This window comes from Lactuca virosa, chromosome 7 (genome assembly GCF_052849685.1).
Source record: "Lactuca virosa cultivar CGN04683 chromosome 7, Lactuca_virosa_CGN04683_v6, whole genome shotgun sequence".
Classification (NCBI taxonomy): Eukaryota; Viridiplantae; Streptophyta; class Magnoliopsida; order Asterales; family Asteraceae; genus Lactuca; species Lactuca virosa.
In genome coordinates this window covers 131,529,057-131,601,145 of record NC_136432.1, presented here as the reverse complement: position 1 = coordinate 131,601,145, position 72,089 = coordinate 131,529,057, and positions in this window count along the sequence as shown.

The following is a 72,089-nucleotide window of genomic DNA, read 5'->3' as shown; positions in this document are numbered from 1 at the left end:
TCAAGTTTTGGAATTTGAAAAGTCTTACACTCTAATACTTTAATTCCAAATTAAACCTTAGATTTTTAAAAAGTGTAAAAATCAACACTTATACTATTATTATAATTTTATTATATAGATATGTATAAGAATATGTCATTCTTACCGTTAGTAGGCCTCATTCACGAAGCCGGTCTATAAGGGGGGTATAAGGTTGTTGCCTATAAAATGGTGACTTAATGGGTGTCCACTCTCACCCACCGCTTCCTTGATCGGTGGAGGGTCGTTAGCCGAACGGGTAGGATACGACTTTAAATACTTGTTAAAAGTATAATGAATTATAAAGTAACTATACATTATAAATTTCCAATCTTAGTTACTTTAGGAAAATGTGAAATTGGTGCTAGCCCATAAAATTACACTTTGTACCTTACCAAGTCGTTAGTGGAGCGTGTGTGGTTAACCGGCACACTAACATGGACTAGTAAGAGTGGCAAAGGGTAACTTGACTTTATTATAGATCGGTGGAGCGTGTGTGGTTAACCGGCACATCGATTAGGTAATATTGTTGAGGGTACCAAGTCAATTTGTATGGTTATTCACACCTTGTTTGTGATCCTCGGCATCCCAGTCACAAACTTGAGAGGGCACAATCGAGATTCAAACATGCCATTGAAAAGTTCAATGTATCTCAAAAGATCTAGGAGTTTCAAAACCAATAAAACCTAATAATAAAATATTTCGTTCTTATGGTGGAAATTGGTAAATCGTCATTTACCTACCTTCAAATATTTTATAGTATGGATTACGGCATCCCTCTTCCAACTATAAATAGTTTGTTGGATCCTAGCCTTAATATTTCATTTGGGTGAATTATTAAGGATTCCTAATCTAATGAAACTTGTCTTTCTTTCCTTTCAGATGTCTTCCAACAATGCTTCTGGCTCAAACCCAACAGGCTCCTTTTCCCTTATGAACTTGTGTGGTAAGGTCATCTTTGATGGATCCAATTTCAATGAGTGGATCAGAAACATCAGAATGATTACCCGCTATGAGGACAAAGAATATGTCCTCGATAAGGAGCTTAAGGTTGTGAGTGAAGCCACTGCTACTCCTGAAGAGTTTGCGGAGTTTGTTGCACATGAAAAGGATGCTACTAAAGTAGCATGCATCATGATGGCCACCATGACTCCTGAACTTCAAAAATCCTATGAAGATTTCTACCCCTATGAGATGCACCTGGATCTGATGGAAAGGTACCATCAGAGCGCGCGTCAGGAGAGGTATGAAATCATCTCCTCCATGATAACCGCAAGGATGAAGGATGGTGAACCCATCACCGGTCACTTGCAGAAGATGCAAAGGTTCGTTGACCGGTTGCTAAAGCTAAATGTTGACTTTCCTGAGGAAATGGAGATTGACATCATTCTCCATTCCTTACCTCCAAGTTATGATCAGTTTCGTATGACTTATCATATGAACAAGGAGGAAGTCACACTTAGCAAACTTCAAGGACTCTTAAGGACAGCTGAAAATGGCCTTAAGGGTAAAGCGGTTGCTACTTCTACTCCTTCAACAGCCCCTGTTCTGGCTATTGGGCAGGGAAAGGGTAAGAAGAGGAAAAACCCTTCGAAGGGTACCAAGGGTAAGACTCTTGATGGTTCCTCTTCAAGTGGGACAAAGAAAGGTCCCATTACTCCTTCTTCAAACCCAAAGGAAGCACAGTGCTTCTATTGCCAGGATAAGGCACACTTCAAGCGAAGCTGCCCTAAATATCTGCAAGATGTAAAGGATGGGAAGGTTAAACCCACCCATGCAGGTATTTACACAATATTGTCTAATAACTCATCTAATGCTAATTCTTGGGTGCTTGATACAGGTTGTGGTATTCACATCTGTACTGATTTGCAGGCACTAAGAAGAAGTGAGCAGGTGGAGCACAGGAAGATAAACTTAGTCATGGGCAACAGGAAAGCATCACCTGTTACCAAGATAGGAGTTTATTCTTTATTGCTTAATAATGGGTTAATGTTAGATTTAAATAAGTGTTGTTACTCGCCCGAAATGGCGAGCAATATTATTTCCTTTCATGGCTTGTACAAACAAGGTTTTTCATTTTCATTTGATAATAAAAATGGTGCTATTAATGTTTATTACAATGATGTATTTTACTTTAAAGCATTACCTTGCGATGGTGTATATGAAGCCGTGAATGTTGTAGACAATCTAGGAAATAATGTGTTGTATATTGATTCTTCAGATAGCTTGGATAAAGCATCCTTGTGGCATTGTCGTCTTGGACATGTTAACAAGAAGTGCATAGGCCAACTCCAAAAGGCTGGAGTCTTGAAATCATTTGACCTCAAGTCAGATGATAGTTGCAAGTCTTGTTTACTTGGAAAAATGACAAAGTCACCCTTCACAGGTACTTGTGATAGGGGTGAAGGTTTGTTGGACCTTGTACACACGGATGTGTGTGGGCCCTTCAGAGTTGCTACAAGGGATGCTAATCGCTATTATGTGACTTTTACTGATGATTACAGTAGATATGGATATATTTACTTAATCAAGCATAAGTCAGAAACCTTTGAAAAGTTCAAAGAGTTTAAGCAGGAAGTAGAGAATCAATTGGGCAGGAACATCAAGATGCTCCGATCCGATCGGGGAGGAGAGTATCTTAGCATTGAGTTCCTTGACTATCTTAAGGAATGTGGGATTGTCTCATAATTGACACCTCCCAGAACACCACAGTTGAATGGTGTAGCTGAGAGGCGCAATCGAACCTTGTTGGATATGGTTCGTTCCATGATGAGTCGAGCTTCGTTACCAATCTCTTTATGGGGGTATGCCTTAGAGACTGCCGCCCATATCCTTAATCTAGTCCCTGCTAAAAAGGTTGCCAAAACACCTCACGAGATGTGGACTGGGAAAGTTCCCAATTTGGACCACATCAAGATTTGGGGTTGTGAAGCTTTCGTGAGGCGTGAGACTCATGATAAGCTTGAACCTCGAAGTGAGAGGTGTATTTTCATCGGCTACCCACAAAGATCCTTTGGTTACCTCTTCTACAGACCCAGTGATAATGTGGTCTTTGTAGCAAGAAGAGGAGTCTTTCGTGAGAGAGAATTCATAAGCCAAGGGGACAGTGGGAGGCAAATTGACCTTGAAGAGCTTCAAGAGTCAAGTGGTGAAGGAACCTCAAATGCTATCGACCAACCTGAGGAGGAAACTCCTGTTGATCCGATAGATGAGTCTGTACCTCCAAGACGTTCCACTAGGGTGAGGAACACACCTGATTTTTATTATGGTTATCACATCACCACTGAAGGTGATACATTTATTAGTGATAGTACACTAATAGATTTGGATGAACCTAATAATTACAGGAAAGCCATGGCAGGCCCTGAGTCTGCTAAATGGAAGGAGGCTATGGACAGCGAGATTCAGTCCATGTATGACAATCAAGTTTGGAACTTGGTTGACAATGTACCAGGTCGTAAGACAGTTGGGTGCAAATGGATCTTCAAGAAGAAGACCGACATGGATGGGAAGGTACATACTTACAAAGCGCGACTGGTTGCGAAGGGCTTTACTCAAACTCCGGGAGTTGACTATGATGAGACCTTCTCACCAGTAGCTAAGATTAAGTCTATTAGAGTATTGTTAGCCATAGCTGCATTTCATGATTATGAAATATGGCAAATGGATGTCAAAACCGCTTTCCTTAATGGAAAGTTGGCTGAGGATGTTTACATGGCTCAACCAGAGGGTTTTGTCGATACAAGATACCCTAATAGAGTGTGTAAGCTTGATAAATCCATTTATGGATTGAAACAAGCATCTCGCAGATGGAATCTTTGCTTTGATGAGAAAGTCAAAGAGTTTGGCTTTTCTAGGAGTGAGGATGAGTCTTGTGTGTATGTCAGGGCTAGTGGGAGCATAGTTAGCTTCTTGGTGTTGTATGTGGATGACATACTTCTCATAGGAAACGACGTCCCAACCTTGCAGGAGGGTAAGTCCTGGCTTGGGAAGTGTTTCGCTATGAAGGACCTTGGGGAAGCTGCCTATATCCTAGGGATAAGGATATTGAGAGATAGGAGTAAGAGACTAATTGGACTTAGTCAAAGTACTTACTTGGATAAGGTGCTGAAGAGGTTCAGCATGCAAGAATCCAAGAAAGGGGAATTACCCGTCCAGAGTAATGCCAAGCTGAGTAAGACTCAGAGTCCGAGTACAGAGGCTGAGATAGCTGAGATGAGTCATATACCATATGCTTCCGCTGTGGGCTCGATCATGTATGTTATGACTTGTACTCGCCCTGATGTGGCTTTTGCTTTGAGCATGGTCAGTAGATATCAAGGGAACCCTGGCAAGGCACACTGGACAGCGGTAAAGAACATTCTCCAGTATCTGCGGAGGACTAAGGATTGGGTCCTTACCCTCGGAGGCAGTGATGACTTGAGAGTGGAAGGATATAGCGATGCTAGCTTCCAGACTGATAGGGATAATTTCCGCTCTCAGTCAGGCTGGGTCTTTATCCTAAATGGAGGGGCAATTACTTGGAAAAGTTCCAATCAGGAGACAGTAGCTGATTCTACTTGTGAATCAGAGTACATAGCAGCAAGTGAAGCAGCTAAGGAGGCGATATGGCTAAAGAACTTCATCGGAGACCTTGGAGTTGTACCAGCTATAAAGGAGCCAATGGAAATTTTCTGTGACAGCGAAAGTGCGGTTGCTTTGGCTAAGGAACCGAGAGATCACGGGAGATCTAGGCACATTGACAGAAAATACCATTTCATAAGACATATAATAGAAGGACTCCTCGTGGCTAAGAGGGTATCATCAGATGAGAACCCGACAGATCCCCTCACGAAGGGACTGAGCAGGGTTAAGCATTTACAGCATGCGAGGCGCATTGGGCTGAAGGATGATATTAGTTTCAATAATTAGATTCCTGAAACTTGTAAAATGTAATTGACATTTGATGATAAATAAAAGTTGTTATTTATTTATGAGTAAGGTGTTACTATCTTGTGTTGATTGTTTACTATGTTTCAATTTTGCATGTTTTTACTTCCAGAATAATTATGTTATTATTCAAACCATCCACAGTCAGTCAAACTTTGGAAGTAAGTATTGATTTAAGACTGTCATGAATTTGGCTTGTATGATTTGTCTGAAAGTGCTTTGGACAATGCAATGGTTGCTACAACATTCATGAGTACTCATAAGGGTTGAGTATTGGATCCAACCCACACTCACTTGCATCACTTCATGGAATTTATCTCGAGTGATCGTGAGACGGTAATATCATATAAATCTTCAAACCTAGAGATATGAGTTGTTGACTATGAGTTGGTTATTCATTGATTGCACGAAAACGCATTGGTAACTCGATGTCATAAAACGTGCCTTTGTGAATAATTAAACAAGTAGTTAGTACAAGCATATCAGTCGAAGTTTATCTGTTCCTTCTAGAAATAGAAGCGATATCTGGGCCCCTCGATGATTTGGTTTTGACCTATGTACCGGGCCCGGTCAGAACCTAATTGATGTGTTCAATTTAGTTCTATGTCGAAACAAATCAGAGATCGAGAAACAAATGCTGGACAATAAGTAAGACCATGTTCCATGTGTTTGTCCGGCTGATATCATGAGAACAGAGGATTTTATGATCACTTATCTTAAATGGCGTATCATCATCATCTCAGTTCCGAGAGACTTTGAAAGAGCTACGATTGCTAGTCGGATTTTGAAGTCATATTTGCAAATATAGTTATTAGACTTATCCAAGTGGGAGACTGTTGGATATAGTGTCTAAGTCCATAACTTTATTTGGTATGTACTTGACCCGACCCGGCATGGTCCATTTGGGTTGCATGGCATTGCAATACTTGGATAGACTAAATGAGAGAATAAGGCACTTATGATTATTAATATATTATAAGTTCTAATATATTAATAATAGTATTATTTAATTAGTATTGATCAAGTATTAATCTAGTATTAATTTGGTGATCAAAGTGAGACTAATTAAATATATAGGGTTGATTATGACAATCATCAATTATTTTATGGTGGATTAATGATTCATGGTTTATGGGTTTGGTTATAACCATATGGAGCTCCATGGATAGTCCATGGGAGTTACAAACCCATGGGTCATGATAAATCAAGAGTCATGACAATTAAGGGCATTCATGTGTAAACCCGAATTGTGACAACACTATAAAAGGAACCCTATGGCTAGCAAAATTAAGACCTAGTGTTACTAGAGAAGGCATAACCGATTTTGAGTGCTAGAAGTATTCTCTCAAGTTATTCCAAGTCTTGTGGTGTTGTGTGAAGCATTTGAGGCACAACAATTGGGGTGCTAGGCTCACAAAGTCTTGAAGGAATCCAAGCAACAACAAGGTATGTATTTCTACTAGTTTTATGTTCTATGTAATCCCCATGCCATGCTAGTTAGGAAATAACCTTGAAAAAGAAATTTGCATGTATATAGAGAAAACATAGATTCAAGGTTATTAGGGTTGCATGTACACTTAGGAAGTGTTAGAATGCTCAAAAACCCATCAAAAATGATGAGAGGCCTCGATGTTGTTGTTGATCTAGTCATCTAGCGGAGTATAGATGATGACCACGGACTCTTTCTAGACAGTCCAGTGGAACACTAGCAGACTCATAACCTGTAGGTGTTGTGAACGATGTGTTCATCGGTGTACTCTATCCCCCTCATGGTTGCCTTTAGGACATTTATTGTGGAGGAAACCTCTTCGCAGTAATGTTCACCCCGATGAAAATCCTTAGACTAGGTCCATTGTGATAGTTGTTTTAGGGACATAAAGTGAGGATAACGGGAATGGGTAATTGGGTTACTGTTGGTTGATGAACTAAATATAATTATTTATTGTGGGTTGAAAACCCTATATTGCTCACCAGGCTCCCAAGCATGACCCATTCAATTTTTCTTTGTATTACAGATAGTGGCACGAGAGCATAAGTTGGATGACATTGTCAAGATATTTTTGGATTATAGACCAGTAGTTATATGTAACTGTTGTAAGGTATATTTTGTATTGTTTATGCTTTTGGTCTGTATCGGAACATGACATCCCGAGTTTTGATATATAATGAAAATACATTTCTTTAAGAAATGCTTTGATAAACTTTATTTTATCATGTTTTGTTTTTGGGACAAATTTCCGCAACTCTTTTAAATCAATGGATTTACTCTAAATTTATTTTAAAAGCATAAATGAAACCGGTCTTTTCTGGCCGTGATTTTGGGGATGTCACAGTTGGTATCAGAGCATTAGTTTAAGCGAACTAGGAATTTGTAGGATTTCTAGACTTAAACTTAGAATGCTAAGTGAAGATTGTGAGATGAGTGTCTGTTATATTTAAGACACGAGCACTAGTTTATTTTAGGGAAGTTGCCTAAAATGCTTTTATGTGCTAAATGTTATACGTTTGCCATATATGATATTATTTGTTCGGATCTATGGTTTGTTGCCAACCAGATCTGGAAACCTTATGTGTTTAGGATTCTAAGCGTATGACGACGGTATTAGAACTAGCATGTAAGCGTTTCGTAGTGATTTGGATAATTATCTATCGTGATTGAAGATCTAAATTCACCTTATTCGGTGTATAGATCAAGAATGGAAAGAACAAGAAGCGGAGTTGGAAACGCAAACAAAAACAGGAATCAACCACCTGTAATCGAGCAAATACCTGTTGTAGCTGCTGCACCTGAGCCGGTGACAATGGCTGGTGTACAATTGATGATTCAGACGATGTTGGATCGTCAGATGGAAGAAACTAGACGTCTGCTTCAACAAAATCGTGAAGAACTTTCAATTCAAGTTGAAGAGCCCGAAGTGAATGGAGGGCCGTCGGAAGAAGGAAACTTCAGTGGGACTGTTGGTCAAGCCAACCCACCGATTGTTAGACAAAACAATCGTGATGGAGGAAATGATGGAAGAGGATGTAAATACAAGGATTTTATGGCATCTAAGCCACCGTGTCTATCCGGAAGCCCGACGCCGGTGCATATTATGGATTGGATCTCCGAAATGGAGACAATGTTTGAAAGTTGCGGATGCATCAATAGGCAGAAGACCGCTCTTGCGATCCCTTTGTTAAAATCTGGCGTGTTGAGTTGGTGGAAGCTATTAGCTGACTCTATGCCCAAGGGAGAAGCGAGCAAAATGTCTTGGGAAGACTTTGTGGAACAACTGAAACTGCAATACTGCTCCGAGCAGGACCTTCTGGAAATCAATAATGAGTTTCAGAATTTGAAGAAAGGAAAAATGAGCGTTACTGAATACACTGCTAGTTTCATGGAAAAGATGAAGCTTATCCCATACCTAGTTCCAACAGAACTCTCAAAGGTCAATAAGTTTGCCCTCGGATTACCAGCGGACTTTGGTCCAATGGTTAAGCAAGCAACCACATTGAAAGCCGCCATCTGGGCTGGTAAGAATGTTGAGACTCAGATCAGGGAGAAGGGTCTAGAGAGATCAGAGGGTGGTGAGAAGAGGAAGTTTGATGGGCCTTCAGGGTCCAACAAGAAAAAGAAATTCTCAAAGTCTAGTTCTAGAGGAGGAGGAGGCGAAGCAAAGTGGTGCGATAAATGCAAGAAGAAGCATCATGGGAAATGTGACGGGGAAGTCACATGCTTCAAATGTGGAAAGCCAGGGCACTATGCCAACGAATGCACCCTCACCAAGAAAGTTTGTTATGGGTGTGGGGAGGAGGGGCACATCTCGAGGGATTGTCCGAAAAAGAAGGAGGCAGCAAAACCCAACATTCCACCAAAGCCGAAGGCGAGAGCCTTTCAGATGACACTGGAAGCTGCTAAAGAAAAAATTGATGTCGCTTCAGGTACCTTTCTCGTAAACGAATTGCCTGCCCAAATTTTATTTGATTCTGGAGCCAACTACTCCTTTATTTCGCATGAATTTTGTAGAAAACTAGATTTGCCTGTTGATAGACTAGATAATGCTTTATTAGTCGAAGTTGCTAGTGGCAAGTTTGTACCTGTTAGCCATCGTATGAAAAACATCTTAATCGACCTGAATGGGAATAAGTTCCACGAGGAATTATTGCCTATCGAAATTAATGGTTTCGACATCGTTTTGGGAATGGATTGGCTTAGCGCTAATGATGCCGGAATATTGTGCCGGAAGAAGATAGTAAAAGTAAACCCGTCAGGGAATGACTCATTTATGGTGTATGGGGACAAACGCAGGGTAAATTTTGGAATCATTTCTCTAATGAAAGTCAGAAAGTGTTTGGCCAAAGGATGTACATCATATTTGGCATTCGTGATTGACGCAAAGAAGGAGAAAAAGGAGATGCAGAGCATTCCTGTCGTGTGTGAGTATCCGGAAGTATTTCCCGAAGATCTTCCTGGATTACCGCCTGACTGACAAGTAGAATTCCGTATTGACTTGTTACCAGGAACGACGCCAATAGCAAAAGCACCTTACCGATTAGCACCAACGGAGATGAAGGAGCTGATGATGCAACTTCAGGAGTTATTGGACAAAGGTTTCATAAGACCTAGTTCATCACCCTGGGGAGCTCCGGTGTTATTCGTGAAGAAGAAAGACGGGAGTATGAGAATGTGCATTGATTACAGAGAGCTGAATAAGGCAATGATAAAGAATAGATATTCGTTGCCAAGGATTGATGACCTGTTCGATCAACTACAAGGTTCAAGTTATTTTTCAAAGATCGACCTAAGGTCTGGATATCATCAGCTGAAGGTGAGAGAGCAGGACATCGAGAAGACTGCATTCAGAATGCGATATGGACACTACGAGTTTTTGGTTATGTCGTTTGGACTAACCAATGCTCCCGCAGCATTCATGGATTTAATGAATAGAGTTTGCAATCCGTTCCTTGATAAATCTGTGATAGTGTTCATAGACGACATTCTGATTTATTCGAAAAGCCAAGAGGAGCATGGCAGACACTTGCGAGAAGTGTTGGAAGTCTTGAAGAAGGAGAAGCTGTATGCTAAGTTCTCCAAATGTGATTTTTGGATTCGAGAAGTCCAATTCTTGGGTCACGTGGTTAACCAGGAAGGGATAATGGTTGATCCAACTAATATTGAAGCTGTGATGAAGTGGGAACAACCAAAAAGTCCCACGGAGATCCGAAGCTTTTTAGGATTAGCCGGATATTACCGAAGGTTTATCCAAGGCTTTTCTTCGATCGCTACTCCATTAACAGCTTTGACTCACAAAGGAGCTACTTTTGCTTGGAGTGATAAGCGCAAAGAAGCATTCGAGTTGCTAAAGAAGAAGCTATGTGAGGCACCGATTCTTTCTCTACCCGATGGAGTTGAAGACTTCGCTGTCTATAGCGATGTGTCTGGTGTTGGGTTGGGTTGTGTTTTGACCCAAAGAGAAAAGGTGATAGCATATGCATCTCGACAGCTGAAAGAGCATGAAAAGAACTACCCCACTCATGATTTGGAGTTGGCAGCGGTAGTATTTGCTCTGAAAATATGGAGGCATTACCTCTATGGCTCGAAGTGCAAACTTTTCACTGATCATAAGAGTCTCCAATATCTCTTTAGTCAGAAGGAATTGAATATGAGGCAGCGACGCTGGCTAGAATTACTTAAGGACTACGACTGTGAGATACTTTACCACCCCGGTAAAGCCAATGTTGTTGCTGATGCTCTCAGTCAAAAAGTCAATCTTGAAAGAAAAAGGCCAAGAGCGTCAAGAATAGAAGTTGTCTCGACAATTGTGGAGAGTATAAAGAAAGCTCAAAAGGAAGCTTCAGAAAAGAATGACCGAAAGGAGGAACGTTTAGGCAAAACGTTAGTGTTTGGTACAAACGGTCATGGACTGAAGGTATTCCAAGATCGTATCTGGGTACCTAAGTCAGGAGGAATAAGAGATCTTGTGATGGAAGAAGCTCAAAAAACCATGTTTTCAATTCATCCTGGCATCACTAAAATGTATAGGGACCTAAAACCCTATTACTGGTGGCCGACGATGAAGCTCGACATTGCGAAGTATGTGGCAGAGTGTGTGACATGTGCGACGGTCAAGGCACAACATCAGAGACCATACGGGAGTTTAGAACCCTTACCTGTGCCTATGGGTAAGTGGGAAGACATCACTATGGATTTTGTCACTAAATTTCCCAGAACGAAGAATGGTCACGACATGATTTGGGTGGTCGTTGATCGCTTCACTAAGAGTGCGTACTTCATAGCATCCAATGAGAAATGGTCTATGGATAAGCTTGCGAATTCTTACGTGAAGGAAATTGTGAGGCTTCACAGTGTTCCGTTAACGATTGTATCGGATCGTGACAGCCGTTTCACCTCAAGATTTTGGAAAAGTCTACAAGAGGAATTGGGTACCAAGTTGTGTTTAAGTACAGCTTACCATCCACAGACTGATGGTCAGAGCGAATGAACGATACAAACACTTGAAGATATGCTGAGAGCATGTACCCTGGAATTCCAAGGTAACTGGGATGAACATTTACCTTTGGTAGAATTTTCCTACAATAATAGTTTCCACTCGAGCATAAAGATGACACCTTATCAAGCTTTGTACGGACAGAAGTGTCGTACGCCGTCTTGTTGGCTTGAGGCTGGGGAAAAACAGTTTATGGGACCGGAGATAGTCCATCAAACTGCTGAAAAGTTGAAAATAATTAAGGAGAGAATGTTAGCAGCTCAGGATCGTCAAAAGAGCTATGCTGACAAGAAAAGACGACCGATGACTTTTGAAGTTGGAGATTCAGTTTTGCTTAAAGTCTCGCCGTGGAAGGGACTTATAAGGTTTGGTAAAAGGGGAAAGTTAAGTCCAAGGTTTATTGGACTGTTTAAAGTTCTTCAGAAGATTGGGAACCAAGCTTACAAGCTCGAATTACCCGAAGAACTGAATGGAATTCATAACACTTTCCATGTGTGTTATTTGAGGAAGTTCACGGGAGAAGTTCCCGATATAATTCCAATTTCTGAGTTAAGTATTGATGAGAACAAAAGGTTAATTGTAGAACCGGAGACAATCGTTGACCGAAAGACTAAGAAATTACGACGTAAGATGGTCGGATTAGTGCTTGTCCGTTGGAAACATACGAATGGGCCAAATCTCACCTGGGAAACGGAGAGTGACATGATGAGTCGCTATCCGCATTTCTTTGTTGATGTGTGATTCCGGGGACGGAATCATTCTAAGGTGGAGAGAATTGTAACGCCCGTGTTTCTGGGCTAGGCATTAATGTCGTTGTAATAGTCTAGGTTAACCTTTGTAACTCATTTTGAAATAATAAGAATGTATTATTTGAGTATTATATGTTTATGCCTAATTGTTGTGAATTAATTAAATTAAGGATAATTTAAGCGTTAAAAATAAAATATTAGATAAGCCCGATATCTATGAAGGAAGTTGTAGTGGTCGTGGCAAGGTTTCCGAATATATAAAGAATGCCGAAATCCGAGTTATAACGAAGAAGTTATGACCTGTCGAAGTTTCGCGACAGAACCGACACGGCACTGTATGACGTAAAATGCGAATTTAAGATAGAGCGATATTTCGCCTTAGTGATCTAAACGGAAGTCGAAGAGTTCGTTAAACCGAGAGTGTGCATCAAAAGAACGTCTAAATCTGACTTCGTATGAGGAAGTTATGATTTTTCTAAGATTCGACTTAGCGGTATGCAGCCCGAAACTCGAATATGAGATCGAGTGACTTTTAGCCGAAACAATCTAAACGAGAATCGAAGATCTCGTAGTTAGTAGTCCAACGGTAAAAAGACACACGAAAACGGACGTCGGATGAAGAAGTTATGATTTTATGACGAAGTTTTCCTGTCCCGGCCTACTAAAAATAATATAATAAAAATAAAGTCAAAATTAGCCGACGGAGTCTAAATGAAAGTTGTAGAGCATAGTCTCACCTACGCGTGGATATAAAGAACATCGAAAATGGAGCTCGTATGCGAAAGTTATGAATTTTTGAAGTTCGAGGCACGCATACCAAAGTTTATCCGAACTACGCCCCGCGTAGATCTTCGTACGCCCAGCGTACTGCTTGTAGAGGCATTACGCCCAGCGTAATTAGGAGTTACGCCCAGCGTAAATCAAGGTTCAGCACCCTATAAATAGAACTCAAGGGCTGCCGAGTTTTGTTGCTCAATTCTTCTCTCTCTCTCTCATTATTGCCTCGTTTTGCGTGCAACTTATACCCCGAAGCCCCGGTATCATTTCCGAGACCCGAAACAAGCCCCGAAGCCCCGAGGATCCTGAGAAGTAAAGTTTCCGAGCCGAAACTCTGCCCGCGTAAAGCGCGGTTTTGGAGAAAACGTCCCGGTTTCATCGAAGATTATTGTTTTAATAGACGAGGTGCTGTCCGATCAATCGTCGTATCAAGTGAGTGTATATTCGTTTTCTTCTAACACATAGATATGAAGTATTCTTTATAAAATACGTGCTATGTGTTTATATATTATTTGTTTATTTGAACTAGTTGTTGAATGGATGTTTTGTCCAGGTTTTAAGCTGTATATAAATGTATATATTTTATCTACTAATATGCTGGGTAGAACATGGGTAGACAGTTGGTGTGTGATGAAATAAAATGATGAGATGCCTCGATGTTGTTGTTGATCTAGTCATCTAGCGGAGTATGGATGACGACCATGGACTCTTTCTAGACAGTCCAGTGGAACACTAGCAGGCTCATAACCTGTAGGTGTTGTGAACGATGTGTTCACCGGTGTACTCTATCCCCTCATGGTTGCCTTTAGGACATTTATTGTGGAGGAAACCCCTTCGCATTAATGTCCACCCCGATGAAAATCCTTTGACTAGGTCCCTTGTGATAGTTGTTTTAGGGACATAAAGTGAGGATAACGGGAATGGGTAATCGGGTTACTGTTGGTTGATGAACTAAATATAATTATTTATTGTGGGTTGAAAACCCTATATGCTCACCAGGCTCCCAAGCCTGACCCACTCAGTTTTTCTTTGTATTACAGGTAGTGGCACGAGAGCATAAGTTGGATGACATTGTCAATATATTTTTGTATTATAGACCAGTAGTTATATGTAACTGTTGTAAGGTCTATTTTGTATTTTTTATGCTTTTGGTCTGTATCAGAACATGATATCCCGAGTTTTGATATATAATGAAAATACATTTCTTTAAGAAATGATTTGATAAACTTTATTTTATCATGTTTTGTTTTGGGGACAAATTTCCGCAACTCTTTTAAATCAATGGATTTACTCTGAAATTATTTTAAAAGCATAAATGAAACTGGTCTTTTCTGGCCGTGATTTTGGGGATGTCACATTGAGTTATCTTCATAAATTAATGTTGGACCTATATCCTTTTCAAGTCCATATGAAGTTAAAACCAGTTGTGTCATCGATCTTACCATGTACATTCTCTACTAGCTTCATTTAATGCAATTACTTCAGCATGATTTGAGGATGTGGCAACAAGTGTTTGCTTTTGAGAACTCCAGAAAATTGCAGTACCTCCATTCATGAATATGTATCCAGTTTGTGATCTAGCTTTATAAGGATCAGACAAATAACCTGCATCTGCATAACCAATCAAGCCTTGTTTTGAATTGTTAGGATAAAATAACCCTAAATCAATAGTTCCTCGAAGATATCGAAAAATATGTTTGATTCCATTCCAATGTCTTTTTTGTTGGGGCTGAACTAAATCTTGCTAGCAAGTTTACAGCGAAAGAAATGTCAGATCTAGTACAATTGGTAAGATACATAAGAGCTCCAATTGCATTAAGGTATGGTACTTCTAGACCAAGTACTTCTTCATTTTCTTCGCATGGACGAAATGAATCCTTCTCAATATTTAATGATCTAACAACCATTGGAGTGCTTAAAGGATTGGCATTGTCCATATTGAAACGTCTCAAGACTCTTTCTATGTAATTTGATTGATGCACAAGTATTCCATTAGGCATATGCACAATCTGTAAACCAAGACAATATTTGGTTTTTCCAAGGTCTTTCATTTCAAATTATTTCTTTAAAAGTTCAATCACTTCAAGTATTTCTTTATTTGTTCCAATAATGTTTAGATCATCAACATAGACAGCAATGATGACATATCCGGATGTTGATTTCTTAATAAATACGCATGGAAAAATAGTGTTATTTTTATAACATTTACTTGTCAAATAATCGCTTAAACGATTGTACCACATGCGCCCAGATTGCTTTAACCCATACAAAGATCTTTGTAATTTTATAGAATACATTTCTTTGGGTTTTGGACTAAATGCTTCAGGCATTTTAAATCCTTTAGGGATTTTTATATAGATATCACTATCAAGTGATCTATACAAGTAAGCTGTAACAACATCCATAAGACGCATCTCTAAATTTTTAGATACTGCCAAGCTGATTAAATATCTGAAAGTGGTTGCATCCATTACCGGTGAATATGTTTCTTCATAATCAATTCCAGGTCTTTGAGAGAAACCTTGAGCAACAAGCTTGGCCTTGTATCTTACAATTTCGTCTTTCTCATTTCTTTTTCGTACGAAGATCCATCTATATCCTAATGGTTTCACAACTTCAGGTATGAGGATAATGGTCCCAAAAAGCTTTCTCTTGTTAAGAGAATTTAATTCAACTTGTATAGCTTCCTTCCATTTAGCCCAATCATTTCTTCTTTGACATTCAATGATAGACTGTGGTTCGGGATCATCATTCATAATATCACATGCAAATGAATAAGAAAATATTGCACCTATATTGTCAGTTTCATTTTGGTCACACATTCTATTTGTTTGACCATAATTTTGTGCATCATCCTCCTTTCCTGGGGGAATTTGAATAATTCGTGTTTCTCCAGGAACACTTTCCTCATGATCTAGTGCATTTTCTGCTCCTCTTCTTTTTCGTGGGTTCTTATCCTTAGAACCAAATGGCCTTCCACGCTTCAGGCGTGTTTTAGACTCTTGAGTGACTTTATCATCAGATTGTCCATGTGGAATTTCAATTCGAGATGGAACATTGACAGCTGGTATATATGATTTAGTCACCCTTTTTGAGTTAGTAAATGCATCAGGTAATTGATTTGCCATTTCTTGGAAATGCATTATCTTATAAACTTCCATGTCACATTGCTTTGTGCAAGGGTCAAGATATGATAAAGAAGGCTCATGCCATGACATATCCTTTTCCATAATCTTCTTTTCTCCCCCTAATGATGGGAAATTTGCCTCATCAAATTGGCAATCCGCTAGGCGTGCTGTAAGAACATCAAATGTTAATGGTTCAAGATATCGTATAACAGAGACTGACTCATAACCAACATATATTCCCAACCTTCTTTGAGGACCCATTTTTGTCCGTTGAGGTGGTGCAATAGGGACATATACTGCACACCCAAAAATTCTCAAATGGGATATATTTGGCTCTTGACCAAAAGCAAGTTGTAGTGGAGAATATACAAGATATGAACTTGGTGTCATGCGTATCAATGATCCAGTTGTTGGATTTGGTGTCTAAGCCCATAACTATTACTGGTATGTACTTGACCCGATTGTAGCATGGTCCCTTTTTGGGTTGTCTTCACCAGTGCAATTTGATAGGAAGGATTTTTTAGAATAAGGTTATTTGTGATTTATTAATATATTACAAGTATATTATATTAATATTATTTAATTATTATTGGTCAAGAATTAATTTGGAATTAATTTTGTGATCAAAAGAGACTAATTAAATATATGGGGATTGATTATGTAAATAAATGATTCTTGTAATATGGACTAATGATCCATGACTATATGGTTGGGCTAAACCAATAAGATAATCCATGGATAGTCCATGGAGGTTAACCCATGGAGCATAAGAATGTGAAAAGTCATGGAGCATTAGGGTTTATAAAGTGTAACCTAGTGTTTGCCACATTATAAATAGTGCCCCCATATGCCAAAATCGGCTACACTCACATATACACTCTTTGGAGTCAAGTATATTATTCTCTAAAAGCCTCCTATTGCATTTTGGTGTTTGTGAACCAATAGAGGCATCACACTTGAGGTACTCAAGCTTTCAAAGGTCAAGAACTCTACCCTACTCAAGAGGTAAGCATCCAAACTATGTTTTATATTATATAGCTTTAATTGTATGCTAGTTAGGGAGAATGCTTTGGAAAAAGAAAATGCATGTATAATTAGAGAAAACATAGATCCAAAGCATTTAGGGTTGCATGTGCACCATAGGAGTGTTATAGTGCTCAAAACCCAACACCAGCATGTAAGATTGCATGGTCCCAAACAGAAACATGAAGTTTGGTCCTCATTATCAATGGTTTAGCTATTAGCTGGAGACGTTTAATCAGTGATTCAGCTAAACCATTTTGTGTGTGTACATGAGCAAATGGATGCTCAACAACAATTCCTACAGACATACAATAATCATTAAATGCTTGTGAAGTAAATTCACCAGCATTATAAGTCTCACGCTTTTGATAGTATAATTAGGGAAATGCGCCCTTAATTTAATAATTTGGGCAAGAAACTTTGCAAATGCCATATTACGAGTTGATAATAGGCAAACATGAGACCATTTGTTGGATGCATCTATTAAGACCATAAAATATCTAAATGGTCCAGATGGTGGGTGAATCGGTCCACATATATCACCTTGAATTCTTTCTAGAAATCTAGGTGACTCCCTTTCAACTTTCATTGGAGAATGTTTTATAATTAACTTTCCAAGGGAACAAGATGCACATGGTTTTATGCTATTGGATTGAGGGAACTTTTGGTCCTTTATTGGATGCCCATGCGTATTCTCAATTATCCTTCGCATCATTGTTAATCCTGGGTGGCCCAACCTATCATGCCATAAACTGAATGTCCCAGGTTCACAAAGCTTTCCTTTGATTACCATATTTGATTCAATCATAGGTATATATGTATAATGTAGATCAGAATCAAGTGTTGGCAGTTTTTCAAGAATGTGGTTTTTGTCTATAATATACATATATTTCTTATTTTCAATGGTCGCAGTTTTTGTCTCATATCCTTTGAAATATATGTCATTGAAACTTAGTAAGTTTCTATTAGACTTTGTGTAAGTCCCTAATCTGCTTGTGTATCAATCAGATCCAATTGATGGTGCGGAATCCCAATCAATTGGATGATGTCAGATCAAATAGAAGAGAAGGAGAAGAAGAAGATGATGAATCTTGAATGTATTGATTAGAATGAAGTTCCCTTACACAAGATTCACACACTTACACACACTAAAACTCGTCTCTTCTCTCTTGGCCGTACACTCCTTTTCTGTTCATCAAATCCCTCACACCCCTCACCCTATATATACATACATATATATATATATATATATATATATATATATATATATATATATATATATATATATATATATATATATATATATATATATATATACATGGGGAACATGGGCCGTAAATGGGTTTACGGCCGTAAACCTGTTTACGGCCGTAAACACCTCCTTGGCCATAAACGTGACCGTAAACTCATAAAACATTACAGAAAAATACAATTGTCTAGAAAATCAAAGTATAAACCAATATTTTGACCCAACAATGTCCCCCTTGGTTTATATCTTTCTTTTCTTAATTGACCCAACAAGCTCCCCCTAAAAAGGTAGCTGGCATTTCTTGATAATCTTCATTGGGAGCTTGGATTCAGCATTTATCTTCAAATTCTTCATGAATTCAAGATGAACTTGATGAATCTTCAATGAATGGCTTCATCTTGAGCAGTTGGGCTTTACTTCAGAATTTGACATTGAACGCACATTGGGTGAGGAGGCATCTTGTACTGGTTCTTGAAAGATAACGCTTTCAGCTTGAGAATCTTCAGAGAGAACAAATCTTCTGGATCACTTCAGCAGGTTCAAGATAGCAGCAGATCGATTGAGGAGGCTTCAATGCAATCCGTCACATAATCTTCAATTGCAGCTTCACCTTGCTTCTGGGGTTGAAAGATTGAATGTCGAAAGAATAATCTTCATTTCTTGCTCCTTCGAATGAGAATTCTTCGATGATCACGGATGAAGCATTGGCTCAGAAATCTTCGATTCAGTCTCCATGAGTCTCATCTACATCTGGATTCACTTTTAAGACAAAAAACAAAACTAAAAGAAATTCACACAATATTTTTGGATTTTTTTTTATATTTTCTGAAAAAATAAAACAGAAACAAAAATATTTTTGAATTTTTAATTTTTTTAATTTTTGGTTGGTTTTCAAAATTTCTAATTCTCCCCTAATATTTAAATTAGAAGAAAACTATGAACAAATTTAACAAAAATAAAAATGATATCTAACTTTAAGAGTGATTTGGGATCAAAGTTTTTAGACAGCCTTTATCCGTTTATCAGTACCTCTCCCTTCATGAATAGATCTGGTCAATCGCCGATATTGTGGTCCACTTAAACACGAGAGATTGTGACAAAATTAGGACATACTATAAGTGACAAGACAATGTGATCCTAAGTTCCTAGATAATATTCCTTAAGGGCCATTCAGCTGACGACGACCAAAGATATTGTTGTCCACCTAAATTGAGCAGCGAGATCTACAGACAACCTAGTGATTGTTCAATTTTAAATGTACTAGAACATGTTTCCCGCTTCCTGACATACCCCAATAATCAGGAACTTCCAAAGTACTCCTTACTTTAGGTGAGCAGACAATTATTATGAGAGAAGTCAGATTTAGAATGCATATGCTATACACCCAGGTCGAATCTCTTCCAATCTCGCAGAGGGTGAAACCTATGACTAACCATATTTAGAGGGATCGAGAAGTAGAATTGTGCATATGTTGTGTACCAGGTTGGATGTATTTCAATCACGCAAAGGAGACAGCATATGACTGACAGACAGGAAGAATTGCATAGATAGAAGATGCAGAGAAATAGAATTGCATATGTTGCAGTCCAGGTCGGATGTATTTCAATCACGCAGAGGAGGCAACATATGACTAACAGAAAGAAAGCATGAAAATAATTTCCTATAGACCTACTTTATCGGAATTCCCCAGTCGCCCCATCAATACCGGAATTAAGGACAAAGTCCGTACATCGAGGAAGAGTTAAACCACTGTTCTAGATACAGATTATTTTAGTGTGACCGGTGGATTATCATGTATATCTCCTTGCTCAACCTATATGAGCGTCGTATTGTCAGGCTAAATGGATCTATCTAGGTCAAGATTTTTCAAGTCTCTAGATTCCTTAAGTTCATTAATGCCTAGTCAAGTCCATTTTAATCTTTCGTGCCTACCAGCACATCGAACACAGAGCCTAGACAATTCAGATTCAGTCCCTTACACAGATTCAGATTGCCTGTTATCACATGATTATATAACTTCCCAAAACATCTCCCTCAAGCACATTTCATTAACACCATATTTTTGGATTTTCTGATTTTCTAATGTTTTTGGATATTTTAAACTTTTCTAATTTTTGTTTTGTTTTTATTTCTCCCCCTAAATTTGTGCATAGGAGAGAAACGAAAGTAAATGCGCAAATTTAAACTATCCTAAAACAAAAATTTGTCTTTGAAGCGAATCAGCATAAGAAAAACTCAAGAGTATAAAGAAGAAAACTCAAACCATAAGTCACCGATTGAATTTGCATCCAGAAGGTCTGAGAACAGCACGCATAATCTCAGAACAGATCCGAAAATTCTTCATGTCGTTAAGCACAAACCCATGAATGACTCCTTCCTTTCTTCCTTTCCCGCAAAGGACACATACTCTCAAACAAAATTCCGAGTGTTGTACAGTTGAGAGATGCCTCCTATCATGTGCCTGGAACAACCACTACCAACAAACCGAAGTATGATGATATGCCTCCATAGCTGCTCCAGCACAAAGCGGGATCAGTTGGTCTTTGGAACCCAGTCCATTTTGAAACTGGGTTGACCTTTTTCATCCTTGCACGGTACTCTCTCCCATGACATATCCTGTTTATCACAAACAAAAGATGAAGAAATATTAGAATCGTTAGAAGATTTGGGAGAGTGAGCCTTTGGAACCCATTTGTAGTTGGGTTTAACCCATTTCTTTTTCGTTCTGATGGGTGGCTCAGTACTTGCTTTTGATCTTGATGTCGGCCGTTGAGATGACTTTGACCTAACCGGTCTTTGTTTCACTGGAGCATCTCTTGGATTGGGCTTCTTGGCCGGCATTCCCTTCTTGCCCTTGGGATTCAGATTCTTGGCCTTGTGGGTTTGATTATTGGCCTTGTGGGTTTGATTCTTGGCCTTCTGCGCGTTCCAGTCACCATTGTCTAAACGTGACCTTGAGGGGTTTCTTTTGGAGTATCTCTCTCTTGGCGCGTTCTGCCAACCTTGTGCATAGTAGGGAACGTATGCGCGATAAGGACAATTTCTGGCAATGTGTCCAGGTGTTCCACAGTGAAAACATGTCTTTTTCTTCACTGTGAAGTTGTTTCTTCCTGCCCCTGGCGGCGTATCCTTGCCTTGTCTCTTATTGTTCCCACAAGAACAATTACAACAGGAACTCTGTTTCACTGGAATTGGTGGCCTGTATTTCTCAACAGCATGTTTATCAGAAGCAGCTGAGTTCGAAGCAACAAATTCAGAGTTCAAGGAGATGTTGGTTTGTTCAATGGTTTTCTCCTTGTTCTCATCCTCTGCTACTTTACCTGCATATGAAGTAGATGTGCTAGAAACAGGAACATCAGTATTTTCAAACAAATCATCAAATATGTCAAAAAAATTTAACTCAACATGATCCGGAGCAGAAGCATCACAAGATGTATCATTGATTTTAACATCGGAAACAAAAGAGTTATCATTTAAAACAAAAACATCAGGTTCAGACTCAATTTTGTTATCAGAAACAGATCCTTCAACTTCGTGCTTTGACTGATCTAAGGATTGATCTGCAGGGGAAGTAGAAACGTTAGTACTTTCAACATTAATAAATCCTTCTGAAACAAAACCAGATGGCTTGCCATAAACCATGAATGGTTCGTTGGCAATCTCCTCTTTCGTCAAAGGGTGATACTGATATGTATGATTAAAAGGAGGAGGTACATTATCGTATCCTAAACCCTTTTGCTGGTTTCGTTTGAACTGCAGGCAATGGTCAATCATGTTGGCAACTACCTCGCTTGATACATCAAACCTTTTAAAATCAAAATTTGCAGTTTCAAATTGCCCTTTTAGTGTATCAAGCTCAGTAATTAACTCAGCATTCTGTCTCTTGATATAATAATAATTTTCACATTTGTTACTGTAGTCTTCCTGAAGTCTCCTAAAGTCCTTTATTTTTGTTTCTAACTGGGCCTTTAGGGGTTTTTGTCCTTTTCTAAGTTGATATCCTTCATATCTCAGGTCCTCAACTTCTCTTTTTAATAAATCAATTTGTTCACGAAGAAGTTTAATCGTAGCTTCACATGATTGAGAGCATGAAACTTCATTGACCGGGATGTTTGCAGAACTCAATGTTTTTCCACACTTTAAAGCATCAAGTTCTTCAATTACAACAGCAAGACTAAGATGATCTTTTGTCTTCTTGATGACAGCTACGTTCATGTCCCACGATTTCGGAAGTGAATTCAATAGCTTTTTGTTTATCTCAGATTTGGTCAAGAAGATCCCATCTATATTCATCTTAGTAGTGAGTGTGGTAAATCGCTGCAACTGAGCTTCCAGGGTTTCTCCAGAGATATAATTGAATATGTTGAAGTTTTGTCTTAACATCTCTCGACGACTCTCTTTCATGTCTTCAATTCACTCGTAGATCTCAAAAACCATTAAAAACACAACTAGAAGCCAAAATCAAACTTAAAAGTCAAATTTAAAAATGCCCCTTGACTATAAACCTCAAAAGTCAACCTTAAAAGTCAAATTTAAAGAGTCAAACCGAAAAGCTAAATTTGAAAATTTGAAGGTTAAACAAGAAAGTCAAAGTTTAAAGTCAAAGGTCAAATTTTAAAAGTCAAAGTCAAAATTTTAAGTAAAAAGTCAAAAATAAAAGTCAAAATTTAAAAACTAAAATTTTTGGTTGAAAAAGAAATTTTAAAAATGAAAGAAATTGATTTTTTGGGGTTAAAAGTGTAAAAAATTCGAAATTGGAACCGAGAAGGACGCCTTATGAATTAAATGTGAGAGGAGTGACACAAGGAATCAGCTAGTCGAGTTGGGTAACGCGCTGAGTTTATGAACTAGAGGTCCCGGGTTCGATACCCGGCACCCTCAATTTCGCTTTGATTTTTTTTAGTAAAGCGCTGATGCGAGCTTCGGATGTGCGAGGCCGAGATTGCGATGCGAGGACGAGATGTAATCCGAGGCGAGAACCGTAAGCTTCGACCGTACACGTGCGATGCGATGCTGACCGTGAACCATGGACCGAACACGTGACCGTGAACTTCGGACCGTAAGCTCGCACCGTAAACCTCGGAGGGCCGTAATCTCGGACCGCAAACTCCGGGGCCGTAAACGCCGCCACCCCCTCGCTAGTTACGACCAAAAACATCGATTTTTGCCCCTTTTGCTCCAAAACTCGATCAAAAACCCGTTTTTATGAAAAACGCGAAGAACAAACCCCCCTTATTTTCTGAGATCTATCCAAAAACGCAAAAATCTTTCGAAAATAAGATTAAATAAGCTCCAGATCTGACAAAAATTGATTGATACAACCAAGCTCTGATACCAAAAAACAGCGATTTTTGCCCCTTTTTGCTCCAAAACTAGATCAAAAACCCGTTTTTATGAAAAACGCAAAAAACAAACCCCCCCTAATTTTCAGAGATCTATCAAAAAACGCAAAAATCTTTCGAAAATAAGATTAAATAAGCTCCAAATCTGACAAAAACTGATTGATACAACCAAGCTCTGATGCCAATTGTAAGTCCCTAATCTGCTTGTGTATCAATCAGATCCAATTGATGGTACGGAATCCCAATAAATTGGATGATGTCAGATCAAATAGAAGAGAAGGAGAAGAAGAAGATGATGAATCTTGAATGTATTGATTAGAATGAAGTTCCCTTACACAAGATTCACACACTTACACACACTAAAACTCCTCTCTTCTCTCTTGGCCGTACACTCCTTTTATGTTCATCAAATCCCTCACACCCCTCACCCTATATATATATATATATATATATATATATATATATATATATATATATATATATATATATATATATATATATATATATATATATATGGGGAACATGGGCCGTAAATGGGTTTACGGCCGTAAACACCTCCTTGGCCATAAACCTGACCGTAAACTCATAAAACATTACAGAAAAATACAATTGTCTAGAAAAGAAAAGTATAAACCAATATTTTGACCCAACACTTTGGAGAAAATAAGGCATTTTCTATACAAAATCTTGTACCATTTGAAGGCTTTGTTTGCAGAATTTTGAGTTTCTTGGCCTGGTTTGGATTAGCATCACTACCACAAACTGTTTTGGATCATTGGAAATGTTTTTTATGATATGGCAGTGCTTGTACTCATCCAACCACAAGATAATTGTCAAAGTTTTTAAAATAATTGTTGTTTTATATGATAAACAAAGTTGCTTTTAAATTGTTGATTTGAAATTGTCTTGCATATGAGTTTAGTTAGATCATGAATTATGTGATAATTTAGTTGTTAGAAAAATGATCTAAATGATGTTTAATGACCACCATAACTTGTCCTCAAGTTATGGAAAACGAAAGGTCTCTTCATTAAAATCAAATTAAACTCATAGGTTAGAAATGTGAAGAGTTTTGACAAGTTTCAAAACTTGCCCTCAAGTTTTGGAATTTGCAAAGTCTCATTAAATGAAACTTTAATTCCAAACCCTAGAGTTTTAAAAGTTAAAATTCAACACTTATATTTCATAATATTATAAGTTTAATAATATATATATATATATATATATATATATATATATATATATATATATATACACACATCTATATATATATATATATATATATATATATATATATATATATATATATATATATATATGTATAAGATAAAGTCAGTCTTACCGTTAGTAGGCCTCATTCACGAAGTCGGTCTATAAGGGGGTATAAGGTTAATGCCTATAAAATGGTAGTTTAATGAGTGTCCACTCTCACCCACCGCTTCCTTGACTGGTGGAGGATCGTTAGCCGAACGGGTAGGATAAGACATTAATTCTCCTTCATTAAAAAAGGAAAATGATAAATATAAAGTAACTAAATTTTTATTAAATTCCCAATCTTAGTTACTTTAGGAAAAATGTGAAATGGTGCTAATCCATGAAATTACACTTTGCACCTTGTTAAGTCGTTAGTGGAGCGTGTGTGGTTAACCGGCACACTAATCTGGGACTGACAATGAGTGGCAAAGGGTAACTTGGTGTTAATCATAGATCAATGGAGCGTGTGTGGTTAACCGGCACATTGATTAGGTGATTTATAACATTGGGTGTACCAAGCTAATTTGCATGGTTATTCACTCCTTGTTTGTGATCCTCGGCATCCCAGTTACAAACTTGAATGGCACAATCGAGATTTAAACATGCCATTGAAAAGTTCAATGAATCTCAAAGATCTAGGAATTTCAAATCCAATTAAAACTTAATAATCTATTTTTTTTTCATGGTGGAAATTGGTAAATCGTCATTTACCTACCTTCAAATATTTTACAATTGGATTACGACATCCCTCTTCGCAATTGTAGAATATTGTGTTGGGTCCTAGCCTTAATATTTCATATTGCGTGTAATATTAAGGATTATCATCTAATCTAAACTTTGTTCCTCTTCCTTTACAGATGTCTATCCCAAACAATGCTTCCAACCCAATCCCTTCAGGCTCTTTCTTCCTAATGAATCTGTGTGGGAGGGTCATTTTCGATGGCTCGAATTTCAATGACTGGATTCGAAACATCAGGATGGCTATTCGTTATGAGGACTAAGAATATGTCCTTGATAAAGAGCTCAAAGAGATTGATGTCACCACTGCTACTCCTGAACAAATCGTTGAACTCACTACTCATGAGAGGGATGCGACAAAGGTGTCGTGTCTTATGATTGCAACCATGACTGCAGAGCTGTAGAAGTCCTATGAGGACTTCTACCCCCTATGAAATGTATCATGATTTGATGGAAAGATACCATCAAAGTGCTCGGCAGGAGAGGTATGATATCATTGCCTCCATGATCACAACCAAAATGAAGGATGGTGAACCTATCACGGCCCACTTATAGAAAATGCAGAGATTCGTGGACCGCTTGCTAAAATTGAATGTCAAATTTGATGAAGAGTTGGCCATAGATATCATTCTACACTCTTTACCTTCTTGTTATGATCAGTTTCGTATGAACTATCATACGAACAAGAAGGAGGTCACTCTTAGCAAGCTTCAAGGCCTTCTTAGGACTGCAGAAAGCAATCTAAAAGGCAAGTCAGTTGTGTCTACTCCTACTACTACTTTTATCCCTGTTCTGGCAATCGGACATGGAAAGGGAAAGAAGAGGAAGGCTCCCTACAAGAGCCGCAAGGGAAAGTCTCTTGATGGATCCTCTTCAAGTGGGACCAAAGCTGGTTCTGTTAATACATCTTCCAACCTAAAGGAAGCAGAGTGCTTCCATTGTCATGATAAAGGGCACTGGAAATGAAGTTGCCCCACGTACTTGCAGGACATAAAGGATGAGAAGATCAAACCCTCATTTGCAGGTATTTACACTATTCAATCTAATAACTCATCACATGCTAATTCTTGGGTCCTTGATATAGGTTGTGGTATTCACATTTGTTTTGATTTGCAGGGACTAAAAAGAAGTAGGGATGTGGAGCACGGGAAGATAAACTTAATCATGGGAAATAGGAAAGTGTCGCCTGTGACCAATATTGGAGTTTATTCTTTATTGCTTAGTAATGGTTTTAATTTAGATTTGAATAATTGTTGTTACTCGGCTGATATGGTGAGAAATGTTATTTCCTTTCACAGTTTGTATAAACAAGGTTTTACCTTTTCTTTTAATAATGAAAATGGTGGTTTTTGTCTATAATATACATATATTTCTTATTTTCAATGGTCACAGTTTTTGTCTAATATCCTTTGAAATATATGTCATTGAAACTTAGTAAGTTTCTATTAGACTTTGGAGAAAATAAGGCAGTTTCTATTAGACTTTGAAATATATGTCATTATCAATGGTTTAGCTATTACCTGGAGACGTTTAATCAGTGATTCAGCTAAACCATTTTTGTGTGTGTACATGAGCAACTGGATGCTCAACAACAATTCCTACAGACATACAATAATCATTAAATGATTGTAAAGTAAATTCACCAGCATTATCAAGTCTCACACTTTTGATAGTATAATCAGGGAAATGTGCCCTTAATTTAATAATTTGGGCAAGAAACTTTGCAAATGCCATATTACGAGTTGATAATAGGCAAACATGAGACGATTTGTTGGATGCATCTATTAAGACCATAAAGTATCTAAATGGTCCAGATGGTGGGTGAATCGGTCCACATATATCACCTTGAATTCTTTCTAGAAATCTAGGTGACTCCCTTTCAACTTTCATTAGAGAATGTTTTATAATTAACTGTCACACCCCAAAACCGGAACGGCGGAAACGTTCGGGGGCGGAGGACGTCATATGTAGTATCACAACAATTGAATAATAGTAATCAAAGCAACAACATTCTTTAGTATAGATGTAAAAGTGTTTACATCAAGTTCAAAACATTACATGTTGTTATAATATAATAGTATCAAAAGATAAGACGAGAAACTACAGCTCCGTCTTCCTGAACTCCGGTGTGGATACCTGTCTTAATATATTCCTGAGAATACAAGTATTTTGAAAGCGAGTATCGACTATAAAGCTGGTGAGTGCATAAGATTTAGTTTAAAGTAAGAAACTTCTTTGACAATTGAACAAGTTTGAAAGATCGACAAGAAAAACCTATATTTTCTTAAAGTAAAGTGATACTGAAACAATTCCCTCTATAATCATTTAGTTTATACTAATTACATATAATCAATACGAAACGGATAGTCGATTGTGTGATTCGGTCGCACCCCCACATCCAAACAAGGAAAAGGAAAGTAAAACTAAGTTCACGCATTCTCCATTCTATCTAGTCTTCATTATATATAACCCTAATGTATAAACTAAAGTATTATAGCTCTAAATTATAGTAATCTATGTTATACTGATTCTGACTAAGTGATGAGTTAATATCCATGAAAACTTAGCTTATACACGTTATGATATAATCAAGATTGGGCGGATAATAAATTGTGGGGTTCGACCCTAGTTTCACATCCAAACAAGGAAAAGAAACTAAGTTAGAAATCTCACATTCTATTGTCTACCAGATCTTTGTTATATATAACTCGGGAATGTATAAGAGAGGAAATCATAAGATTAACCTTCTTACGAATCCTTTATAATGAACTAGAATACCTAGTAAGTGTTACTAGAATACCTAGAAAATGTTACCATTGGACCTAGGAAATCCCATATTCCCTAACTGTTATTGAACTGTGGTTTTATCCCCTAAAACCGTTCTACTGAAGGTTGGCGTACTGTATTATGGAATAGTTAGATTTAGTTTTATATCTCATGAAACCATTCTTTGTATTGGATATTATGCTATGTAAATAGCAAGTTCAGTCTCAGTTTATAGTATAATAAATATACTATAAAAAGACTATAGTACGATCCTTATGTTCCTCTGAATAATGCTCTAAATTGTACTCTGAATACTCATTGAAAATACAATCCTGTGATTCACTTAGTACATACTTATTATACATAATCAGAAACGGACGGACAATTGATTGTGCGATCCTGGCGTCCCCCCACATCCAAACAAGGAAAAGGAAAGCAAAGCAGAGTACACACATTCAACCGTCTATTAGTTTCTCATTGTACATAACTTTTGTGTATATACTAAGAAATCACAGAAACTACTACCTATGTTCTCTTTTAATTGAAGGTACGGTACTGTGTTCCCGTCCCCTTCTTTAATGGATTTATAATTGAAGGTACGGTACTAAGGTACGGTACTGTGTTCCCGTCCCCTCCTTTAATGGGTTTAATTCTTAATATTGTTCGTACTTTCTGAATCGATAAGACTAACAAGTATTAGATCTCTATGTATTGCTATGACTTCAATGATCTACCAAGTGATAAGCATTGAATCTCTAAACTATACTCCTTATAGTTTACTAGTAATTTCTCTGTAATTGACTGACTGAACCTGAAAGAATACCCTTGCTACCCAAGGTATTGAACTGACTTAACCTGAAGAATACCCTTGCTACCCAAGGTATTGAACTGACTTATCCTGAAAGAATACCCTTGCTACCCAAAGGTATTAAACTGAATAAAAGAACTTTTATATCTACATACATATACATAATATATAACTAATATTTAAACGACATTCGGACAAACAACCTTACTCTAAGCCCACATCCAAACAACGAAAAGGAAATAAAGCTGGTAGTCAGTCCTAAGTCCTTTAAACACTACTTATGTAACTATATCTACATAGACAACAATTATACACAATATAAGTTAAAAGATTTTATAAAACATTTAAAAGCATTATCTAATATTTAAAAGAGTTTATTAGCATTTAAAAGCATTTTCCATTATTTAAAAAAGTTTAATAACATTTAAAAGCATTTTGATGACCTGATGTCATTTAAAATATTTAAAGAGCATTTTGATGACTTGATGTCATTTAAAATATTTAAAGAGCATTTTGATGACTTGATGTCATTTACAACATTTTTATTTATAATAAACACAATTTCTTGTGTTTAGACTTGTATTCCCCCCCTTAAAACAGTGAAAAGTGATAAAATGTAGCGGTATGAACTCACCTATAGTGAGTGATACATAAGTATGTTTGGAAAAAGGATGTAGAGTGTCAGGTGAAACCTTGAGCACACAAAGATCCTAATAAACATATAATGACATGTATGTGTATTTGATTAGTGTATAAATAACTAATTATAAGGGATAACACCCTAATAGACTAGGAAACTCTTAGATTGAAGGGATACAATCACATATGATTGCATAACTAGGATATTTGGCCACCCTAAAGAGTTTACGGTTCAAATGGCATGACCAAGTGACTTTGCGGTCTCAATGGTTTACGGTCCAACGTGTTCACGGTCCAAGTGTTCACGGTACATGTGTTCACGGTCCATGTGTTCACGGTCTAAAGACCTTACGGTATGGAGTTCACGGTCAATGACCTTACGGTCATGGAGATCCAACCGTAAACTCATCAAATCTTGAAAAAATGATGGTTTTCAAGGGCTTCATTCAAGGCATCAAATTCTAGGGACCATGCTTAGCCTTAGGAAGGGTTCAAGGTCTCTAATGAACCTTTTATTAGCGTTTACGGTCTAAGGGGATAATCTTAGACCGTAAACACCTTGTTCTTAGCTAAAAATGACGTTTTCAAGGTGTTTAACTAGTGATTCAAGCATATATTAAGCTAAGGGTAGTGTACTTACTTATTAGAAGCTTGTAAGGGTGATTAGGATCCAAGAACACTAGTGTGTGTTCTTGGTGTTCTTGGTGAAATGAAGAACACTTGAAGATCTATCAAAATGAAGAGATTTCATGGATGAAATCATGTATAATCACTAGATATAGAAGGATATCCACCAATCAAGGGAAGAAATACTTACAATATTGAAGATCTAAGAGAAAAGTCGGATGATACTTGAGAGAGAATGAGTTCTTTGGCTTGAAATGGTAAAAGTGATTGAAAATGACTAAGGTTTGAATATATAACATGGAGTTTTTCGGCCACCTTGACCGTAAACTCAAGGTCCTGACCGTAAACTCCTTTTGAGGAGGTTTACGGTTTGCTAGATAGTTTAGAACTTAAACTGACACTTCCAAATACTGATCCCTTCGATGTACTAAGCTCAGAATACTCAAACAGACTCTAAACAGTGCTAAAAGATAGCAGGAGCGAGTCTGACTTTGATTGAATTGAATGGATTTTAAAGCAAAAATTTTCGGGTTGTCACATTAACTTTCCAAGGGAACAAGATGCACATGGTTTTATGTTATTGGATTGAGGGAACTTTTGGTCCTTCATTGGATGCCCATGCGTATTCTCAATTATCATTCGCATCATTGTTAATCCTGGGTGGCCCAACCTATCATGCCATAAACTGAATGTCCGAGGATCACAAAGCTTTCCTTTGATTACCATATTTGATTCAATCATAGGTATATATGTATAATGCAGACCATAATCAAGTGTTGGCAGTTTTTCAACAACGTGGTTTTTGTCTATAAGATACATATATTTCTTATTTTCAATGGTCATAGTTTTTGTGTCATATCCTTCGAAATATATGTCATTGAAACTTAGTAAGTTTCTATTAGACTTTGGAGAAAATAAGGCATTTTCTATACAAAAGCTTGTACCATTTGGTAATATAAAATGGGCTTTCCCGGTTCCCTCTATCAAGTTTGAAGGACCTGATATTGTATGTATGACTGTTTTTGTTGGTACTAATCTTGAAAAATATTTCTTTGATTTCACAATAGTATGCGTACTGCCACTATCTGCTATACAAAGATCTCCAACCTTTTCTTGGTGTTGTGCTCCAGTTGGACTCATATTAAACTTCACATATGAAAGAAATAATAAGTGAATAAACATAATCATACTAATTATTATAAAGAAAGTTCATTTATTGTAGGAAAGACATTTCATGAAAAACAAATAAAAGAAAAACAAGTTTATTAGAATAATAATAGAAATTTTTAGTTTATGTCTTCCATGTCATTGCAGAAATCAGCAAAAGTTAGCGGAGTGAAGTCAACATTATCAACGAGGTTTTCTTCTTTTCTTTTTCCTTTAATGGACTCTTGATAAATTTGACAAATATGTGCATGTGTGCGCCAGGTCCTTGACCAATGGCCTGTGCTACCACATCTATTACATGAACCATCATATTTTTGTGATGTCCCAGTATCATGCCTTGCCACTTTGGCCTTATCTTATGTATGGACATTGTTTCTTTGTGAAGATTCGTAATTATTCCTTTTTTGGCCACGACCATGATTATTACCTTGTCCACGACCAGAATTATGGTTCTGATTATGGCTTTGGTTTCGATTAAAATAGTCACAGCCTCGTCCTCGACCACGACCACTCCCTCGTCCACGTGTATTGTTTCGACGACCATCGCTATTTGTAGCATTTGCTTCAAGAAGTGCTATTGATCCCGTTAGACGAGATTCATGGTTTTTCATCAAGAGTTCATTGTTTTGCTCTGCAACAAGCAGACATGCATTCAGTTCAGAATATCTTGTGAACTTTTGCATATGATATTGTTGCATCAAGGTAATGTTTGTTGCATGAAATGTGGAGTAAGTTTTCTCCAACATATCTTCATCAGTAACTTCTTGTCCATAATACTTGAGTTGTAACATATTCTGAACAAAGCTGAGTTGTATTCATTTACTTTCTTGAAGTCTTGAAATCTCAATATTCTCCATTCATCTCTATCATTTGGAAGTACAACTTCCTTTTGATGATCAAATCTTTCTTTCAAAAGATTCCAGAGAATATTTGGATCAGTAACATCAAGATATTAAAATCTCAACATTTCATCAATATGCTTACGAAGGAAAACTTGTGCTTTTGCTTTGTCTTGTGCCAAACAATTATTAAATTTATATATAGCATTTGAGATTCCCATAGACTCAAGCTGTATTTCTATCATCCATGGCACATACTTTTTCCCACTAACATCAAGTGTCGCAAACTCGAGCTTTGCAATGCTGGACATATTGTAACTTGATTAAGATAGATGTGATTTCCACTTGTTAAATAACCTTGATTTGAGCTTTCGTGCTGATAACGTGTTATAAATTAAGAGTAATTAATGTAACTTTAAACCAAACCAAACTAGTAAACTTTGATAAGAACTTTAATTGAGAAGAAATGATATTTAGAGAGAATATGAAAGTTATATCTCTTATAACTTTTGGTGTATCTCATTCTTTACAATAGAAGGGTATTTATACTACAACTTTTACTAAGATATAATTGTAACTAGTTAGAAATGTTGACAAATTTGGAATGCACCAATTATTATGTCATCCACCAATTATTTACAACACCACCAATTATTTACAACAATATATATATATATATATATATATATATATATATATATATATATATATATATATATATATATATATATATATATATATATATATAGGTGTGTGTGTATAAGATGAATTTATGTCATTTAGATGCCTTTTTATGCTTCTATTGTATTAGCTTCTAGTAGTATTTTGTACCAAATTTCATAAATTTATGTCCACATTAGTATAAATAATTGTCAGCTCATGTTTTTCACCAGGATGTTTATAGTGCTCATGTTTTTGTGTCGTTTATTTCAAAGAGGAACATTATTGTGGAAGCCTTTGGAAGCATCTTGGATGAATTTGGATCTTAATGGAGATAAAACACCCGAGGAAGATAAAAAGTTGGATTAAAGTAGCTGAAACTAAAAAACTTTAGTCTGAATCGCGTGTTTCTAAAGTTATATGATCATGTTTCACATTACAAGATCGTGTTTTCATCCCACAACATTTTTGGACCAATTCGGAGAGCATTTATCCACCTCTTAATCAGTACACGATTACCTCATGAGTTATACGATGGTTTTTTATGATCGTGCAACTATCCTGAAGTTTTCTCGAGTTGAAAATTGGAGTTTTGGATATTCGAAAGCAAAACACGGTCACAAAGGCCCATTACATCATCATGTTTTTGGTCAAAATATCCAAAATAGCATCCTACTTCATTAAAATATGTTCAGACGCGGATTTTTCATATTTTATATGAATGCCTTTTTCGGAAACACGACCTTGTAAGCCCAAAAATCCTCATTTGACTCTTCTAGTTGCCTATGAATACCCCCGATTACTCCTGATGAAGTTAGCCTTTCCAGACAATTTCCAGCCATTTCTAACATTTTCCTACAATTTATATAGAACTAAAGATTGTGAATCAACCAGTTAGTTTAGTTTATTCATTTTTACTTAAAAGTCATTGTTTTATAGTTTTTATATATTTTTAGCCATGTCTGGATAAAAATCCTAGTTTTCAATTTTGTAAAGACTCATGCTTTTTATATAACTAATCTCATATTTGATTTTTAATTTGTGTTTCTATCTAGTGGTTTCAGTTTTGTGCTTCATAAATGTTTGTTTTTTAGTTCTATTTAAACAGCTCACCTAAATTAGGATTAAGACAATTTAGTTAATTGGTTGTTAAAATATGTTATTGTTTTAATCAAGTGGTAATAAGTAACAAGTATCATGTTGGTTCCACGTTGAGATTTAATTCTGATATAAATTGAAAGTCACTTATTTTTACGTTTCCGAGCTAGTGTGGAGTGTTGAAAATTGTTGGGAATTTTACACATATCATAATGTTGTTATTCTGATTTAATTTAGAGCTTATTTGATTAAGTTAGTAAAAATTTTGGATTAACTAAAATGTAATGCCCGTGTTTCTAAGCTAGGCATTAGTATAATGATATAATAGTTAGGGTCAACAATTATAACCTACTTTCAAGTAATAAAGAAAAATTATTTGAATATTATGTGATTTTATGTGCATTATACTTATTTATGAGATATAATAAGATACAATAAAAATAAGTGTCAAAATTAAAATAATAGGTAGATCCAATATCTATGAAGAAAGTTGTAGTGGTCGGGACAAGAATTCTGGAGATACAAAGAACGCTGAAATTCGAATTATAATGAAGAAGTTATGACATGTCGAAGTTTCGCGACAAAACAGCACGACACCAGGAATCGTAAAAAGTGAGTTTACAATAGAGTACTTTCTAGCCTTAGGGTTCTAAATGAAAGTTGTAGAGTACGTCTCCACCTTCACGTGGATATAAAGAACGTCAAAAACGGAGCTCATACGCAAAAGTTATGGCCTTCCGAAGATGTAGTTGTCTGAGAGCATGACACGTGTCAGAAACCCTAATATGACTGGACTCACAATGTGAGCATGAATTCTCACGACGTGAGAAGTCAAACAGACACTAATCGAGCCTAAAAAAACACCTAGGAAGGCTACGAGATGACTCTTGGAAGCTCACGACGTGAGCATATCATTCTCACGACGTGAGAAGTCGTCCGGACACATTTCGGAGCTATAAACACATATGGCAAGTCTGCGAGATGATACAGCCATGGCTCACGATGTGAGCATTGATTCTCTTGATGTGAGAGAGCCGAAATCAACCTATAAATAGAAATTTCGACCATTTCTCTTCTTACACCTAAACTTTCTTTCTTTCTCTCGTTTGCTGAAGCCATTCCGCGTCCCGAGCCCGACGATCACGAACCGCTGACCGTTTCTAGATAGATTCTATTAAAGCACGCTACATGTGAGTGTATATTATTTTCATCTTACACAAAGATATGAAGTATTTTATATAAATTATGTGCTATGTGTGCATATTATCTGTTTACCTGATATCTATGTTGGATGAACGTTTTATACATGTTTTAAATGATTTAAATTGTATATGTATTTTATATCTACAAATATGTTGGGGTAAAACATGGGTAGATAAAATAGTTGGTGTGTGATGAAATAAAATGATGAGAGGCCTCGATGTTGATGATGATCCAGTCATCTAGCGGAGTATAGATGACGACCACGGACTATTCTAGACAGTCTAGTGGAACGCTAGCGGACCCGCAACCTATAGGTGTTTGTGAACGATGTGTCCACCGTTACTCCATCCCCCTCATGGTTTCCTTACGGAAATATATGGTTGAGGTACCCCCTTAGCATTAGTGTCCATCCCAATGAAAATGCTTAGGGTAGGTCCCTTACTTTAGATGCTCTAGGGACCATAAGTAAGGATAACGAGAAGGGGTAATCGGGTTGTTTGATTCGATGAAATTAATAAACTTAATTATTGTGGGTTGAAAACCCTATGTGCTCACCAGGCTCCCAAGCCTGAGCCACTCAGTTTTCTCATATATAGGTAGTGGCAAGAAAGCACAGGAGTGATGATCTGATGAGAGATCAATGGATTATAGGCCACTAGAATAAATAGATATTATAAGGCCTATGTTGTTTATATTTATGCTTTTGATCTGTATTAACAATGATATCCCGAGGTTTTTAATATAATACATTTCTTCGGAAATGCTTTGATAAATTGTTTATCATATTTTTATTAACAAATTCCGCAACATATCTTATTAAAAATATACTCTGATTTTCAAATAAAGCATAAATAAACCGGTCTTTTCTGGCCGCGAAAATGGGTATTTCAGAGTTGGTATTAGAGCATTAGTTTAAGCGAACTAGGAGTTTGTAGGATTTCTAGACTTCAACTAAGAATGATAAGTGATGATTGTGAGATAAGTGTCTACTATACATTAGACACGAGCACTAGTTTATTTTAGGAAAGATGCCTAAAATGTTTTTATGTGCTAAATGCTTTATGTTATAGCTATAAAGATGCCTTATATGCTATTATTTGTTTGGATCTATGGTCTATTGCCGACCGAATCTGGAAACCTTATGTGTTCAGGATTCTAAACGTTTAATTACGATATTAGAACTGACATGTAACTTTTTGGAGTGATAAGGAGATTTATACGTCTATCGTAAATAAAGTTTTCCTATCTTAATTCTCGTCACTGAACACTGAATGTCTGATTTGGTTTATAGACCATCATGGCAAGAACCCGAAGTGGAGTCTGAAATGCCAATGCAAATGACAATCAGCAGCCTCAACCCCAAGTGATTGAACAAGTACCGGTAGTAGCAGCTGCACCTGAGCCAATCACAATGGCTGGAGTACAAGCCATGATTCGGGCTATGATGGCCGAACAGAGGGAAGAGATGAGGCAGATGTTGCATGAGAATAGGGATGAACCTACGTTGTCTGTTGAACAGCCTGAACTGAATGAGAGTCAGTCAGAGAAAGTAAATTACAGTAGAAGTATTGGTCAAGCTGAACCGCCTATGGTTAGGAGGAATAACCAAGAGGACGGAGTCGAGAGAATCGGATGCAAGTACAAAGACTATACGAATTTTAAGCCGTCAACTTTCAATGGAAAGGAAGATCCCATCGGAGTAATGGATTGGATCTCAGAGTTCGAATTAGCCTTCATGACATGTGGTTGCAAAGGCAAGCTATAAACCACATTTGCAGTGCGTCATTTCAGAGGTGGCGTTATTCGCTGGTGGAACACTCTGACGAAGACCCTAAGCCCCAATAAGCCACTGCAACTGAATTGGGCAGAGTTCTTGGTGCATTTCAAGTGCAAGTACTGCTCGGCCCAAAATCTGCTTGAGCTAGAGACATTGAAGAAGGGAAGCATGTCCATCGATGAATACACCAATAACTTCACGGACAAAATGGAGTTTGCTTTGCGTATTGTCCCAAACGAGCTGACAAAAAGCGATACGTACGCAAAGGGACTTCCATGGGAGTACGTGGTGCCAGTACGTCGGGCAGCTACTCTGGAGGCAGCTATCTGGGCTGCCAAGTCTGTTGAGGAGATGATAAAAGGAAGAGCCGCCAGCAAGGTTGAATTTGGTGAGAAGAGAAATTTTGAAGGAACTTTAGGTTCCAACAAGAAGAGCAAGTTCTCAAAGTCTGATTCGAGGAAATTTGGAAGAGGAGCTAAAGCGAAGTAGTTTGAGAAGTGCAAGAAGAAGCACTTTGGGAAATGTGACAGAGAAGTCACTTGTTTTAGTGTCGAAAGCCTAGGAACTATGCCAATGAACGCACCCTCGACAAGAAAGTCTATTATGGGTGTAATGAAGAAGGGAACATTTTGAGGGACTGCCCGAAGAAGAAGGAGGCGGCAAGGCCTAATGTTCCACCGAGGGCGAAGGCGAGAGCTTTCCATATGACACTGGAAGCACCAAGGGATGAAGTAGATGTCGGTTTAGGTACCTTTCTCATAAATGGATTGTCTGCCAATATATTGTTTGATTTAGGAGAAAACTACTCCTTTATGTCACATAAATTTGGTAGAAGAGTAGCATTGCCTGTAGATAAAGTTGATAATGCTCTAGTTGTAGAAATTTCCAGTGGAAAATTCATACATATTAGTAATTGCATTAAAAATGTCGTCATCGACTTGAACGGGAATAAATTCCACAAGCAGTTATTGCCCATTGAGTTTAATGGTTTCGACATCATGTTGGGAATGGATTGGCTTAGTACGAACGATGCTGAGATACTATGCAAGAAGAAGATGGTGAGAGTAAACCCACCTGGAAGAGAGTCGTTTATGGTGTACGGGGACAAATGCAGAGTAAATTCTAGAATCATTTCCCTGATGAAAGCCAGAAAATGTTTGTCCAAAGGATGCACGTCATACTTGGCATTTGTGATCGATGCAAATAAAGGGAAGAAGGATATACAAAGAATACCAGTGGTGTGTGACTATCCGGAAGTCTTTCCCAAAAATCTTCCTGGATTGCCCCCTGATAGACAAGTGGAGTTTCGAATAGACTTGTTGCCAAGATTGACACAAATAGCAAAAACACCATACCGATTAGCACCGACAGAGATGAATGATCTTATGATGCAACTTCAGGAGTTGTTGGATAACGGCTGAAGGGTTTTGAGCATTCTAATACTCCTAAGGTGTACATGCAACCCTAGAAACCTTGGATCTATGTTTTACTAATATACATGCAAACTTGATTTCCAAGGTTCTTAACCTATCTAGCATGGCATGGGGAACTTGAATCACAAAAAACTAGTAAGAAAACATACCTTGCTTGTTGCTTTGATTCCTTGAGAACCTTGTGAGCCTAGCACCTCAAGTGTGATGCCTCAAATGTCTCATATAACACCACAACACTTGGAATAACCTTGAGAGAAGACACTTATCACCCAAAATCGGCTAGCCCTCTTGTTCTTCACTTAGTGGCCGATTTTGCTTACCATAGGGCTTCTTATATAGTGTGCCACATGTAGGGTTACTCCATGTAAACCCTAATGTGCGTGGGTTTTCATATTCCATGATCCATGGGTTTATAACCTCCATGGACTATCCATGGAGCACCTTATGGGTTTTAGCCCAATTCATATAAACCATGGATCATTAGCCCACTATACAATAATGGATGATTTACACAATCAACCCCTTATATTTAATTAGTCTCCTTTTGATCACTTAATTAATTCCAAATTAATTCTTGATCAATACTAATTAAATAATATTATTAATATATTAGAACTTATAATATATTAATAAACCTTAAGTGTCCTTTCTCTCATTTGGTCTATCCAAGTGTTGCAATGCCATGCAACCCAAATGGACCATGCCAACCGGGTCAAGTACATACCAGAAATAGTTATGGACTTAGACACCTTATCCAACAACGGTTTCATTAGACCTAGTTCATCACCCTGGGGAGCTCCGGTGCTATTCGTAAAGAATAATGATGGAAGCATGAGGATGTGCATAGATTACAGAGAGCTGAACAAGGCAACGGTAAATAACAAGTACCCATTGCCAAGGATTGATGACCTATTCGATCAGCTGCAAGGTTCGAGTTATTTCTCAAAGATCGATCTTAGGTCAGGATATCATCAACTGAAGGTGAGAGAGCAGGATATTGAGAAAACCGCGTTCAGAACAAGATATGGACACTACGAGTTCTTGGTTATGTAATTTGGACTAACTAATGCTCCAGCAGCATTTATGGATTTGATGAACAGGGTTTGTAAACCATTCCTTGATAAATCCGTAATAGTGTTCATAGATGACATTCTAATTTACTCAAAAAGCCAGTAGGAGCATGGCAAGCATCTACGAGAAGTGTTAGAAGTTTTGAAGAAGGAGAAGTTGTATGCAAAGTTCTCTAAATGTGATTTTTGGATTTGAGAAGTCCAATTCTTGGGTCATGTTGTTAACCAAGAAGGAATAATGGTTGACCCAACAAAGATTGAAGTTGTGATGAAGTGGGAACAACAAAAAAGTCCCACGGAGATTCGAAGCTTTCTAGGATTAGCTGGATATTACCGAAGGTTTATCCAAGGCTTTTCTTTGATAGCTGCTCCAATGACAGCTTTGACCCATAAAGGAGTTACATATACATGGAGTGAGAAACACGATGAGGCGTTCGAGAAGCTAAAGAAGAAGTTGTGTGAAGCACCAATTTTTTCTTTACCTGACGGACTTGAAGAATTCGTAGTCTATAGTGATGTATCTGGAGTTGGGTTAGGTTTTGTTCTGACCCAAAGAGATAAGGTGATAGCATATGCATCGAGCCAATTGAAAGAGCATGAAAAGAACTACCCCACTCATGATCTGGAGTTGGCAGTGGTAGTATTCTCATTAAAGGTATGGATGCATTATCTTTATGGCAAAAAGTGCAAACTTTTTACTGATCATAAGAGTCTCCAGTATCTCTTTAACCGGAAAGAGTTGAATATGAGACAACGAAGCTGGCTAGAGTTACTCAAAGATTTCTACTAAGAGATACTTTACCACCCTGGTAAAGCAAATGTTGTAGCTGATGCTCTAAGTCGAAAAGTAAAATTCAAAAGAAAAAGGCCAAAAGCGTTAAGAATAGAAGTTGTCTAAACGATTGTGGAAAGCATCAAGAAAGTTGAGGAAGAAGCTTTGGAGAAAAATGACCGAAAGGAAGAACGTTTAGGAAAGACGTTGGTATTCGGTACAAATAGTCAAGGATTGAAGGTATTCCAAGATAGAATTTAGGTACCTAAGATGGGAGGAATAAGGAATCTTCTGATGGAAGAAGCTCACAAGACCATGTACTCTATTCATCCAGGTAGCACTAAGATGTATAGGGATCTGAAACCTTACTACTGGTAGCCGACGATGAAGCTCGAAGTTGCAAAGTATGTGGCTGAGTGTGTAACATGTAAGAGAGTTAAGGCACAACATCAGAAACTGTATGGGAGTTTAGAACCTTTACCTGTACCCATGGGTAAATGGGAAGACATCATGAGGGATTTTGTGACTAAACTGCCCAGAACGAAGAATGGTCATGACATGATTTGGGTAGTTGTGGATCGTTTCACAAAGAGTACACACTTCATAGCAACCAATGAGAGATGGTATATGGATAAGCTTGCAAATGCTTATGTGAAGGAGGTAGTGAGACTTCACGGTGTTCCTTTAACGATTGTATCAGATCGTGACAGTCGTTTCACATCGAGGTTTTGGAGGAGTCTACAGGAGGAATTGGGTACGAAGTTGTGTTTAAGTACAACTTACCATCTGCAGACTGATGGTCAGAGTGAAAGAACGATTCAAACACTGGAAGATATGCTAAGAGCATGTACCCTAGAATTCCAAGGTAACTGGGATGAGCACTTACCTCTGGTAGAGTTTTCCTACAACAATGGTTACCATTTGAGCATCAAGATGGCACCTTATCAAGCCTCAGAAGTGTCGTACGCCGTCTTGTTGGCTTGAGGCTAGAGAAAATCAATGTATGGGCGCCGAGAAAGTCCATCAGAATACTGAAAAGCTGAAAGTGATTATAGAAAGGATGTTAGCAGCTCAGGATCGTCAAACGAGCTATGCTGACAAGAAGAGACGACCAATAACATTCGAAGTTGGAGATTCGGTTTTGCTTAAGGTCTCACCATGGAAGGGACTTATAAGATTTAGGAAAAGAGTAAAATTGAGTCTAAGGTTTATTGGACCATTCAAAGTTCTTCAAAGGATTGGGAGCCAAGCTTACAAGTTGGAGTTTCTAGAAGAACTAGATGGTATTCATAACACTTTCCATGTGTGTTACTTGAGGAAGTTTACGGGAGAAATTCCCGATATAATTCCAATTTCAGAGTTAAAGATGGATGAAAATAAGAGGCTAATCGAAGAGCCTGAGGTAATTGTTGACCGTAAGACTAAGAAGTTGCGACGCAAGATGGTTGACTTAGTGCTTGTGCGAAGGAAACATACGAATGGGCCAAACCTCACCTGGGAAACAGAGAGTGACATGATGAGTTGCTATCCACATCTGTTTGCTGATGCATGATTCCCGCACGGAATCATCCTAAGCAGGAGAAAATTGTAACGCCCGTGTTTCTAGGCTAGGCATTAGTATAATGATATAATAGTTAGGGTCAACAATTATAACCTACTTTGAAGTAATAAAGAGAAATTATTTGAATATTATGTGATTTTATGTGCATTATACTTATTTATGAGATATAATAAGATACAATAAAAATAAGCGTCAAATTCAAAATAATAGATAGACCCAATATCTATGAAAAAAGTTGTAGTGGTCGGGACAAGGATTCCAGAGATATAAAGAACGCTGAAATCTGAGGTATAATGAAGAAGTTATGACATGTCGAAGTTTCACGACAAAACGGCACGACACCGGGAATCGCAAAAAGTGAGTTTATGACAGAGTACTTTTTAGCCTTAGAGTACGTCTCCACCTTTGTCTGGATATAAAGAACGTCAAAAACGGAGCTCGTATGCAAAAGTTATGGCATTCCGAAGATGTAGCTGTCTGAGAGCATGACACGTGTCAGAAACCCTAATCTGAATGGACTCACGACGTGAGCATGAATTCTCACGACGTGAGGAGTCAAACGGACACTAATCGAGCCTAAAAAACACTTGGGAAGGCTAAGGGATGACTCTTGGAAGCTCAAGACGTGATGATATCATTCTCACGACGTGAGAAGTCGTCCGGACACATTTCGGAGCTATAAACACATATGGCAAGTCTACGAGATGATACAACTATGGATCACAACGTGAGAATTGATTCTCATGACACGAGAGAGACAAAATCAGCCTATAAATAGCAAGTTCGACCATTTCTCTTCTTACACCTAAACTTTCTTTCTTTCTCTCGTTTGCTGAAGCCATTCCGCCTCCCGAGCCTGACGATCACGAACCGCTGACCGTTTCTAGATAGATTCTATTAAAGCACGCTACAGGTGAGTGCATATTATTTTCATCTTACACATAGATATGAAGTATTTTATATAAATTACGTGCTATGTGTGCATATTATTTGTTTACCTGATATCTATGTTGGATGAATGTTTTATACATGTTTTAAATGATTTAAACTGTATATGTATTTTATATCTACAAATATGTTGGGGTAAAACATGGGTAGATAAAATAGTTGGTGTGTGATGAAATAAAATGACGAGAGGCCTCGATGTTGACAATGATCCAGTCATCTAGCGGAGTATAGATGACGACCACGGACTATTCTAGACAATCTAGTGGAACGCTAGCAGACCCGCAACCTGTAGGTGTTTGTGAACGATGAGTTCACCGGTGTACTCCATCCCCCTCATGGTTGCCTTACGAACATATATGGCTGAGGTACCCCCTTAGCAGTAGTGTCCATCCCGATGAAAATGCTTAGGGTAGGTCCCTTACTTTAGATGCTCTAGGGACAAAAAGTAAGGATAACTGGAAGGGGTAATCGGGTTGTTTGATTCGATGAAATTAATAAACTTAATTGATGTAGGTTGAAAACCCTATGTGTTCACCAGGATACCAAGCCTGACCCACTCAGTTTTCTCGTATACAGGTAGTGGCAAGAGAGCACAGGAGTGATAATCTGATGAGAGATCAATGGATTATAGGCCACTAGAATAAATAGATATTATAAGGCCTATGTTGTTTATATTTATGCTTTTGATCTGTATTAACAATGATATCCCGAGGTTTTTAATATAATACATTTCTTCGGAAATGCTTTGATAAATTCTTTATCATATTTTTGGGAACAAATTCCGCAACATATTTCATTAAAAATATACTCTGATTTTCAAATAAAGCTTAAATAAACCGGTCTTTTCTGGCTGTGAAAATGGGGATGTCACATAAAAGAGCTTGTTATGGTTGATGAATTTAATAAAAGCGAACTGATACGTATTATATATAGTAGTTTTTAATTTATAAATCAAACAAATCTTAACTAGCTAAAACGCAATAGGCAGTGTACCTAATCGAGCAATAGAGTAGTTCCGGTAAGTCGGGTGTCGAACACAAGGGGAACAGAAATGATTTAAGGCTAAATTATCTATTAAAGTTAAATAATTTAAAGAAAGCAGATTGGGGGTGTTCTGATTTTTCAAGTTCAGAAAACTTAAAAGTAATTTAACAATAATAACTTAAAACGTAAGAAAAGCAAATAATGGATTTGTGACAAGATTTAAAGAAAACTTTTGTTTAAATATGCTTCACCTATTCTCTATGGTTGATTTTATAGATAATGCAATGGATTTAAGTTTCGTTGCTTACCAATTTTTCTTATGATTAGATGTAACGCCCCGTTCCTGGTATGCATTTAAAACATTATTTTTCTTTTTATTTTAGAAGCTACTCGACGAGTCAGTGGCCCTAACTCGTCGAGTAGCAGCGAGTTAGCACGTGGAGTAGGCGTGGCGACTCGACGAGTCCATATTCCGGACTCGGCGAGTCCGCCAGTCTGGATGAAGCCCTAATTTTAGGGAGTGTACCCTATTTAAACACCATTATAGCCCCAAACCAGCCTCCTTCACCTCTCAGAGACTTATTCCTGAAACCCTAGCCTCCTTAAAGTGTGTATGAGTGATTTTTGCCCTTGTAAAGGAACCTTGGTGCATTGTTGAGCAAGAAGAAGAAGGAGAAGGTAGAAGAACTCAAGGAAGAAGAAGTAGATCCAGATTATACTCCTCTTTGGCCATCCTTTCTGGTAATAAAGCTTTCATCTTGGTTATTGTATTGCTAGATCTAGTTTGTCCCCAAATTGATGGTTTTGAGCTCAAAAACCCCAAATCCCTAGTGATGAAGCTTTGTAATCAAGCCATTTCTCGGATCTAGCCTCTCTTGAGTTCCAGGAGCTCAAGAAGGCCACCTTTTGGCAGCCATGGCCTTGTTCTAGACAAGTAACCCCCATTATAGCCAAGTTTGAGTGTTATTGCTTCATTGCATCATAGATACACATAAAGTTAGCAACTTTACGTGTTCAGATTGTCCCAGTAACCCAGATCTATGAATTTGATGCACTAAAACTAATTAGAATCGACTGAATAGAAACTGCATGCAAAGGACTCGGCGAGTCGTTCTTCTGACTCGGCGAGTCAGGTCGCGAGTCTTAGATTCCCTGTCCAGTAGTAGCGAGTCTGTTTAGTGAGTGGAGTAAAGACTCAGTGAGTTAAGACATGGATCTGAGTGTAGAGGGACTCGACGAGTCTACGCCCTGACTCGGCGAGTCCAAGGCAATCTCCTTACCCGTAAGAACAGACTCGACGAGTTGTTCATACAACTCGGCGAGTCACAGACTGGACGTGTTCTTATATTGAAGGTGAACTCGACGAGTTGATCATACAACTCGGCGAGTCGGATGAAGGTTCGCAGGATATCAGTAAAGAAGGAGAACCCGTCGAGTTTTGGTTAAACTTGACGAGTAGAGTCGGGAAGGGAATAGAAGGAAAGATAGGGACTCGACGAGTTGGCGGCCCAACTCGGCGAGTCAGGTCAACGGATTGTTGACTTTGACCAGGGGGTAAAATAGTCATTTTACCCTAAGATTAGTTATCAGTGTCTGATTAAGTGTCTTTTGGGAATTGTAGCCGGGGAGTTACCGGAGCAGCAGTCAGACAGTTCCCAAACAGCATTTCAGCAGCCAGCCTTATGAGGTGAGTTTTCCTTCCAGTAGGAACGGGTCTACGGCCACAATGCCGGCCCGTTTAGTTAGCAGTAGTTCCGGACTACAGTCTGATGCAGTAGTTCAGTATGCTTGGTGTCTTTGTGATACAGGCATGGTATGTGTTATGTGTTCTGGACTATGGTCCGATGCAGTATGCAGTATATGTGTTCATATTATATGCTATGATTATGTTATGCTATGTTCAGTCAGTTCCGGACTTCGGTCCGATGCAGTTCCGGACTTCGGTCCGATGCAGTGGGCAAGGCCCTAGTTAGTTCCGGACTTCGGTCTGATGTAGTGGGCAAGGCCCTAGTCAGTTCCGGACTTCGGTCTGATGCAGTGGGCAAGGCCATAGTCAGTTCCGGACTTCGTTCCGATGCAGTGGGCAAGACCCTAGTCAGTTCCGGACTTCAGTCCGATGCAGTGGGCAAGGCCCTAGTCAGTTTCGGACTTCGGTCCGATGCAGTGGGCAAGGCCCTAGTCAGTTCCGGACTTCGGTATGATGCAGTGGGCGAGGCCCAGTATGTGCTTTATATGTTATTGTATGGTATGTGGTAGTTTGGGGGAGCTCGTTAAGCTTCGTGCTTACAGTTTCAGTTTTAGTTTCAGGTACTTCAGCTAGCAAAGGGAAGGGCTCGGGATGATGGCATGGCACACACCACAGTGTTATCCTGGGAGTTAGACTCTGATATTTTGATATGATCTTGACACTAGTTTCGATTTGATAAATTTATTATGACATATTGAGATACACGATTCATGGTTTTATCTTTTAATAATTGATATTGTGGTTTAGCAAAGTTTTCAAACAAAAATTTTTGGGTTGTATTTGTGGGATGTTACAAGTTGGTATCAGAGTCTTGGTTTGAGGGATTCGGGCGCACTCCCGAGTGTGTCTGAACTCAAACTAAGGAAGTGGTATAAAGTTTTCAAAAGAAAAGAGTTTTAGAAAAGCAAAACTAAATTTTTTTTTGAAAGAAAAGAACTTTGAAAAGAGAAAAAGGGTGTGGTGCATGCAATCAACCGAGCTCAAGTAAGTACTCCCAAATTATCCATACAAGTTTATGCTAGGTTATGATTATCAGCTTTATTAGAACAGGATGCTAGATTAGGACTAAGGATCTCGGAAGGATGCCTTATGTGCCTGTTATATGTGTTTTAGCTCTATGAAAACTGCATGCTAGTACAGAATTGTCAGTATGATAGCTAGAGTAGTATATGCTTGATTATGTGTACTCGATGCTCGAATGCTGCTTGCTTTGTGCTTTTAGGAGTCTTAGTTATCTTTCACTAACTAGTAAATGAATATGGTACGTTATATATTGTGAGGATTAAATAATTTCAAATGGTTAGGTCTAGCTCTATTGCACAGCTCTTGTCTGAGTCCAACCGTTGTAGGGTAGGATCTCTCATTCGAAGAATTATCTAGTCGTAGTGATATGTAATAGTATTCACGAGCTAGTTAGGGGGAGGTAGCCGGGACTTCTTGTGCAGCTGATAGTGGAGAGTGGGTTGGTGATTACCCTAGGGCAAGCCTAGGATGAGTGTAGCAGAGAGCAGTGGTAGTAAAAGGGACTTGGTGGAGTCAAGGCAGTTCTTGAGGAAAGTACTGATAGATGTGGAAGGTAGTATGGGCCCGTAATACTGAAAGCAGAGGATCCGTACTCGAATCAAGGAAGGCTGAGATGAGACCAGGAAACTTGTAGTAGTAGCGATCCCTCGATATATATATGTATTCCTGACATTGTCATTATGTGTTTACGAGAATGGTGGTTTTACGCCCTAGACCAGCAGTCGGAAGTTCAGGTGTCGGTGAGGGATCGGGATCAGGCTCGGGGGCCGAGCATTTGGATGAGCAGACTAGGGAGTTTCTCTCCTCAGAGGTTACTCGCATCATACTCGATCAGACTCCTGTGATCTTCGGTTCGATCAAGGAGGGTATTTTGGAGCTGATGGACGAGAAGTTGAGCACATTCCGTGCTGAGGTGGCGGCCATGATGGGGTCGTGCACCCTCACTTTCAGGGAGTTCAGAGCATGTGGAGCTCCTGACTACCATGGGGCGCGGGATCCCATTGCGAGTACCAGGTGGTTGGCGGATGGCACCAATGCATTCCGCACCAGCAGATGTCCCGAGGGGGACAAGGTCAGAGTAGCATCCTGTCTCCTGAAGGACAGGGCACGAGATTGGTGGGAGGAGATCGGACATGTCATGGGAGATGACACAGCTCTCGATGCGATGACTTGGATCGATTTCACTACCAGGTTTAGAGCCGAGTTTCCACCGGTTATCGAGGTACAGCAGTTAGTGAGGGAGTTTCAGGATCTTACTCAGACTACTGAGACTGTAGCAGAGATTACCGCCAAGTTCAGGGAGAGGGCTCTTCTCGTTCCTCAGTATGCGGCTGATGAGGAGATGAAGAATGCTCGTTATCATGAGATGTTGAGGAGTGATATTAGACGGTTTGTGAGCCGGTCCAGCTGTAAAACGCTGGATGACATGATTGCGAGGGCTCGTGAGAGAGAGATAGATTTGGAGATGGAGAAGAAAAGGAAGCCAGAGGCGGCATCTGGCACAGGGAGTTTGGGCAAAAAGCCCAAGGTATCGGATCACAGATCCAGAGGACAGCAGAGCCACAGTAGGTGTGGCAAGTGTGGGAGATTGCACGATGGGGCATGCAAGGCAGGGATCTCCGGCTGCTACAAGTGCGGTCGGACCGGGCATATGAGTAGATATTGTACAGCCACCACCACCACCACAGCAGCTGATCTGATTTACTTCCATTGCAATCAGAGGGGACATAAAAAGTCTCAGTGCCCGAGTTTAGCAGCAGCAGGGAAGGTAGCAGCACCTGCCCCTGCTACTTTGAGGATATTAGACGGCCGTCAGGGTCGGGCTGAGGCGCCAGTGGCGAAGAGTAGAGCTTTCCAGATGACAGCAGAGGAGGCGCGGGCGACTCCTGATGTGGTGACGGGTATGTATTTCTTTTTTTTTCTCTGTATTTAGTATTGATTATTTCTCATGGTTATGTGTTTGTATATAGGGTCGTTCTTAGTGAACGACATTTCAGCTACAATATTGTTTGATTCGGGGGTCAGCCGATCGTTTTTCTCGCTTGCGCTTAACAAGCGGTTTAGCAGAGCTCCGGGGGAGCTGGACAGTCCACTTGAGGTTGAGATAGCTGACGACAGGACCGTTAGGGTCGCGAGGGTACATAGGGGGTGTTCGTTGCGGTTATTTGATGAGCAGTTTTCAGTAGATCTGGTTCATATTCCCCTGCGAGGGAATAAGGTCATAGTGGGTATGGATTGGTTGAGCCCCAATGGGGCAGTGATTGATTGTGAACTGCAGTTAGTGAGGGTTCGCACTCCTAGTGGGGGAGAGTTAGTGATTCAGGGTGAGAGGCCACAACGCGGACCGTTTCTATGTTCAGCAGCGAGAGCGAGGCGCTACTTTCAGCAGGGTTGCGCGGGGTACGTCGCCTATGTTTTAGATGCCTGGGAGAAGGGCAAGGCGACAGTTGACGATGTACCCGTAGTACGCGAGTACCCGGATGTATTTCCAGAGGATTTGTCTGGGATACCTCCTGAGAGACAGGTTGAGTTCAGGATTGACCTGGTTCCTGGTGCGGCTCCAATAGCCAAGGCACCATACCGGTTGGCTCCTCCCGAGATGCAGGAGTTGTCTACGCAGCTGCAGGAGCTGCTAGACAAGGGTTTTATCAGACCGATAATTTCACCATGGGGAGCCCCGATCCTGTTTGTGAAGAAGAAGGACGGGTCACACCGTATGTGTATAGATTACCGGGAGTTGAACAAGGTGACGGTGAAGAACCGTTACCCACTTCCGAGGATAGATGACTTGTTTGATCAGCTCCAAGGAGCATCTTGGTTCTCCAAGATTGATTTGCGCTCCGGTTATCATCAGATGCGGGTCAGAGGTGAGGACGTACAAAAGACCGCTTTTAGGACCTGCTATGGTCATTATGAGTTCGTGGTGATGCCATTTGGGCTCACCAACGCACCAGCCGCGTTCATGGATCTCATGAACCGCGTATGCAGACCGATGTTAGATCGGTATGTGATAGTGTTCATCGATGACATCTTGGTCTATTCCAAGACTCAGGAGCATCACGAGGAGCACCTGAGGGAGGTGCTAGAGACACTGAGGAGGGAGAAACTTTTCGCAAAGTTCTCCAAGTGTGAGTTCTGGTTGCGCGAGGTGTAGTTCCTTGGACACCTCGTCAACCAGAAGGGTATACTAGTAGATCCGGCCAAGATAGAGGCCGTGATGCAGTGGGAGGTCCCGAGGTCTCCATCTGAGATTCGGAGCTTCCTAGGTTTGGCAGGGTACTACAGGAGATTCATCCAGGATTTCTCCAAGATAGCAGTTCCACTCACTCGACTGACCAGGAAGTCGGTGGCATTTCGCTGGGGGCCTGAGCAGCAGGCAGCATTTGAGACCCTCAGGTAGAGATTGTGCGAGGCACCGATTCTTACCCTGCCAGAGGGAGTGGATGACATCGTAGTCTACTGTGATGCTTCGATCATAGGTATGGGAGCAGTGTTGATGCAGCGAGGGCATGTGATAGTGTATGCCTCTAGACAGTTGAAGCCTCACGAGGCTAACTATCCGACGCACGATTTAGAACTGGGGGCAGTGGTGTTCGCCCTCAAGATTTGGAGGCATTACCTCTATGGGGTCCGTTGTACCATTTACACAAATCACAAGAGTCTGAGGTACCTTATGGATCAGCCGAATCTAAACATGAGGCAGCGTCGATGGTTAGATGTGGTTAAGGACTATGATTGTGAGATCCTTTATCATCCGGGCAAGGCCAACGTAGTGGCCGACGTCCTGAGCCGCAAGGCGATGACGGACCCGATCAGAGATATATGTCTGAGGATGACAGTGATTACTCCATTATTGGAGCAGATTAGAGAGGCACAGGTTGAGGGCCTAAAAGAGGAAAGACGGAAGTGTGAGATGATCGTGGGCCGAGTAGCTTCTTTCGATTATGACAGTCGAGGATTGTTGACCCTTCATGGGAGAGTTTGGGTGTCGTACTGGGGAGGAGTACGGCAGGTGTTGATGGATGAGGCCCACAAGTCTCGGTTCTCCATCCACCCAGGGGCGACGAAGATGTACAGAGATCTTCGACCCGATTATTAGTGGCCCTGCATGAAGCGGGACGTAGCTTGGTACGTGGAGAGATGCCTGACCTGCAGGAAGGTCAAGGCAAAGCACCAGAGACCCCACGGCAAGATGCAGCCATTAGACATTCCCATGTGGAAATGGGAGGATATCACTATGGATTTTGTTACTAAGCTTCCCAGGACTGCACGTGGATTTGGTTCGATTTGGGTCATAGTGGATCGGTTGACCAAGAGCGCGCATTTCGTACCGATCCAGGACATCATATCGGCCGAGAAGTTAGCCGATATTTATGTGCGAGAGGTTGTGGCACGCTATGGAGTGCCTGTTTTAGTAGTATCAGATCGAGACGTCTGGTTAACTTCCAGGTTTTGAAAGTGGTTCCATGACGAGATGGGGACTCGTCTCCTTTTCAGCACCGCTTTCCACCCTCATACGGACGGGCAGAGCGAGAGGACGATTCAGACTCTCGAGGACATGCTTCGGGCATGTGTCCTAGATTTTGGTGGCAGTTGGGATACGTACCTTCCATTAGCGGAATTTCCGTATAACAACAGTTACCACTCCAGTATAGACCGGCCTCCCATTGAGATGGTCTACGGGAGGAAGTGTAGGACCCCAATCTGTTGGGGCGAGGTCGGTCAGAGAGTCATGGGGAGCACTGAAGTGGTGATTAAGACCACAGATTTGATACAGCAGGTCTGTAGCCGGCTCCAGACTGCTCAGAGTCGGCAAAAGAGTTACGCCGATAGGAGGTGTTCTGATTTGGAGTTCCAGGTAGGCGATAGGGTCCTCCTGAAAGTGTCACCCTGGAAGGGTGTCATCAGGTTCCGGAAGAGGGACAAGCTGGGCCCTAGATTCATTGGTCCCTTTACGGTTTTGGCCTGGGTGGGTCGGGTTGCTTATCGGTTAGATCTTCCAGCAGAGCTTAGCCAGATACACAACATTTTCCATGTGTCTCAGTTACGGAAGTGTTTGGTGGATGAGTCAACAGTTGTACCGTTGGAGGATATTCAGGTTGACAGCAGCCTGAATTACATCGAGAGACCAATTGCGATCTTGGATCGGAAGACGAAGACCTTGAGGAACAAGGTGGTTCAGCTAGTGAAGGTGCAGTGGCAGCACCGGAAGGATTCGGAATGGACATGGGAGACCGAGGAGGAGATGAGGGAGCATTATCCGGAGTTATTTTCAGATTCAGTAGCAGCAGACTTCGAGGACGAAGTCTAAGATAAGTGGGGGCGAGTTGTAACGCCCCATTCCTGGTATGCATTTAAAACATTATTTTTCTTTTTATTTTAGAAGCTACTCGACGAGTCAGTGGCCCTAACTCGTCGAGTAGCAGCGAGTTAGCACGTGGAGTAGGCGTGGCGACTCGACGAGTCCATATTCCGGACTCGGCGAGTCCGCCAGTCTGGATGAAGCCCTAATTTTAGGGAGTGTACCCTATTTAAACACCATTATAGCCCCAAACCAGCCTCCTTCACCTCTCAGAGACTTATTCCCGAAACCCCAGCCTCCTTAAAGTGTGTGTGAGTGATTTTTGCCCTTGTGAAGGAATCTTGGTGCATTGTTGAGCAAGAAGAAGAAGGAGAAGGTAGAAGAACTCAAGGAAGAAGAAGTAGATCCAGATTATACTCCTCTTTGGCCATCCTTTCTGGTAATAACGCTTTCATCTTGGTTATTGTATTGCTAGATCTAGTTTGTCCCCAAATTGATGGTTTTGAGCTCAAAAACCCCAAATCCCTAGTGATGAAGCTTTGTAATCAAGCCATTTCTCGGATCTAGCCTCTCTTGAGTTCCAGGAGCTCAAGAAGGCCACCTTTTGGCAGCCATGGCCTTGTTCTAGACAAGTAACCCCCATTATAGCCAAGTTTGAGTGTTATTGCTTTATTGCATCATAGATACACGTAAAGTTAGCAACTTTACGTGTTCAGATTGTCCCAGAAACCCAGATCTATGAATTGGATGCACTAAAACTGATTAGAATCGACTGAATAGAAACTGCATGCAAAGGACTCAGGGAGTCGTTCTTCTGACTCGACGAGTCAGGTCGCGAGTCTTAGATTCCCTGTTCAGTAGTAGCGAGTCTGTTTAGTGAGTGGAGTAAAGATTGAGTGAGTTAAGACATGGATCTGAGTGTAGAGGGACTCGGTGAGTCTACGCCCTGACTCGGAGAGTCCAAGGCAATCTCCTTACCCGTAAGAACAGACTCGACGAGTTGTTCATACAACTCGGCGAGTCACAGACTGGACGTGTTCTTATGTTGAAGGTGAACTCGACGAGTTGATCATACAACTCGGCGAATCGGATGAAGGTTGGCAGGATATCAGTAAAGAAGGAGAACTCGTCGAGTTTTGGTTAAACTCGACGAGTAGAGTCGGGAAGGGAGTAGAAGGAAAGATAGGGACTCGACGAGTTGGCGGCCCAACTCGGCGAGTCAGGTCAACGGATTGTTGACTTTGACCAGGGGGTAAAATAGTCATTTTACCCTAAGATTAGTTATCAGTGTCTGATTAAGTGTCTTTTGGGAATTGTAGCCGGGGAGTTACCGGAGCAGCAGTCAGACAGTTCCCTAGCAGTATTTCAGCAGCCAGCCTTACAAGGTGAGTTTTCCTTCCAGTAGGAACGGGTCTACGGCCACAATGCCGGCCCGCTTAGTTAGCAGTAGTTCCGGACTATAGTCCGATGCAGTAGTTCAGTATGCTTAGTGTCTTTATGATACAGACATGGTATGTGTTATATGTTCCGGACTATGGTCCGATGCAGTATGCAGTATATGTGTTCATATTATATGCTATGATTATGTTATGCTATGTTCAGTCAGTTCCGGACTTCGGTCCGATGCAGTTCCGGACTTCAGTCCGATGTAGTGGGCAAGGCCCTAGTTAGTTCCGGACTTCGGTCCGATGCAGTGGGCAAGGCCCTAGTCAGTTCCGGACTTCGGTCCGATGCAGTGGACAAGGCCCTAGTCAGTTCCGGACTTCGGTCCGATGCAGTGGGCAAGGCCCTAGTCAGTTCCGGACTTCGGTCCGATGCAGTGGGCAAGGCCTTAGTCAGTTCCAGACTTCGGTCCGATGCAGTGGGCAAGGCCCTAGTCAGTTCCGGACTTCGGTCTGATGCAGTGGGCAAGGCTCTAATCAGTTCTGGACTTCGGTCCGATGCAGTGGGCGAGGCCCGGTATGTGCTTTATATGTTATTGTATGGTATGTGGTAGTTTGGGGGAGCTCACTAAGCTTCGTGCTTACAGTTTCAGTTTTGGTTTCAGGTACTTCAGCTAGCAAAGGGAAGGGCTCGGGATGATGGCATGGCACACACCACAGTTTTAGCCTGGGAGTTAAACTCTGATATTTTGATATGATCTTGATACTAGTTTCGATTTGATAAATTTATTATGGCATTTTGAGATACACGATTCATGGTTTTATCTTTTAATAATTGATATTATGGTTTAGTAAAGTTTTCAAACAAAAATTTTTGGGTTGTATTTTTGGGATGTTACATTAGAATTATGTTTAAAGTACTAATCCTTTGATTTAATGAGATTATTTATTCAGTGATCAAGTAGACAAATAATCAAACAAACTAGTATTGAGTTCAAATTATGCAAGACTTGAAATAATGAATGATATTAATTGTAATAAATACCAATTTTATATTTGAATGTTCATCATATATTAGTTACCACATTAATTTACCAACTTGTCTATTTAACCCTAGGTTTTTTAACAAAACACTAGTCCTATAATTTCATAAGTCACAAAATCATAAGATTCAAACATATTAAGAGAGATAGTTCATCTAATCCTAATAAAACTTAACAATAAATAGAAAAGATGATTATATTAACACAATAGGGTCTTTATCAAACAAGCATAATGAATAACCAACTAACATAAATCCAAAATCCTTTAAATCAACACATAGAAGCAAGGATCCTCTACTCTGAACGAGTTTATCCCATAACTAGGGATTATGACCCAAATAGACAAATTTTTGGGCTGTTTTCCAAAATTTAGACATAAAAAAGCCTTTTTCCACATATAGACATACATTCCGCGGATCCACCTACAAGGGCTCCACGGAATCAGCTTAAAGCTCCGAGGAATCCATGTGGCGCAAAAAAAATTCTAAAGAACCATTACGCGGAGCTACCTTCGAGGAATGAGTTCATTAAGGTTCTTCAGATTTTTTTTTTGTTTTTCACATCGATTCCTCAGAGCTTATAGTCATTTCGCGGAACAAAAGTTCATTCCTTGGAGGTTGCTCCGCGTAATTGTTCTTGAGATTTCTTTTTGCCACATCGATTCCTCGGAGCTTTATGCTGATTCCGCGGAGCCCTCAAAGGTGGCTCTGCGGAATGCATGTCTATATGTGAAAAAGGCTTTTTTATGTCTAAATTTTGGAAAGAAAACCTCAAAATTTGTCTATTTCGGTCATAAGCCCCCATAACTAATACAAATAAACAAGTAAAAACGCAATGTACTTTGCAAGTCATAATGGAAACAAAGCAAACGAAGTATTTAGAAGTGTTTTTGCATTAGATCTCTATAATCGAAATCTGGTCTCCAAAGCCTCCACAGGATGTCTCTCGTCTTCAAAAGTTGCAAGTTATTTGATGCATAAGTTGGGCAAAGAGTAGAAACGGTCTATATATATAGTTTCCAAATAATGTCTCCCACGCCATGGAGAATAGATCTCCATGATGTGGCTTCCACTTTTCATGCATAATCTCCAAGTCAAAGTTCTGTGATCGCGTATAAACACATCACCACGGCATGGCAGGAAAATCTCCACGTTGTGGAAACTTTAGATTCCATAGCTTTTGATTTTTGTTGACTCGATCCATTCATCTTGCTTCCAACTCTTCATTTTAATTCCTTTTAATCTCGAGCATGTATTCACTGCTACAAAACAAAATTTAAACATTATAAGCACCTTTTGTCCTAAATTAAACACAAATGTAGTTAAAAATACTAAGATAATGCACAAAATATATGAATAAATATGGCAATATCAAAAACTTACTAGATTATATTAGTAGTTTTCAGTAAAACTTAGATAAAACACATCTTAAATAATCATATATGAATAAATGCTTTTTAATATTAAATTGTATTAAGTTTATTTCACTAAAATTTTAGTTTTAATTTAAACAAAAACCCCTTTTTATACTTTCTGTTTTGACTAGTATGTGTCTTAAGCAAAAAGGAACTGACTTTTAGGTTGTGTCTTTGAGGATTCGACCATGCTTCCTTGTATTATCCTTTAGTGAAAACATGATACGAGTCTGAAAGGCGAGTCTTCAATTTCCAAACCGAGTGGTAGTTGCAATTGGATGCGAACGGTTGCAATGAGTCGCACTCTCTTGTTTTCATATGCGAATGCGAATCCTGGAGTGTTATTGGGTGCGGACAAGGATGCGAACATCAGAAGATTACTGGATGTGAACAACCTTGGAATGTGGTTGGTTGAGATTGTGAATCTCAAAACGAGATCAGTTGCGATTGCGATTCTTGGAAGCTATTTGGTTGTGATTCTCGGAAGACATCCAATCCTCGGATGATCAGCTGCGAATCTTAGAGGTCGTCATATTCACTTAAGATTGGTTGCGATCCTCAAATTCGAAAGTTACTTGTTGGAATCTCTGGTACGAAGGGTATGCTAGATAACTTGCAACGGAAGATTCTAGATTTTACTTTATTTTTTGGAAATGATTTTATTTTATTTTTTTGCATTCTTTTTAATCCTTTAGTAGGTAGTTTCCTTTTTAAATTACTTTCCTTTTTGTAATAGCTTGTAAGGCTATAAATAGTCCTTGGTAGATCATTTGTAATCGTCAATTCTGAGTTGAATTTTGAAAGAACTTTTGTTCATCCTTTCTTGAATAATTGTGTATAATTCAGATGTAATTGTTTGGGACGCGTTTCTCACTTGTGGATCGATTTCAAGTCAATAGTTTTAGGTTGTTATCACATATCATTTGACGGATACTTTCCATATTTTGATAGAACTCAAGTTAATAGGTCTTAACTTGTTTTCACCCAATATTCAATCTATAGGTCTAGATTGTTTATCAAATCTATCTTTTTTCTTATTTTCTTGTCGTTCTTGTTCTAGTTAGTGTTTCCGCTGCAATCATAAAAACCCAAAAACAAGTCACCCCCCCCCCCCGGTACACATATCATAAGTGGTATCCACATAGAAGGCAGCCACGACGTGAATTGCAACGTGTGGAGGAGTTGAAGATAAACAAATTACCTAAATTCGTTGGTGGAACCGATCTTGAATGTTATTTGGATTGGGAGAGAAAAATTGAAAGAATATTCGAGTTTGAAGAATTGGATGACGAGATGTGTTGCAAGTATGCGATTGTGAGATTACATGGTGAAGCATCAACTTGGTATGAAGGGATGAAAGCTAAGAGAATCGTGAAGGAAAGAAGAAGATCTCTTCCTGGGATTCTTTAAAGTGCAAACCCAGAAAACGGTATGTTCCTGCAATTCACCCAATCACAGTTTATCCTAAAGTTCATGAATCAAGGCTAAGGAAATTCGATGCGATTGAAGAATCTACTATTGTGATTGAAGATACTCATAATCCAGAAGAAGAGGAGAAGTATGAGGTCCCGATGTATGATGTTGCTGATGTTGATGGGAAATAAGAACTTATTGAAGAAATTAATTTCGTGGTCGGAAAAAAATTGATGAAGCAACTGTAGAAGAAATCAATTTTGTTGACGAAATTGTTGAAGATTTCAGACCTATCTACGACACCAATATGGAAGAGAAAATTGAAGAAGAAGAACTTAATTCGTGGTTAGAAATGAAATTATTCAAACGATTGTTGAAGAAATCAATTTTGTTGATTTCGACAAAATTGTGAGAAAGATGTGATTTTTGTTGAACAGCAAATAAAATTTCAAGAGCCTATGTCGTCTACAGCCGTGAGACCAACAAATGACGAATAGGTCCAGAAGCTGAATTTGACTTTGTTATCAAGTGAAGGGGAAGATGGAAAGTTCATTGATAGTGGAAGTGTGGTTGATATGTTTATGGTTAAGGAGGATCCGAAAGTGAAGTCGATTGTGCAATAAGAAGGCCCGATTACTGATTTGATCCGGAGGTATCAAGAGGTATTTCCAACTAGTCGACCAGCAAAGGAAAAAAAGGAATTAAGAGAACCGATTGGTGAATCCATGAAATTGGGTTGTGATCGCGAAAGTTCGAATCCTTGTGTTATTCATGTTTTATTGGTGACAAAGAAGGATGATATCCCTCTTTCTAAGAGCAAAGAAGGAGTGATTCATAACAAAGTTCTGAGTTCCAAGCATTTACGTGGGAGGGAGTTCATGATGTTTGGACTCATATTCTTTTGGTGTGCTTTAAATTGGGAAGCCATGTTTTAGGGACGTGCTGCTCATCAACTCACAAATATCAACCATGATCCATTCCTTTGAATGACTGCTATTAACTACTTAAATTATTGCAAGGTTAATTTTCAGGTTCCTATTCATGTTAATGGGAATATACGAAGGTGGTTTTTGATCCACAAATGGAAGGAATGGTCATCAAGTTCTTTAAGTTGTTTGAAGAAAGAAGATTTAAGGGATGATACTGATTTTAAGAAGGGTGACGATTTGAGATATCCTTCATTTGAAAGAAAAGACCGACTTGGAAGGCTCATTTCGAAGGTTCATATGGAAGAACTTTATGAAGTCCTTGCTGAATTGAGGAAAAATCCTTTCAAAGGGGGAGGGGATGATACGAGTATGAAAGGCGAGTCTTCAATTTCCAAACTGAGTGGTAGTTGCGATTGGTTGCAATTGGATGCGAACGGTCACAATGAGTTGTAGTGTCTTGTTTTCAGATGCGAATGCGAATCCTGGAGCGTTATTGTATGTGAACAAGGATGCGGACATCGGAAGATTATTGGATGCGAATGAGGATGTGAACAACCTCGAAATGTGGTTGGTTGTGATTCCGAATCTTGTAACAAGATCAATTGCGATTGCAATTCTCGGAAGTTGTTTGATTGCGATTCTCGGAAGACATCCAATCCTCGGATGTTCAGTTGCGAATCTCGGAGGCCAGCAGATTCACTTAAGATTGGTTGAGATCCTCGGATGCGAAAGTTACTTGTTGGGATCTATGGTGCAAAGGGTCTGCTAGATAACTTGCAACGGAAGATTCTAGATTTTGCTTTATTATTTGGAAACAATTTTATTTTATTTTGTTGCATTCTTTTTAAGCCTTTAGTAGATAGTTTCCTTTTTAAATTAGTTTCCTTTTTGTATAGCTTGGTAGATCATTTGTAATCATCAATTTCGAGTTGAATTTTGAAAGAACTTTTGTTCATCCTTTCTTGAATTATTGTGTATAATTCATATGTCATTGTTTGGGACGCGTTTCTCACTTGTGGCTCGATTTCAAGTCAATAGGTTTTAGGTTGTTATCACATATCATTTGATGGATGCTTTCCATATTTTAATAGAACTCAAGTTAATAGGTCTTAACTTGTTTTCACCCAATATTCAATCTATAGGTCTAGATTGTTTATCAAATCTATCTTTTTTCTTATTTTCTTGTTGTTCTTGTTCTAGTTATTGTTTCTGCTGCAATCATAAAAACCCAAAGACAAGTCACCCGGGGGGGTACACGCATCAAACCAAGCAATGATTTTATTTGTTTAAGCGTAAACGAATACGCTTAACAAGCATCCTTAAACCATAAACCATAAAATTAAAAACCTCAAACCCTCTATCATTATGCATTTATCGAAACCAAAATATTATTTGAAAGGATAAAATATTTCTCGGTTGTAGATGAAATAAAAGATAGCATGATTGAATTCAAATGTCAATTTGTTTTGATTCAAAGTAACATGATTGAACCTAAATTGAACATCTTTTCACACCAATTTCTTTCGAATTGTTGGTGCATTTAATTCATAATGTCATTTTGAATTTAATTTATGTATATCGTTTCAGGTTAGACATACGTTATTCAGATGTTATTTTGGAGAACACATTGCAATACTAATGTACGGTGGTTAAATATAACTTAGATGTTATTTCATGTACATCCAACTCTATTGTGTTCCCTTACTTGATGTGGTTCACACTCAAAGATCATGTTTTCTTTGTAAGTACAAGAAATAGCATTTACTTTCATTTGTTTGTTTATTATAGCGTTCTACTTCCATTTATTCCTAGTACAAAATTCTTTTGGGATTAATCTACCCAATTATGGTACTTTTATTCAAATACATTACATGTTTTACTGCAATATATGGGTAGAATTTACAAAGTACAATGTCTTACTAAAAAGGTTAAAAACTTAATGTTGTAATACAAAAATGAAAGTAGAATGCTATAATAACCGAATAAGGGAAAGAAAATTACTATTTCTTTCATTTATCCTCTATTAATATTATTATAATTATAAAAAATTTCTATTTTATTAAGTTTTAATAATATATTTGTATTAAAAGATTTAGAAAGCAGTCTAACATTAATTATTTTATTAAGATTTGGTATTTTTGTTGAGGTTTGTTCTTATGGGAATGGTGAGAAATTAGTTAAACCATGCTAAAAAAAGTGAAGATATTAGATCTTGACTCATTTTACATCCAATGATTAAAGGTTTTTATTTCAAATGCTTGAACAAGTCTTTTTTTTACTATAATTTGATAGTCACTATCATGAACTTAGGTAGTGTTGTGCATTTTGATTTTCCATTAAAGATGATATTTGTTTACGCATTCTTTCTTTAAAAACCACAATAATTGGTGTTAAATAGGTTTTTAATGAAAATTTTGGTTTTGATATTAACACATCTCATTAGTAATGGTGGACCTGAGACAAAATCTAAGCAATTCAAGTTGTTTATGAATAACTCACAACATTACTTACTATCAAGTTAACAAACAACTCCCACTTCTACTCCCACCATTACTACAACATTCATGAACTTACTAACTTCAATCCTAAGCTCATTTAAATTCAAGCCTAAGTTCATTGTTTGTTACATAGTAATAATTGATAAAATTACTAACTTATGTATGAATGCTAAGTTCACTTTGAAGATCATTTGCATGCGATTAATTATTGGGTTTTAATCTTGACAAGTTGTTCTTTTAGTAGTATGTTAGTATTTACTTTATCTAGTGAATTACATAAATGTGTTAAATGTGACTCGAGCATTTGGATCATGGTCATGGAGCATTTAGAGCACTCGGAACTCAATAGAGCACTTGGGGTTCATGGAGCATGTGACAAAGGAACAGATTTTATGAGAAAGGAATGGATCATCATACAAAGGAACTGATCAAGTGCCAAAGGAACGGATCATGTACAAGGGGGTTTGAAACATGTGGAAGAGGATTGGAGCACATGGGAGTGATATGGAGCAACAAGGGATCCTTTTTGCACCATATGATAAAGGGATGGGCCAAGAGTGTTGTTCTTGCGCCATCATGGCACTCCTTTTGCGCCATCATGTCCACTCTTGCGCCATGAGGCTTATTGTTGCGCCATGCATGGCCTTGTTGCGCCATGCATGTGTCTGTTGCTCCATAGTGATCTTGTTGCTCAATGCTTGATGTTCTTGCGCCACTCTTGATGCCTATTGTGCCATCCATACGCCTTGTTGCGCCATATGGAGATGATGTTGCGCCATGGAGAAGTTGTTGTGCAATCATGGACCATCTTGGTACATGATGCGCCATATTGATTCCTTCGTTGTGCCATGTTGATCCAAGTATGCCTCGAAGATGATAATGCTCAAGAATGTTCTAGAAGATTTTGCATAGTTGATTATGATTGGTTGACACCTTTTATGGGCCAATGGGCTTGGCCCATTAGTGTTTTAGGTCTGATTCCTCAAGTATAAATAGGGATGCATGCTAGGACATTTTGTATCTTGAATTCTAGAGTGATAGGAGAATATCAATGTGTTTGTAGTTGTAACCTCTGTTTGACAGCTCTAAAATAAAATAATACTCCCCTCCTGCCCGTGGACGTAGGTCACCTTGACCGAACCACGTAGATATGGTGTCTTATGTGCTTATAGTTTTGCTAATTATCCGCTTTACTTCCTATCAAGTGGTATCAGAGTTGCGGTTTGTATTCCTATGATTGAAGATGTCTACTCACAAGTTTAATTTGGAGAAGTTCAATGGTTCAAATGACTTCACTTTGTGGAAGGTGAAGATGAGGGCTCTTTTGGATCAAGAAGGATGTGCGGCGGTACTGGAAGGAGAGGCAAAACTAGCAAAGGACATGGAGGCTGAGAAGAAAGTGGACATTCTGACGAAGGCACATAGTGCCATTCTATTGAGCTTAACAGATGAAGTATTGAGGGAGATCGTGGATCAAACAACTGCTTATGGGCTCTGGGATAAACTTTGTGACAAGTAACAGAACAACTCAGTGACGAACAGGTTGTATCAAAATCAAAGGTTGTACACTCTCAGAATGTCTGAAAAAAACTCAAGTGAAAGATCATCTGGATAACTTCAATCGCATCATCTTGGATCTACAAGGGGTTGTTGTGAAGATTGAAATTAAAGATCAGACACTCATTCTCTTATGTTCTCTTCCAAACTCATATGAGAATTTTGTTGATACATTGCTCTATGGTAGGACAACGATCACTGTGAATGATGTGAAGGACTCGCTGATGTCCAAGGAACTGAAAATAAAAGTTTCGGTTGGAGAGGAGGTATCCATTTTCGGTTTGTTCGCAGGGAGAGGAAGAACAGAAGAGAGGAAAAGGGGAAACAGAAGGAGATCATGTTCAAAATCGAAGTCTAAAGGTTCATCGAACATGAAATGTTATAACTATAAGGAGAAGGGGCACTTCAAGCGAAATTGTCCATAGCTGAAGAATGGAAGTCCAAGAGTGAATCAAGCAGCAATAACATTGTTGTTGTGGTTTAGGAAAGTTCTGATGAAGGCGACGATGGTGATGTACTGACTTTATGTACATCAAGTTCTACTGATGCTTGGGCCTTGGATTTTGGAGAATCCTATCACATGACGTATAATCGTGACTGGTTCGACTCCCTCAAAGAGTGGGATGGAACAGTGAAGATGGGTGATGATTGGGTGAGCAGTATTAAAGGTAGTGGCACAATGCAAATAAAGATGCACGATGTCATGGTCAGGAAGTTATATTGTTGGTACGTTCCATAACTTCGGAAGAATCTAATTTCTCTTGGCACATTAGCTAAGAATGGGATGAGGTACGCTGGTGAAGGTGACTGGGTCAAAGTGACCAAAGGTTCTCTTGTTATAATGAATGGGAAGATGCATCATGGAGGGATTTATATCCTAGAAGGAAGTACAGTTATGGGAACGGTGGTTATCTCCCAATCCTTGAATGAAGGTGATGACAAGACAGAGTTGTGGCATCGTAGGTTGGGGCACATGAGTGAAAAGGGCATGTCAGTTCTAAGTAAACAAGGACTACTTGGTGGAGAGGCTACTGGAAAGATAAAGTTTTGTGAAGCTTGCGTCAAGGGAAAGCATCACAAAGTGAAGTTCGGTATCAGTCAACACACAAGCAAGGAAATCCTGGAGTATGTTCACTCAGATCTGTGGGGTCCTGCACCAGTGAAGTCTCAGGGAGGATGCTCATACTTTGCGATGTTCATTGATGAATATTCAAGGAAGGTTGGGTTGTACTTTCTGAAGACCAAAGATGAGGTGTTTGGGAAGTTCAAGGAGTGGAATACCATGGTTGAAAAGAGGACTGGAAAACAGGTCAAGACTCTGAGGACTGACAATGGGTTGGAGTTCTGCAATGCTCTATATGACAGTTTCTGCAAGGCAGAAGGTATATTGAGGCATCGTACTGTACGACACACACCACAGCAAAATGGAGTGGCAGAACGGATGAACCAAACACTCATGCAGCGTGCAAGGTGCATGCGGATATTTTTTAACTTATCCAAGCAATTCTAGGAGGAAGCAGTTAACAGTACTTGCTATCTGGTGAACAGATTACCATCAACTGCTATTGACTTGAAGACTCCTCAAGAGGTATGGTCCGGGTGACTATTCTGGTTTACGTATATTTAGATGCCCCGCATATGCTCATGTGAATGATGGTAAACTTGATCCAAGGGCAATGAAGTGCATATTTCTAAGATATGCGACATGAGTAAAAGGTTATCGATTTTGGTGTACAGAAGAAGGAAAAACTGATAAATTTATCATGAACAGAGATGTGACCTTTGATGAATCTGCCATGGGTAACCAGGGAGGAGGTAATAAAATTCAAGCAGTAAACAAAGATCAGGGTGCTATCCAAAAGGTGGAGTTTTCAACTCAAACTCCAGATAGAGTTGTGATAAGTGACAAAGAGCAAGGTGGCAGTGAACAGCCTGGACAAGATGAAACCCAAGAGCAACCCATGGGATCTTCTTCTAGTGGTGCTTGTTGGGTTTTGAGCATTCTAACACTCCCAAGTGTACATGCAACCCTAAATACTTTGGATCTATGTTTTCTCTATTATACATGCAAATATGAATATTCCAAGGTATTACCCTATCTAGCATACAATCTTTGATACTTGGGTAATAAAACAAGTTTGAAGACATACCTTTTTATGTAGCTTGATTCCTTGATGCTTAAGAGCCGAGTGCCCCAAGTGTGACACCTCGAATGGTTCAGACAACATCAAATACACTTGGAATGACTTAGAGAGAAATAAACAACTTCATGAAATCGGCTAGCCCTCACCATACACACATAGTTCTTTCATGGTCCCGATTTTGACAAGAATAAGATGCTTATATAGTTTGTCACAATTAGGGTTACACCATGTAAACCCTAATTGTCATGGCCTTTCATTTCCATGAGCCATGGGTACAAAAACACCATGGAGCATCCTATGGGTTTTAGCCCAACTTGATAATCCATGGAGCATTAGCCCACTATACAAGTATGGATGATTTACACAATCAACCCATATATTTAATTAGTCTCCTTTTGATCACTTAATTAATCCCAAATTAATTCTTGATCAATAGTAATTAAATAATCTTATTAATATATTAGAACTTATAATATATTAGTAAACCTTAAGTGTTATTTCTCTCATTTTAGTCTATCCAAATGCATGATGCCATGCAACCCAAATGGACCATGCCAATCGGGTCAAGTACATACCAAATATAGTTATGGACTTAGACACTAATCCAACAGTCTCCCACTTGGATAAGTCTAAAACTATTATTGAGTATGACTTCAAGAACTGACTGGAAATCGTAGCTCTTTATGCCGTTGTCGAACTCTGACGTTGTAACTGAACTCTGATCTCATCAATAACTTGTCCATTAGATAAAGGATCATATATTTCTCCATTCTAGATATTATATAGACTGAGACATGGATTATAAATCATTCTCTCTGTCCATTTGTTGTTTCCCGATTTCTGATTCATGACGACTGACTGATTGAACAGATCAAATCAGTCTTGGCTTGGCCAAGCACTCACATGTGTCATCACTAAATCATCGAGGGGCCCACAGATATCACTTTTATCCCAAAGGTAAAAGGAATGGATAAACTTCGACTCATATGGCTTGTTCTACTACTTGTTGAATCATACACAAAAGCACGTTTTATAAGATCGAGTAACCAATGTGTTTTCGCGCAATCAATGTACAACCAACTCATAGTAACAACTCATATCTCTAGGTTTAAAGAATATAAGATATTATCGTCTCATGATCACTCGTGATAAAATCCATGAAGTGATTCAAATGAGCGCGGGTTGATTCCAATACTCAGAACTTATGATCACTCATGAGTGTTGTAGTACCTCTTTGTTATGTCCAACATCTTAGATATCTACAAGCCAACTCATGACAGTCTTGATTCATATCTACTTCCAACATATGACCGACTGTGTATGGTTTGAATAACTTAGTCATTCAGGAAGAACGACCTATAGTTATTCTGGAAGTCAAAACATGCAAAGTGAAACACAAGAATAATCGAATCCAATATGGTCTCAGAACTTATGAATATAAATAAAACACCTTTTATTTATCACCATATTGATTACCCATTATTCATTATATACTGTTTCAACTATCAACGTTATACTTGAATTAAAACAATAGTTGTCCCATGCTCCAATCATGTACACTATGTTTTCTAAACACTAGTCATGCCATACACCAAGTATGCACACTATGTTTGTCTAAACATTAGTTATGCCATACATCAAGTATGCACACTAAGTTTGTCTATGATCTTTACTCTGTGAAATAGATCGATTGAACATAATTCCAATGATTCTCATTTCACAATCCCAATTCCTTACCGCAAATGCAAGAATTCCAAATCCTGCCATTTACCTAGATCTGTTAGATTCTAAACTTATATGAATTGATCCTCTTGTAATGATTATGCACAAAGTCACAAAGACTTGTCAACAGACATTACAGAGTATTCCAATGGAGATCAACTCCATGGAAATATCCTTCTTGCATTAAGTTTTTCTAATCTTACACAGATTGAATAATTTCCACCTGTGGAAACATTTCCATATTCCCATTTTGACCATCACTTCTGAACAAGAGTTGCCTCTTTTTAGAATATGTCAATATGGTCCTTCCAGAAACACTATACTTCCAACTGTCCCTGAGCAACCAATCTTTGGTAAACCTTAGATTGTCCTCGAAAAATGCTTAATCATTTTAGTCATTTCCAATTCTATAATTTTCCCTTCTTAATGCCTTGAGCATTTTGAAAATTTCGAACAGATGAATATTATAGCACATGCAATCGACCCTATATCCGAAGCATATGGGACACGATTCATGATGTCTCACATAAAGACATGATACTAGACCAGTCTTTTGCTATGATATTTCTATTTCTATTTGCCATGTTCTTATAATTCAGATTATGAAAAGGGATGCCGTAATCATAATCGAATTTTAGAACTCAAATAATGTTCACATATATAGAACTTCCTTATGTTGAGCCATTCCAACACAAATTTCATATATATCCTTGACTAAATATGATTAAAACCTCAATCTAAGCTTTTAGAATTGAAATGAAGTATAATTTCCTCTCCCTTAATTATAGCAAAACAACTTGTCAACCCCTGCAACTTCACGAATTGAAACTTTTTTTTCTATAATTAACATTGCTGTCTTGCAATACTAATCATAATTATCATGCTCCCACTAACATGAGAATTATTAGCATAACACTTATGCTCCCACTAGCTTTGACATGTACTCAGAAATCAGCTGGACTTCTAAAAATCAATACTGTATTGACTTTCTTACCAAAGTTCAAATTTCTGATACGAGATGCTTTGATAAAACTTTATCAGGATCATACACCTTTCCTCGGATAGCACGCATGTGTGTCTAAACAATTTCAGAACTATGAAAAGGGATGTCGTAATCATAGTCCCAATTGTTTAGACCTTCGCCATTTCTCACAAGTCCATGTTAGTGTGTCGGTTAACCACACACGCTCCACTAACGACTTTGAGAATGCATAATCACAATTGCTATCTACCTAGAATCTACTTAGTGAAAGTGTTTCCTCACCATCATTTTCATGAATCAGAGAGAAACCTTATGCCACTTAGATTTTATGGTGTATGTGTTCTTATCCATGTGAATTTTTCAAAACCATAATCACAAGACAAGGATAATGACAATTCCAATCTCATATGGACTGAACTCCATCTTAATTGCCACCTGGCAGCCCAAGGGCCTGCCATTGCTTCCAAGTTGTTATACAACCAATTGAGAACTCCCAGAACTCATATGCAAAGCCAACTTTAACTGGAATGGGCACAAAAACAGAAATATGTCAACACGATAGGTTATAAACCTCACGTCGTGTGCTAGTGTCAAACTACAGGTTTTTATTCTTGATTAGATCTTGAAATTCTTTCAGGATCTTTTAGACTCCCACTGTCCTCTTGACCTATAAGACTTTCTTGCCAAATATTCAAGAGATAGTGTGGATTCTAATCAAGACAAACACTTCACACAATTGGCCTTAGTTGGTCTTTGTTTTATCCAAAACATCACAACTTACCAATTTCAAATGTACAAGAGTAGGACACTTTTACTCTTACATTTGACAAGTGTTATAAACCTTTCTTTAAGATATGTCACTCAACTTACAGTCTTGGAGTATGACTCTAAGACTTGTTTTTGAAACGAAGTATGACTCATCTTCTTGATTTAACCATTTCAACAATTCATGACTCCTCTTCTTAGCCATAAGAATGCACTAAGATTTCCTTAGAGGACTAATTGTGATATGATTTCTAAATCATTAAGATGATCATAAAACATGATACTAAAGTACTCTCCCATCTTTTCAGATTTGAGAAACTTTTATCTTTCTGCCTACTTTGATTCTTTTCATTCGTTCTGCCATACATCGAAACTTTTCCAATGCTTAAGAATTATACTTAAACTTGTAAGTATAACCATTTTTACTAAACTTTAGTAAATCATGACGAATAGTCTTATCGATCTTTTGTGGTAAACTCTGACCAGTGCACAAGAATTTGTACTTGATCCCTTAGTCCTTCACTTGAGTCACATATACATGTGAACAAGCAACTAGTCTTAATTTTTTCAAAAAAATGAAAATTCTCATTCATCATACTATACAACTTGCATGATTCCCAAGTTTCTATCCAACTGAAACCTTAGGTGATGAGAATCTTTCCTTATTTGGTAAATTATGACACTACCACAAACGAAAGAATCAAGTCCATTTTTCCAATATTGCTATCAATGGAATCATATAAACAACCATTTTTCACAAATGCCACTGTAAGGATATTTAAAATAAATATAAAATTAAAACATTTTTATTTTATTTCAAAACTTTGCGGAAAAAACTTATCCTTACAGTGCAAATGCATATGAAAAACTTGTTGTTATCTATTCCTAAGCAATATATCATAACTCCTAAGCAACAGCTCAAAAATTCTGATCACCGAACCATGCGATCGAAATCCATCTTCGCGATCAGAATCAGCATATACTTCCTTTAAGTTTCTTCACTTTTCTTTTATTCTTAAAGCAACAACATGTGACCCAGTCACATCATGTAATGAGAATCTCAGAATAGAAACTTAACAGAGTTAGATAGTGGACTTCACCTGAAGTAGAATCAAACATCTTGACTTGATCAACCCTATGATCCTTCAGGTAAATAGGCAGTTTTGTAACCAATGCCCCTTCCTTTGGCAATATAAACATATGGACTCTATGGAAATGGTACACGGGACTATCACAGACTAAGACTTTCTCTTTACCATTTGGTCAACCGAGTTGACTATGGCCGATCCCTTTCCATTAGGAAGAGAAAGATTTTTTATGGATATCCAATGTTACCATTGTCAATGTCCATGGAAGTCTGGGAAGTTGATCTTCTTAATCAAATTTGTTCTACCAGTGCTCCAAATCATTCTTGATTCAGCAGCACCAAGCAAATAGATAAGATCATTTAAGGGTCATGTCATAGTCTGTTTCATAGTAGTCCCAAAGGAACTCACTATGTGACTTAGAAAGTGATTGAACTTCCAACTTTCTCAAGATTTTGAAACCCAACTCTCCCGACTTGTCAATATGTGACTTCATCTCCAAGATGCGATCACACATAGACCTTGCTTGCCGATAGGGCTTGAGTGACCTTGAACTTGTGGGTTAGGAAAAATAATTGGAGGAGGTGGAGGAAGTGAGGAAGTGAAGTTCCAAGAGATTTGGGAAGATCATAAATGTCTGAACTAGACATCTTTTGGGAGATATTCAAGATAGTTGATCTAAAGTCCTTAATATAACACCCAATATGAAATATTAAGGCTAGGACCCAACACAATATTTTATAACTTGGAAGAGGGATGTCGTAATCCAAGCTATAGAATATTTGAAGGTAGGCGAATGACGATTCACCAATTTCCACCATGAAAAACGAAATAGAAATATTAGGTTTTAATTGGATTTGAAACTCCTAGATCTTTTGAGATTCATTGAACTTTTCAATGGCATGTTTCAATCTCGATTGTGCCCTCTCAAGTTTTGTGACTGGGATGCCGAGGATCACAAAACAAGGTGTGAATAACCATGCAAATATACTTGGTACCCTTAATATTTACCCCTTAATCGATGTGTCGGTTAACCACACGCGCTCCACCGATACTATGATAAACATTAAGTTACCATTTGCCTACCTTGTTAAGTCAAGCTAGTGTGTCGGTTAACCACACGCGCTCCACTAACCGACTTAAGCAAAGTGCAAAGTGTAATTTCATGGGTTAGCACCAAATTCACATTTTTCCTAAGTAACTAAGATTGAGAATTTATAAAAGTTTAGTTACTTAGTATTTATCATTAATACTTTTAATGAAGGGAGAATTATAGTCCTTGTCCTACCCGTTCGGCTAACGACCCTCCACCAGTCAAGGAAGCGGTGGGTAAGAGTGGACACCCATTAAACTGCTATTTTATAGGCAGTAACCTTATACCCCCCTTATAGAACGGCTTCGTGAATGAGGCCTACTAACGGTAAGACTGACTTGCATATATATATATATATATATATATATATATATATATATATATATAATTAACTTATAATACTATAAAGTATAAGGGTTGAATTTTAACTTTTAAAATTTTAAGGGCTTAACTTGGAATTAAAGTAGTCATAAGGGAAAACTTCACAAATTTTAAGGGCAAGCTTTGAAACTATTCAAAACTATTCAATTCCATAACTTATGTGTTTAAAATAATTTTAATTCAAAAAACTCTTCAAGTTCCATAACTTGAGGACAAGTTATGGAAGACTTTAAACTATTAAAAGAATATGACTTTTCTTTATTCATAACCTATGGAAATATTTATGAGTTTTATGAATCTTAAATGTGACTTTTCATATAACATGAGGACAAGTTACAAAAACACATTTCAGAACCAACGGTTAGATTAATCTGGATTAAAAACAACAATTTCACATAACTTTTCTATTAATCTAAGCAACTCATAAGAACAAGATAATTCAATCAAACTTTTTTATGTAATTAGCCTAACCATTAAACTAATACAAAACATGACTATTGACAATTATCTTTGAGATTGGATTAGCATGAATATTACCACATCCAAAAACAGGTTTACAAGTCCAAAAACAGGTTAGGGTAATGTTCCTAGTCCAATTCCAGCCAAAACAGTCGAAGATATGCTGTCTGGGGGTCCAACTCGTCGAGTGCATGAACCAACTCGACGAGTTGGATCGTTTTGAACACTTTTAAGGCATGGACTCGTTGATTCTCCTGATGGACTCGCCGAGTCAGATGCCCAGACAGCAAAAAACTTCGATTTTTAAGCAGATTTTGCGAGTATAACAAGAAAACAAGCCTAGGCCCTGATACCACTGTTGGGTTTTGAGCATTCTAACACTCCTAAGTGTACATGAAACCCTAAATACCTTGGATCTATGTTTTCTCTATTATACATGCAAATATGAATATTCCAAGGTATTACCCAAATCTAGCATACAATCTTTGATACTTGGGTAATAAAACAAGTTTGAAGACATACCTTTTTATGTAGCTTGATTCCTTGATGCTTAAGAGCCGAGTGCCCCAAGTGTGACACCTCAAATGGTTCACACAACATCAAATACACTTGGAATGACTTAGAGAGAAATGAACAACTTCATGAAATCGGCTAGCCCTCACCATACACACATAGTTCTTTCATGGTCCCGATTTTGACAAGAATAAGATGCTTATATAGTTTGTCACAATTAGGGTTACACCATGTAAACCCTAATTGTCATGGCCTTTCATTTCCATGATCCATGGGTACAAAAACACCATGGAGCATCCATGGAGCATCCTATGGGTTTTAGCCCAACTTGATAATCCATGGAGCATTAGCTCACTATACAAGTATGGATGATTTACACAATCAACCCATATATTTAATTAGTCTCCTTTTGATCACTTAATTAATTCCAAATAAATTCTTGATCAATACTAATTAAATAATCTTATTAATATATTAGAACTTATAATATATTAGTAAACCTTAAGTGTTATTTCTCTCAATTTAGTCTATCCAAATGCATGATGCCATGCAACCCAAATGGACCATGCCAATCGGGTCAAGTACATACC